The sequence below is a fragment of the Amborella trichopoda genome, chromosome 10, assembly GCF_054954075.1.
Source record: "Amborella trichopoda isolate Santa Cruz 75 chromosome 10, AtrichopodaSantaCruz75HAP2 v2.0, whole genome shotgun sequence".
Taxonomy (NCBI): domain Eukaryota; kingdom Viridiplantae; phylum Streptophyta; class Magnoliopsida; order Amborellales; family Amborellaceae; genus Amborella; species Amborella trichopoda.
Genome location: NC_142345.1, coordinates 9119632 through 9191720, shown reverse-complemented (window position 1 = coordinate 9191720; position 72089 = coordinate 9119632). Strand labels below are relative to the sequence as shown.

General features: G+C 35.5%; 4 protein-coding genes across 21 annotated transcripts; 1 reads left to right on the top strand and 3 right to left on the bottom strand.

Moving 5' to 3' along the window:
* Positions 1-3785: 3785 nt before the first annotated feature.
* Positions 3786-10477, bottom strand: LOC18446167 (Thioredoxin superfamily protein). Of its 2 annotated transcripts, none has more exons than XM_006856292.4 (8): positions 10429-10477; positions 8627-8783; positions 6884-7006; positions 6188-6231; positions 5910-6035; positions 4708-4792; positions 4113-4169; positions 3786-4007 (listed from the first exon to the last, which is right to left on the bottom strand). In XM_006856292.4, the coding sequence occupies exons 2-8, from the start codon at positions 8768-8770 to the stop codon at positions 3918-3920; spliced, it is 669 nt and encodes a 222-aa protein (XP_006856354.2). In that variant the 5' UTR covers positions 8771-8783; positions 10429-10477; the 3' UTR covers positions 3786-3917. The 2 variants fall into 2 exon arrangements, with proteins under 2 accessions (XP_006856354.2, XP_088706269.1); XM_088850143.1 differs by lacking the exon at positions 10429-10477 and adding an exon at positions 10204-10309.
* A 3542-nt stretch (positions 10478-14019) lies between these two features.
* Positions 14020-25464, bottom strand: LOC148780045 (uncharacterized). Its single transcript, XM_088849710.1, has 3 exons — positions 25203-25464; positions 15031-15308; positions 14020-14707 (listed from the first exon to the last, which is right to left on the bottom strand). Exons 1-3 carry the CDS (start codon positions 25462-25464, stop codon positions 14516-14518), a joined length of 732 nt encoding a protein of 243 aa, XP_088705836.1. The 3' UTR covers positions 14020-14515.
* A 1817-nt stretch (positions 25465-27281) lies between these two features.
* Positions 27282-38695, top strand: LOC18446168 (Regulator of chromosome condensation (RCC1) family protein). Of its 6 annotated transcripts, none has more exons than XM_088850141.1 (9): positions 27282-27562; positions 28012-28219; positions 29829-30022; positions 30165-30212; positions 33803-33875; positions 34146-34317; positions 36506-36940; positions 37463-37654; positions 38460-38695. In XM_088850141.1, the coding sequence occupies exons 1-9, from the start codon at positions 27560-27562 to the stop codon at positions 38533-38535; spliced, it is 1401 nt and encodes a 466-aa protein (XP_088706267.1). In that variant the 5' UTR covers positions 27282-27559; the 3' UTR covers positions 38536-38695. The 6 variants fall into 6 exon arrangements, 5 of the variants coding, with proteins under 5 accessions (XP_088706267.1, XP_020530421.2, XP_020530423.2 ...); XM_020674762.2 differs by lacking the exon at positions 27282-27562 and adding an exon at positions 27682-27852 and having other exon boundaries at positions 34143-34317; XM_020674764.2 differs by lacking the exon at positions 27282-27562 and adding an exon at positions 27683-27852.
* Positions 38696-45063: 6368 nt separating this feature from the next.
* AP1 (K-box region and MADS-box transcription factor family protein) lies at positions 45064-71281 on the bottom strand. Of its 12 annotated transcripts, none has more exons than XR_016043167.1 (8): positions 70984-71281; positions 53870-53948; positions 52834-53304; positions 52650-52749; positions 52175-52216; positions 46917-47075; positions 45867-45979; positions 45064-45476 (listed from the first exon to the last, which is right to left on the bottom strand). XR_016043167.1 is itself a non-coding variant. In XM_006856294.4 (8 exons), exons 1-8 carry the CDS (start codon positions 71166-71168, stop codon positions 45374-45376), a joined length of 729 nt encoding a protein of 242 aa, XP_006856356.1. In that variant the 5' UTR covers positions 71169-71281; the 3' UTR covers positions 45064-45373. The 12 variants fall into 12 exon arrangements, 7 of the variants coding, with proteins under 7 accessions (XP_006856356.1, XP_088706263.1, XP_020530401.1 ...); XR_016043166.1 differs by having other exon boundaries at positions 46917-46958; XR_016043165.1 differs by having other exon boundaries at positions 52834-52898.
* Positions 71282-72089: the final 808 nt, after the last annotated feature.

The following is a 72089-nucleotide window of genomic DNA, read 5'->3' as shown; positions in this document are numbered from 1 at the left end:
TTGATAGGAATCTGGGGGTGGTTATTAAATTAGATATGGAGAAGGCTTATGATAAGGTGGAATGACATGTTTTGTTAGAAATTATGAAAAATATGGGTTTTAGTGAAAAGTGGCGGCAGTGGATTTTAGGTTGTTTGTCTTCAGCTCACTTTTCAATTCTTTATAAAGGGACCTCGATGGGATTTTTTAAGGCCACCCTGGGGATACGTCAAGGGGATCCTCTTTCCCTTTTCCTTTTTACTATATATGCGGAATGCTTCAGTTTGATGCTTACCATTATAATGAGGAATGGTCACTTTGCAGGCTTTCAAATGCCCAATGGGGGACCGTATATTTCACACTTGCAATATGCTAATGATACCCTTCTTTTTTGTGAAGCACAGCAAGCGCAGGTTGCAAATATTGCTATTTTTTTGAAGTGATGTGAAGTTGCATTTGGTTTAAAGGTTAATTTTGAGAAAACATATATGGTGAGTATAAATTGCCCTGATGCGGAGGTTTCCTCGTTTGCACAGGAGTTTGGTTGTAAGATTGAATTTTTCCCTATTACTTACTTGGGTACGCCAATTTCAGATAGTCGTCTCCATATTGCAGTTTGGGATAAAATTTTGCAGCGTATCCAAGTTAAGCTAGATTTGTGGAAATTTAAGTATTTATCCTTTGGGGGGAGGATTACGCTCATTAAGGCATGCCTATCAAACTTGCCTATTTATCAGATGTCTATTATACAAATCCCTGCTTCGATAGTAAAGAAAATAGAGAGTATGATGAGAAACTTTGTGTGGGGGTCCTTTGTGGAGAAGAAAAAGTTCCATCTCCTTCACTAGAATAGAGTGTGTACGCCTAAAAGGAAGAGGGGCTTATGATTAGGAAATTCAAATTGGTTAATAAAGCTTTGCTCTGTAAATGGTGGTGGAGATATCTTACTCTTAAAGACCACCTTTGGTACGAAGTGATTTCTTCAAAGTATGGAACTGATAGGTTTGGTATGTGGGTGGGGAATAGGAATGGAGTAAGGGGCATGTCAGCCAGCTTGAGGGCTATCCATTCATGTAAAGACTTTATACGTCGTGATAGTCGGTGGTGTATGGGTAATGACTGCAATATCTCCTTTTGGCATCATAAATGGTTGGGGGACTGGCCATTAAAATTAAGTTTTCCTTTGATTTATCATTTGATGACTAATCAAGAAGCCATTATTGCCGAGCTTTTTATTCTCAGGGGTAGTAATGTTGAGTGGAATATTGCTCTGCCTTATAATAGGTTTTTGACTTAGTGTTATCTCAATTTGCTGATCTTCATAGACTATTGGCAGATGTTTATATCCCGCATAATGCTTCTGATGAGGTTGTTTGGGAGATTGACAAAAATGAGATTTATTCAGTTAATCTATGTATCATTTACTCTACCATGATAGGGGGCGATGGTCTATGCCTGAAATAGCTATCTTGTGGAAATGGCTCCTACCTCTCAAAGTGCAAGGTTTTCTTTAGTTGGCATTTCAAAACATAATTTTCACGGTTGATAATCTGATTAATAGAGGGAAAATTTTACCGAGCAAGGAAGATGGAGAGACTGGTGATCATCTCTTTCTCCATTGTTTGTTTGCCAGTCGCATTTGGAGGTGGTTTTTTGACAAGCTTGAGGCTACATTGGTAATGCCACTGTTGGTGAATGGGGTTTTTCATAATCTTTCAGTTACTTTACCAAGGACTGGGAGTGTTGTATGGCAAATCTCTAGAGGTGTCATTCTGTGGGAGATCTGAAGAGAGAGAAATAGAAGAATGTTTGAAGGTATCTCTTTCCCGATTGGAAAAGTTTTGGAAAAAATCTTGCATTTCATCTGGTTGTACCTCTCCGTTACGAGTTGTGGATAGAGTGTTTCTGAAGTGGATGTGAGATGTAATCTTTTTAACCTTTTCCATTTGGGTTTCCAAAAGTGTAGGCCCAAAGGGTAGACGGATGGTCCCACCTTTGGGGGTTTATAAGCTCAACTTTGATGGTAGCTCATTGGGTAACCCGGGTCTTGCTGGTTTTGGAGGGGTTTTTCGGGATTGGATGGGTAATGTGATCTTCTCTTATGCAGGGTCACTTGGGGTGCGGACTGCGAATTATGCATATGTCTTTACTCTTTTCTTTGGCCTTTGTTCCCTTGTGGAGAAGAGTTTGGGGGCATCTTACATTATTAAAAGGGATTCCCTCAATGTTGTGAAATAGTGCAAAAGAGATCAGAAACTTCTTTGGGAATTGAAATCTTTGTTATTTCAGATTTTAGATCTTGCCTCCTCTTTTTCTATCTCTTTTGCTCATGTGTATAGGGAGGCTAATGTGCTAGCTGATTCCTTGGACAAAGGAGCTTCTACCCTCTTTGAAGCCGTTATTTTGGATTCTGTAATCTCGTTCTAGATTAATAATATCTTAGAACTTTCTCTAAAAAAAAAAAGAGAATATGCAGATGATAAAAGAATTGGATTGGGTTTCTAGATAGAGAAATTAATAGTGGAGAAGAACATGTTTGGTATTTAGAGAGAATGTGAGAAGACGGAATAATGAGTTTGCTTTTTAGAGGAAGAATATGAGAGCTAAGAGCTAAAAAAATCAGGTTTTTAGAGAGAGACAATGGGGGAGGGAAGACACTAAGGAAAATAATGTGCAGGATGAGAAAAAATGAGACCTTAGGAACTTGTTTTTTTAAAGGGCCAAAATTGTTCATTTATCCCTCTACAAAAGGAAAGGGAGCTAAACTAAAAATTAAGTTTTCAATAAGTCCAATGTCTTAAAAATAGAATCTAATAAGGCTTTTTCAATCAAAAACCCTTATTTTTAGACTTCCATAGAATATAAAAAAATTGAACCATATAATATCCATTTTTTTTGCTTTTTTTGATTTTTTTTTATTTTTCATTGTTTTAGTATTATTATATATAAAATATATACTTTGATTATATCAATTTTTTAAAAAAAAATTCAAAATCTTCCCCCAAATTGGCTGAAACACTGAATTGCTTTGTTTTTCTTACTAACCCAAACAAGACTGAGAAACGAATCTGATATGACTATTAGGTATACCATACACCATCAGTGCGTCGCTTATGATACAAAAAAGGAGTTTGCTCTTGATAACGGGAAATAAGCTGAGTATAGGCGATATCCACGGTACATCAAGAAGAATGATTGGTGGATGGCCCATATACTTCCACATTTATGCATTTTAACGTTTTGTCGCTTTCCTTTGATGATTTCAAAACGAAGAATACAACCGAGGGTAGGTATGTTTGGTAAGAAAAAGCTATTTTTCTCTTTTTTGGAGAATATCTGATAAACTGGAAGCCTAAGAAAAAAGTCAAAAGTAGAAAACTCTTTGGAAGCTGAGAACCCTTGTTTGGTAACCTGCTTGTGAAAACGAGAGAACTCGAACTAGAGCTTAGGCAAAGAGAGCTTGAGAGAGGAGATATCACAAGGTTAGGGAAATAAAATGGGGACGAGGTTGGCCTTGTATTTTACCATCTTTCTGAAAAATCATCAGAATCCACTACAATTTTCCTCAAAAATGGGGAAAAGCATGGAAACATAAAGATGTAGAGCTTCACGTTTCCATACTTTTCACCATTCTCGAACAGTGATAAGTGTAGTTCCTGAGAAAACATGTCATTTTCTCATATTTTCACAGTTACCAAACAGGACATTGCATTCCTTACATTGGCAAAATTCTCGAACCGAACAACAATATGGATTAGCTAGTAAAAAAAAAAGTAAAGCAACCATAGCCATAAAGGAGATGCATGTTAAAGGAATATATCCCATTTATTGGCTTTCTTAGTTGTCACCATAGAAAGAGGCCCATGATCCATATATGTGGTATGGTGAAAAATATCAGTATTAAATGCAAATTATTATCATATATAACTTTGGCTTTATCATAGAGTATTCTCTTTTGCAGCTGCTTGAAAGGCTCTCAGAAAGACCTGAGGTGGTTGGCCTCCATTTAACCTGTACTTGCCATTAATCTGCAAAAAGAAGAATACGAACATTGAAGGGACAATTCCATTTACAGATGCTCTAAGTACAAGAAACCGAAGTCCAATTTGTAACTTAAACAAGACTGAGCTCACCAAAAAGTTTGGAACTCCTGAAATGGCAGCAGAATACTTGTTTAGGCCCTCATTGACCTTCAACAAACAATTGAATCAAGTCAAAATCCAAGTAAAATCAGGTGAAAGCTGAGCATGTACAGGCAAAAATGGTTTGCACAGGTGTGAACGTGATAAACTTTGTGCTCAAATGAGATATCTTACAATAACTTACCATATACCAAAAAATAGTAGATGTCTCACTAATCAGTAAACTAAACATAAAAAAATGAACAAATGTGTAGATATTAGACAATGTATAAGGAAATTTATGGCTTTATTAGAAATTTGATGTCTGCAAAAGGGGACTAGAGTCTAGCACCTTTGGAGTCCTTGTAGCACACCCAAACTTATTGTTTGTTTGTGTGTGTGTGTGTGTGTGTGTGTGAGTGAGAGAGAGAGAGAGAGAGATTTATATTTATATATATTGAGTGATTCCAAATTCCAATCTGGAATATCAGTAATTAATTCTAGATTTCATTGCTTATCATCCAATAGATTGAGTAATCGGTGGTTCAATCAAGCAAATAGCTGATAATGCAACTATAGATTGGACTGTTGGAGTATTGAAACATACCTCTTCAAGGCACTTGTTTGGGTCATCAAGCAACTCCCGTGCTCCCTCAACACCAACCTTATTTGCTGCTTCCAAGAGAACTTGCCTGCATCAGCAATAAGAAGTTTCTCTTTCTTGAATCAAAATTGCTTAAACTGTTCTACAATAATAACTTTAAGCATCATGAAGCATATTGTAGAAATACGTTTAGCATCTTCGTAAGCATATCTTTGAAACATAGCATGAACATACCCAATATAATAGGGGAAAAAATAGCCGGGTGATTGATAAGATTTTAATTATCTGGTTCCATGTGAATTAGTCACTGGAACTTGCATACCAATAGGCCATAACACAAAAAAACAGACATGAGGTCTTCATAGACCAAGAAAAAATTAGGAGAGAAACACAAATAACCTCAACTTTCAAAATAGTTCAAATAACTTCCACAAACTAAATTTCTAATATTAGTCATCCTTTCTGCCTTTAGTTGTATTAGAACAGGGGTATCCATCATATCCTCTGCATGTTGAACCACAATTCCAGAGCCTTCAAGGGAAAAAAGGAAGGTAATTTAGAAAAGATGCACAAGAAGTGAGGTTAATGGCATATGAAATTATAGTCTGACAATCAGTGATGATGATGCCTGAAAAATACACATACCAAGAATCTAATAAGATGGTTACAGTTCAACAACTTGGGACATTCTAAAAACCAAAACTTGACTTGGGACTCAGTCCCAAAGAGACTTCTTATATGACAAAATATAAAATATATAAAATATCTACAGAAATAAAAAAAGATCATGAAGATATCTACAGAGAAGATTTATACAAAGAAAAACAAAAGTTTATGATATTTTAACATATTAGAAACATTTTTTTACAAAAAAAAAATGTTCTTAGAAAAAGTTAGCAAAGCATAATTCAAACTCAAAAGGTTTCTTACTAGTTATACAAAACCGTATACAGATCAAAGCCCAACCAATTTCAAATGCCTTTTGGTTAGCAGTGATTCTGATAAAAAACCCTAGTCCTGTAACAAACCCCACAAGTAAACATTTAGAAGCACAAATCGTTATCTTTTGGCTTTTAAATTTAATACATCAAATACTTCATTTGTTTCCAAATCTCTTTTATCTTTTTCCTTTTTCTCCTTTATGTTCCTTTTAAACTTTTTCTAAAGTTTTTCGAAGCACACAAGCCATCAGCACTATAACTTACCGATTGCCTATGTATTTGCCCTGGCAGAAATAGTTGAGAAGCAACTCTTGTACAAGAGCATTTTGCTTGTTGACTCCTTGATGCCCAGCAAATTCTATGAGCCTATGACTATCCAATGTACTCCCCCTGCATGAATCCCCCATTACTTTTTACTTCAGAAAAGTGAAGTTCCTTACAGTTGAACAAAATAAAGAGGAAGAAGAAAAAGAATAAGAAAACTGCAGTCCTTCCCAATTGTGATGCAAATTAATAAGTAAAAAGGAATGAAATTTACTCACGTTAACCCAGAAGTGTTATATTCAAACCCAAGGTCCTGAAATACCTGGAAGACATGTTATTCAAATTAGAAATGCATGTAAGCGTGTGTGGCAAGGAATAAGTGTAGGGAAAATTATAGTTCAGGGCCTGGGGCATGTAGATATGATATGCAATGGCCCAAAACCCCTTAACTATAAGCAAGCACCTGGATTGGTCAAGCCATTTTTGGTTTTATTGTTTTAAGTAAACATTCTACCTTCCCAAATCTGGTACTTGATATAACAGGCCATAGTTGTTTTCAATGAAAATATAGTCCAATACTTCAAATGCTAAATTTGAAAATATTGTCCAATACTTCAAACACTGAATTGGGACAAGGCAGAACAGTGAAACACATCTCTAAGAATGCACTTTAACTCTGGCCTCCGAAGTTCGGTGTTTGAAGTTTTAGATGTCTGATGTCTCATTAAAGAAAAATGTCCTTTTCTTTTTTCTTTTTTTTTCCAAATATCAGACTGGGGTAGGGGTATAGCAATTAAAACCACAAAAAAAAAAAAAAAAAAAAAAAAAAAAAAAGGGAAGAAAATTCACCGGTTTAGGCACCTATTATAGTTATGAGCTTAAGGGAACCAGCAGATTATATGCAGGTTTCCTAGGTGCTGTTGCATATTTTCTTAAAAGAATATTCTGTGAAAATGTATCCCACAATGGTGTACCTTTGACATGCGAGACCTCATTTGTTTCCACGGTTCTGCCCCAAATTTATTTTCATAGAAATCCATCACTTTAATTCCTTCTTTTGGTGCATTAGGTTCAAGCAAAAATGGATGCCATCTAACCTGCAAAAGAAAAAAAGTGACTTAAGGCACTCTGTAAATAGCCAGGTAGAAAGATAACTATACCACAATCCAAAGAAGGATGGTAATGGTACTTAAAAGAGGTATCCACCATTTGCCCCTGATGATAGACAATGGAGATTTCCCCTAACCAGTGTTTCAAAAAATACCAGGCAGGCCCTAGGGGGTGGGGCCCAGGGCCTAGGGCGGCACCTAGGGATCTGGGTGGCCTAGGTTCAAAGGGGTGTCTAGGATCCTGTTTTAAGTCCAGATTTTGTATAAAAAATGTATCAATAAAATGCATATCCATTTAATTTTTATAATCCAAACAAGAAACACCAAAAATGCCCCACACGATGGGTATTTTGCACCCTAGTTAGGGCCCCAGATGGGCACCCAGGGACAGCCTGCCTAGGTGGAGTCTTAGGTGGGCGCCTAGGGACAGCCCACTTAATTGGTCCACCCAAGCTTGGGCGATGTGCCCAAGCCCCCCTAGCCTGCCTAGATGCTAAGCAGACCGCTTTGAAACTATACACCCAACTACAGTTAAATCCACCATCTATCTGCCAAATGGATGGTGATGCCCAGTGTTTTAAAATGTGGGATGCGACCAAAAGCGTTGGGGGTCTGATGCGGCTCGTTGTGGTCCGGATGCAGGTGCATCACGACGATGCAGTCAATAAATATAAAAAATTTTAAAAAATCTAAAAAAAAAATATGGAGGTGATAGATGTGATAGTAGGTATTTAGATTATTCATTAACTCCACAAGTATTAGCTGTCGAAGATTCTGTATCCATTATCCCTTGACAGAAACTAGAAACTTGAAACTAACTTCATAAAACATGCAACAATCAACAACCATAGGCACAAATCTGCAACCAAAAACTCTAAAGTTACAAATTTTATAAACTCTTTAATCTTGAAAAGAGTCCATGAAGTTCTTCGACTCGAATTATATACTTTTTATAAACTTTATAAATTTATAAAAATGTAACTTTACTTTATCAGAGCATGTTGAAGATCAATAAATTTTATAAACTCATTAATTTGTAACTTCCTTGTATTAGTCCATGAAACTCTTTGAAGTTACAAACTTTATTTGAAAAGTATTGGGAAAAGTTCATCGATTTGTAACTTTTAATCTTCATGGACTTTTAGCTTGTAGTATCTTGTATTACAAATCAAAGAACTTCAACAAATAAAATTTCTGCTTAAAATTTTTTTCGATTCAATCGATCCAATAAAAGCCATAAATGTGGTTGTAACATGTTGTTTGGGTGGTTTACTACCCCAAACCCTTTCCCCCGATTTTCAAAGTTCAAAATGACCTTATTGCCCTACTCGAGGGGTAAAGTTTTGAAAAAAATGGCATACAGATTATGCGGCCTGATGTAGTCGATGCGGGATGTGGCTCTGATTCGGAGGGATGCAGCTCTGATGCGGGTGCATCTCTCCAAAACACATATGCGGTAAAGTGCGATGCGCTGGGTGGCGCGTTGCACCTGATGCAGATGCATTTTAAAACACTGGTGATGCCCCATCTGGTTACTGCATACCATACTCCATAGCATTAGGGCATACTTTTGCATTAAGATTAAAAATTGTTCATACGGGAGCTGACCTCAAAATTATAGAGATCCTTTGTTGAGTCCATAGCCTTATTGAGGTTCTGCTTCCCCACAAAGCACCATGGACACACAGTATCAGAGCTCACATCTATACGAATGTGCTTCTTTCCACTGTTTTGAGCCAATGATTGATCCATGAATACAATATTTCTGTCTCAGCAAACCACAAAGTTTAGATTAAAGATAAGAGATCTAGTAGGAAGAAAATGAAAAGGATGTAATTGTATCATTACATTCAAACATGCATGAACTAGCAACACTGGTTTCTTACTGCTGTGAAAACCATTTAAAATATGGACATAACAGCAACATAGAGTTTTAAAATCTGGACAATTTCTTCTCATTTCATTTGATCAGACTAGCAAATGACAAAATGGACAGGAAATTGTCTTGCCCTTGAAGTTCCATAACGGATATTACATGATATATAAAATATGGGTATCAGAGCTACTTAAAATTATTAAAATATGGGTTTTGTTCCCATTTCATTCGATCAGATCTAGTAACGGGCACAGTGGACTGGGTTTCTTTCTTATAATTGAAGAACCATAATGGAAATCACTGATCATAAATAGTATGATCAAAAGCCATCAGGTGTTTCTCATTAACCATAATTTAAAACGTTCTAATTTATACAAAGGTTCAAGAACTAAGCATGAGCTTGGGACTCAGGCCTTGTCCGAGCCTGGTAACTCAGGCGAGTCCCACCAGCCTTACCCAAGTATTGTATGGGGCCAAGAAATGCCCTAAATATATAGATAAGTTGTTAAAAATAAAATAAAAATAATAAAAACTAAAAGATGAATAAAATATATAAATGATGGATTTAGAAATCATCGATCACTGATTTATACAATATAATGTCCAATGACTGTATGGCAGTGTAAACGTTTGTGATTCTGAACATTGAGTCAAGAACCCCATCCCGCAAGAAGTAGAAAGTTAGAAAGAACATATTGCAGAAGAAAAATGACGAGTCGAGAAATTTTAACCCGTCATTTCCTTCGGCATAAATGAAAATTTAAAAAATTTGCATATTCTCTATGGATTGATTATAATTAGATCAATTTTAGATAGAGTTTCCAGTTCCTTTTTTTTCTTTTTGCGGGCATTTTTTATGGGTGCCCAGGTTAAAGCAGACTCATTATGATAAAATCAATTATCTTTCAGGAGAGGTTGAAGCTTTCTTCCCATTTTTTCCCTTAACATGAAAAAAAATAATCAGGATTAATGCTACATAATTTCAGTTTAAAGGAAAGATGATATAATTTTGGCTTCCAGATTGATTGAGTTATCCAAGTTATTCAAAGGTCAAATAATAATTTTTTTTGCAAACTAACAAAAATTCAAGAATCTTAAAATGGAAAAACCAGCACCAATTTGACATATATTCTTGAAATTTAGTCTAGCTTGAGACAAAATCTCTGAATTACACGCCTTCTAAAAAGAATTTTAGGATACAAATTATTCAAAAGCAAATTCAGTAAAATATTCCATGAATTTCCAATGTATTTTTCTACTAAAATCTCATCTATTGGGGATAACATCTTCTAAAACCCCTCTAACTCACTGTTTCAGTCTCGACAAAATTGAACCACAAAACCAGAATAAGTATGCCCAAAATCCTTAACAAATGTTAGCATGTTACAGCTATCAAATGAAAAAAGTGGCATGCTATCAAACGACACAGCATTCAAATACAGACCCAAGACCAAATTCAGGAAAAGTAAAAAAAAACACTAAAAGCTGGCAAAAAATCAGTGTTTTCATTGTATGGAAAAGAGAAAGGGCGTACCTTCGAATTGCAGGAATTGAGAGGGGCTTGTTGTATTTTAAGATGCTAATAGTGGAAAATATTTCTTTGCATTTTAACCAAGGAGCTGGAAATTGACTCGAAAGGACATGGTCTGGGAGGCCGAAATGTACTGAAATTGAGGCGGTGAATATCAGCAGATTTCGCCGAGTTTTGACAAAACTTGCCAAAAATTTGTTAAAATTTATTTTCATTGAGCTTAGTCAATGGAATAATTGTGGCCATCCAATTTCGCATCCAATGAACACGAATCATGTGACCGTCTAATTCTATACTTTACCGGGTCGACCGCGACCACCTCGTCCCTTTCCCGTTTGGGAAAATTACGTCTTGGCCGTTTATTTTATCGTTATAACAAAAACGCTTAAAAATATATATCATTTACGCACGACAGACCTTTCATATTCTTTTTATTTTTTTAATTTTACTTTCATCTCATGTTTCAAACATCATACAACTTGTGTTAAGATTTAAATGCAGACGCATAAAAGAAAGAATAATAAAAAAAACAATAGAGGAAAAAAAAAGCCAATATATGAAACATCTGCTCTACAATACAAATTGTCCCGTTCCATCTTTTTGACATTAAATGGCCTATGAATATAAAACATTACAAAAATAAAAATTAACAAGCAGTCCATAGCAAATTCTGACAAAAAAATAAACACAAAGGGGTTAGTCTCTCGGCTTAAATAACGCATATTTGTTAGCTTTTTTTTTGGTTAATACGACAAAATAAACCGTTAAAAACGTAATTTGCCCTTTCCCGTTTTCCCTCGTTTCTCTTTCCGCGGCGTTCTCACACTCTATAACATTCTTAAATAGCGGATTAATAGGTAGACGGTGGATGCTATTGGGGTGTAAATGTAGAGAATTTTATCTAGATATTCGTCATTATTTATGAGAACTTTAATAAATTGGAATTATCTAAGGATGTGGTTTGTATAGAGCCGAGGCTCTAAACAATCAAAGTAGAGCATACCTTCAAATAGTGTCGAGAAATGTGGTTTCAATATTAGAAATATTTGTAATAGCCTTAAAATATATTTCTATATTTAATTATAAAATTTAACGTTTCAAAAATAATATGGATTGAGCAAATCTATGAAAACTTAAAATCTTGAAAATTGACACTCCAAAAATGCGTCACAATATGCACTATTTCTAAAACTTTAAATCCATTTTTTTCTCAAGTCTATGCATCTCGATGTCGAGATGATCAATTTGTGAATATTTGGGCATCAAAACAACATCTTCTAGTCAAATTTTTGAGGTGGGCTCTAATTTGATTGTTTAGAGTCCCACTCTATATAAACTTTTTCCTTTATCAAAATGTTACTAGGATATAAATGTTTCTATACTTCCCCAACTATATACAAAATATATACTTCCCCCATCCAACCATCAAATTTAGATAAAGTGAACCACTAACTGTTTATTCTAGATCCTGACACCTCAGAGTATTTTTTTCTAATTGTTTTTTTTTACAAATTATATGAATATGAAATTTGTTATGTGTCATTATCTCAATAGGGCGCATCTAAAAAAAATTAATAAAATATTTTTTATAAAATATAATAAACAAAATACCCCTAAATTTTTTAGAGGTATTTTGGTTATTTTATTTTATTGATAATATTATTTTTATATTTTTTATGAGAGTTTAAGAGAAGAGAGGATACCCAAAATTTGGTATCAAAATTTTTTGTAAAAAAATTAAAAATAAAATAATGTAGAGGTGTGGCATTGTAGTTAAGGTCATCGCAGCCGTCCATTTAGAATGAATGGTTGGATAGGGAGAAGTATATAAGTTTTATACAGCAGGAGAAATATAAACTTTGCCCTTATATCTTTTCTATGGGTAATTTATTGGATAGTTATTTAGACTTTAATAAATTAAATATACATAAATAAATTATAAATGTTGCACTAAAATCTCATATTATTCTCTAAATCTAAAGTCTATCCCCATGTAATATACGCTCATGTCCTTATTTTTCATTTTTTTTATGTTTTGCAAAATGACATTACTTCAAACTTTCAAAATTCAAACCCAAGCCCAAACTCAAACTAGTAACAAATTGGTTCGGATTTAGAATATTTGGTTCGGAATTGTTTGACATGCATCATAACAAATTGTTCAAAAAAACAACGAAAAAGTTTATATAAGGATGCAACCTTATAATGTAGAACCACAGATGCACCTCAAAAATCCATTGGAAAAGGTAGTTTTAATGTTGAAAAATCCTTTGATTGATCATCTCGACATTGAGATATATGAACGTGAAAAATAAAATGATTTTAAGTCTAAAAAATAATACATTTTACAACATATTATCTACATCGTCCATTTTCAAGATTTTCATATATATATATATATATATATATATATATATATATATATATATATATACAGGGTAATGATTTCATGGAACAGTTACATAGTAATATTATGCAACAACCTTCAAAACCATGTTATGACCATTTGCTTGATCCAAAATTTGAAATATACACTCTTTTCGTTCTAATGAACCTAGAGCCAGAGCGTGAAGGTGGACCGCCGGAGCGAACATGTGGACGGCCAGAACGATGTGGCTCCATAAGCTTGACTGCTGAAACGTGAATTATGTAGTGCCTAAGCGTGAAGGTCGACCGCCGGAGCGAGCGTATGGACTGTCAGAGCGCTGTGGCTCTAGAAGCTTGAATGCCGGAGCGAGAAGGTCGTAGTGCCGGAGCGTGAAGGTGGACCACCGGAGCGAGCATATTGACTGCTGAAGCTTTATGGCTCCAGAAGCTTAACTACCGGAGCGGTAAGGACGTAGTACCGGAGCATAAAGGTGGACAGCTGGAGTGAACATGTGGACTGCCGGAGTGCCATGTGGCTCCAAAGCTTGACTGCCCGAGCTAGAAGTTTGTACTATTGGAGTGTTCTTTTGGACTGCCGGAGCGTGCTTGTGGACTGTCTGAATGTGCTTGTGGACTGTCGGAATGTTCTTTTGGACTGTCGGAGCTTGCTTGTGGACTGCTGAAGCCTTCTGTCGCTTCAAAACCTTTTTTTTTTTTTTTTTGTTGGCTTTTTGCCTTTTGTGGTGTTGTATGTTAGATCTGAGTTAGGTGTTTATCTTTAATGGTGTTATATGTTAGCCTTTAATGGTGTTATATGTTAGCATTAGGTGGTGGCTTTACATTCTTTGTAGTGGTGTTATATAGCCTTTGGTGGTTTTTTTATGTTAACCTTAAAGCAATTACACTTCTCTTTGATGGCTTCATAGTTTATCACCAAAGCAACAATTAGCATTGCATGAAATCAACCGCATTTGATAACCAAGTTACATTAGCATAAAAAAATATAATATCCAACTTGATGACTTTCTCATAATTGAAAAAACAGATAAAGAGGGATCTCTCATTTATATAACATACCCTTCATTGAACATATGTTTCGAACATTCATATAAAATCCAAAAATACATATCAAACTCAACATCAAAATATAACCAACCATGTCATTTACAAAACATTTATTTCAAACATACAGATCAAGTCCAAAAATACATATGAATGACGATCAATATCAACCATATTTTTTACTTAACATTTGTTTGAAATATACATATCTAAGACAAAAAAAAAAAAAGTCAATTTCTCCAACGCAAATTTCACCTCGATTCCTCTTGCAACGTTGGCGCTTGAAAGTGATCAGATTTTTTCTTCGTTCTTCTCTCATCATCCTCTTCTCCATCATCATCCTGTTCTGCCTCATCATTCTCTTCTTTATCATCATCCTCTTCTCCGTCATCATCGTCTTCTTCTCCATAATCATCGTCTTCTTCTTTTTCACTTTCACTTCGCACATCTCCACCTATAGTCCGCGCTGTCTCCTCGGCACCTGTCTTTACAGAAGTGTTATTTAATCGCAGATCATGAGCCACCAATACATAACGCCTGGATTCCTCGGCCATGTACTATGTTGTTTGTACCAGACCATGTACTCTGTTGTAGGTACTTCACCAGGTTTATCTACAGCTACCTTAACAACATGATGTTATCGTGCTTTCCAATCTTTTATCTATCTACCTAATTCTACGGTCCAATTTGTGGGGTGCAAACCGACTTTCTCTCTCCTATCCCACTTGGGTGGGTTAACAAGAATACCTTGTAGCTTTCCAAATTGTTGCATCATGCGATCTGGCAGATAGTACTCTACAATATTGAAACTGATGAGGTATGATAGACAGATGTAGTACTCTGCAATTTCATGCTACTCCTCATATGGTTGTCAAGTCACCTACAAAAATAAGCATGAAACGTTATGAAATAACTAACCACAAGTTGATTATCTATTGGATTATAAGCACATAAGCCAATAACTAACCATATCAAACGAGATGTTATCAAATGAGATGTTTTTGTGGCGTGCTTGTTTCTTCTACATGCAAGCCTTAAGCATTCCTGAGCTTATGACCAATGTAGGCTTGGTGGCTAGAGCTCGAAAATGCTCATAGATCCAACACTATAGAAGAAGTAAAAAGTAAGAAGAAAACGATAGTGAGAAATTGTAATATTCTAAAATTAAATAATAACGAGAGTGAGAAATACATGTAGTAAGGTCGCTGACCCACTAAAATGATTATTTTCCCCACTGGTGACCTTAGACAATGAACAATACAAAAAAGGAAGCGCTTCAACACCCCATGCATACTTCCCTGCCTCATCAACATCTCGAAACAATTGCAAGTATATTGATAGCGTAGATCCTTTAGATGAGTCGACAAATATAGTTGTGCCGACTAAATAAAGGAGATATGCTCGTGTGTGTTGCGTGAGTTGTAATTTGGTTTTTTGGTAGTTGGACGAATCGACTGCTCAACCATGTATGTTTGAGACACATCGGGGTGATGTCTTTGGGGCAATATCCTAGATACTCCTTGACGAACGCAACATAGTCTTCAGGACTGATGCCGGTTACAAGCTCACGTATCACGATTATCCTTAATATCTGTCACACATCGTATAGGGTTGGAACCATTTCACTAATCCTTAAAAATGCAGTATTTGTGTCCCTGTACCATGTCCCTATAAAAGCCCTCACTAGATTGCAATCGATATGTGATACCCCAATATCCATCAATGGGCTCAACCTTGTATTTTGAATTAGAGGTATATGTTGTTGATCGATCTTCCAATTTACTAGGACTTGAGTTGATTCGTCAATACGAAGTACATTTCTCTCCTAAAATGAATAATAACAAAAAATTGCAATAGTCAATAACATGAAAAATACCTAATTAATATAAATCATTAACTAAAATAAATAGACCATCATACCTCTTACCTTTGAGCTAATGAAGAGGATGGCTCCCCTTTGCCTCTTAGTTGTTCCGGGTCTTGCATTGCTAATTCCATTTTCATAATTGACATAAAAAAATAACCACAAGTAGCATATCCAATAAAAAAAGAAATAGAATAGTTGCATATCTACTAAATGAATATCAAATATATGTACATATCCAATATATGTGCATATTCAAAAGTTTAATTTCCACTAATGGTGGATTGTCACACCATTAAGAATTATATGGTGAGCAAACCTCAATATTTTAAATATTGATACGTCGAGTCCTACTACTTAGTATAAGTAAGAAGAAGAAATTAGTTAAAAGCAATGAGACAGATTTGGATATAGAAAACTTAAGAAAGAAAAGAAATTGGAGCTAAGTGTTTCTTTAAGAACTTCACATTATCAATACATTGACGTTTTTTAAATATTCAGCCATCCATAACTACTGGAGAGTCCAAGTCTGTTATCAATTCAACCATGTGTTTCCACTAGATATCCAACCATGAGCTTCAAATATAGTGCATATCCAATATTAGATAGCTTACATAAGAAGTCAGAATGCAATTTGGCAACAGGAAACACTTGAGAAAGAGATGAGTCATACTCATGAGAAAAGAGAAAACACAAATCAATAGCATATCCAATAAAAAAGAGAGAGAAAACTGGCATATTCAATAAATGTACTTGCAAAAATATTTGTATTGAAAAAATTTCCCACAAGTGGGTGTTATAATTTAAAAAGACAAAACAAAGAAGACAGCTAAATAAAATGCCTTCAAGTGGGTGCTTTAAGAGTTGCCCTGTTGTGACCTGTTCTTTTACACCTATTATAGTCGCCCCAAGAATTTACAATACCGATATTCTTGAGATGTGACAACCAAAACATATATACATCTTATTGATAGGACAAATTTACAGTGGCGAATTCTTACGAAGTAACAAAAGAAAGTTTAAGCACAACTACAGTATCTTCCAAAGTTGATTCTGATGAGCACTCAAAATGAAACCGCAGTTATCCTGAAAAAATGTTTACCATAATTTGATGAGTTTGGCTACTCAGTAAGTGATCATCATAATCCTAAAAATATTCATGATTGACAGATATCAATATTTTCAAAAAGGAGATCTATTAACAGAAATGCATTAACAGTTTCACTTTCAAAAAATGCATAATTAAGTATAATCCGAGTAATTGAAATGCATATAACATTTTAACGGCAGTGCATAATTCAAAGGATTTCACAAAATACCCTACTGGAGTCCTAAGTAGGTCAGCTATATACCCCATCAGCGTCTTGATGGGTCCACTTAATCCCTATCGGCGTCCCAGATAGATCCACTTAATCCCTGCAGGTCCACGTATACCTCACCGGCGTACCGGATGAGTCCACTTAATCCCTGCCGGCATCCTAGATAGGTCCACTTATACCTTATCGGCGAACCGAATGAGTCCACTTGCATACTTAAAGTATTTCTAAATCTCTTTAAACATTCGAAAGCAGCAATATCATGCACTCAACATATCACTGAAATCACTAATATGAATTTCACTGAAACCATTAATAACAGTCACTTTCAATAACATTTCAAACATAACCAATCAAATATTTTGGGCTCAAATTTAGAAAGGTAGCAGTTCGTAAAGACATTCTAGCATAATTGCCAATGTATAGAAAAACTCTTATAGAAATTCAAGAATATGGAATTATCACAATTTATAGGATGTCAATTCGCAAATAAACATTTCACAGACAATGCTATAATCAATTGCAAAAATATCAGTTTTCAGATAATAAGCCAGTTATTTGCACATGAATTTTACAATGTCTACATATTAGAAAACAGTAGAAAGAAATCTCACAATTTTAGTAAAAGCAGAACTATCACGTTTATTTCTAATAATTTTATTTCTAAAATTTTCTAACAATAGACAAGAAAAATAAATAAATAAATTTATTTCTAAGAATTTACAGCATTTAAAATTTCTAATATCATAATTTTATAAAAACGATTATTTTTCAAAATAATGAGGTCAGCGCATAAAATTTATCGCGCCTAAAATTCATGATAATAAGCAGAAATAATTATTTCATTTCATTTTTTAAAAGAACGGATTATTTTTCAAGATAATGAAGTCACTTACCTAAAATATTTGAGAGGGAGCTTCTGATAAAAATTCGGCTATAGAGAGAAAGAGCTCACTGCGTTTCGACTAGAGAGAGAGATCTCAAAACTTTCTAGGGTGGGAATCCTCACCTCTCCGAATTTAAATTCTTATAACATATTATTATACTATTTTATTAAGCTCCACCTCATACCTGAGGTGTTACCTTAATATTATGTGAGAGACGATTAAGGCCCACGTCAACTAAGGACGTGGTATGAGAAAGGAAAAAGCTTAAACTAAAAGCTTTTGAAAGTAGTGATGGTCCCGAGGGACCATCATGCTCATATGGACCATCATTTATTAAAAGTTTTTTTTTTTTTTTTTGAAATTTTAGGATTATTACATTGGTCCCCCCTTAAATAAATTTAGTCCTCTAAATTTGTGTACCTGATTACTTAAAAAGATAAGGACATTTTTCTCTGATATCGTCTTCTCGTTCTCAAGTCGACTCTTCTCTTGAATGATACTGTCATAATATACGGACCAAAGGAATCTCCTTGTTGCACAACACCTGCACCCTTCTATCCAGTGTCAAAATTAGTTGCTCAATGAAGGATAGGTCCTTTCTGATCGGTAAAGGTTCATATTTCAAGATATAGGCTGATATTTACGTAGTGATGATACATGGAAGACATTATTGACGTTTGCCAATTCGGGTGATAAGGCAAGTCTATAAGCAACACCTCCGATTTTTTCCAGGATTTCAAATGGTTCAATGTAACGTGGGCTCAGCTTTCCTTTCTTACCGAATCTCATAATGCCTTTTATTGGTGAGATTTTTAGGAAAACTCGATCACCTTCCGTAAATTCAAGATCTCTCATTCGGTTATCGGCATAACTCTTTTATCGACTCTGAGCTGTCCTGAGCCTTTCTCGAATTAATGCTATCTTATCTATGGTTACCTGGACAATTTTTTGCCCCGAAAGCTTTCTTTCACTAACCTCGTCCCAACAGATGGGTGACCTGCATTTCCTTCCTAACAAGGCTTCACATGGTGCCATCTGAATACTGGCTTGGAAACTCAATCAAGGGTAATGGTCATCCCAACTTCCTGTAAAGTCAATGACACAGGCCCTTAGCATATCTTCCAAAGTGTAGATGGTCCTCTCCGATTGTCCATCAGTTTGGGGATGAAAGGCAGTGCTAAAGGTGAGTCTCGTCCCCATGGCTGACTGTAGCCTAGCCCAAAATTTAGAAGTAAACCGAGTATCCCTGTCCGATACAATACTGACCGGAACTCCATGCAACCGCACCATTTCCTTAATGTACAACTAGGCCAGTCGATCCAAAGTGTATGTCATGCGAATCGGTAGAAAATGGGCAGTTTTGGTCAGCCGGTCCACAATGACCCAAATGCTATCATGTCCTGAATTTGTTCTAGGCTAGCCAGAGACAAAATCCATAAAGATGTGCTCTCACTTCCACTCTGGCACGGGTAAAGGCTGCAACAACCCAGCGGGCCCTTGATGCTTAGCTTTTACTTGCTGGCATATTAGACACTTAGACACAAATAGTGCTATCTCTTTTTTTATATTATTCCACCAAAGGGTTTTTTTCAGATCCTGATATATTTTAATACTTCCGGGATGTATCGTATAATGAGAGTGATGTGCTTCTTCCAATATAGCTTTCTTCACACTCTCATCATTCGAGACATAAATTCGACCTTTGAATCTTAGCAAATCCTCACTACATATAGAGAATTGGTCTCTCTTTCACAGCTTCACCTCTTCTACAATTGTTATAAGCTAAGGGTCTTTCTTTTGTGCCGATTGAATCTGTTGGATTAATTGGAGTTCTGCCTTAATGTTGGCAATCATACTTACCACACCATTAATAGACAGAACCGGATGCCAATCCACTATTTCCTCTAACAATCTCATTTCTTGGATGATTAGATGAGCTAAGACTCCCATAGATTTTCTACTTAGAGCGTCGGCCACAATGTTAGCTTTTCCTGAATGATAATGGATTGTACAATCATAATCTTTTAAGAAATCCATCCATCTTATTTGCCGCATATTTAAATCCTTCTGAGAGAAGAGGTATTTCAAGCTCTTATGATATGTGTATATTTCGAATTGCTCACCATATAGATAATGCCTCAACATTTTCAAAGTGAATACTATTGCAGCCAGTTCCAAGTCATAAATTGGATATTTTTTCTCATATTCTTTCAACTGTCTGGATGCATATGCCACTACTTTCTGATATTGCATTAATACACAACTCAAGCCTTTATGTGAAGTATCACTATAAATCACAAATCCCCCACTCTCCTCAAGAATAATTAAAATAGGTGCTGAAGTTAATCGAACTTTTAGTTCTTGAAAACTCTCATCACATTCACTTGTCCACTCAAATTTGATATTTTTCTGTATCAATTGAGCCGATGGGGTTGCGATTCGAGAAAATCCTTCTACAAATTTTCTGTAATATCCTACCAATCCCAAAAAGCTTCGAACTTTAATCACATTACTTGGTTGTGTCCAATTAACAACGGCTTCAACCTTTGAAGGATCAACTGATAGACCTTCCTTTGATATGACATGTCCTAAAAATGTCACTTGTTCAAGCCAAAATTCACATTTACTAAGTTTGGCATACAATTTCTTTTCTCTTAATATTTGCAATACCATTCTTACTTGCTGCTCATGTTCCTTCTGGTTCTTGGAATAAATTAAAATATCATCGATGAATACCACAATAAATTTATCCAAAAAGGGCTTAAAGACCCGATTCATCGAATCCATAAATGCAGCTGGTGCAATGGTTAATCCAAAAGGCATGACTAAAAATTCATAATGGACATACATTGTTTTGAAAGCTGTCTTGGAATTATCTTCACTTTTAATCTTAAGCTGATAATATCCATATCTAAGATCAATTTTTGACAATACTTGTGATCCTTGTAATTGATCAAATAAATCATCAATTCTAGGTAATGGATACTTATTTTTAACTGTCACTTGGTTCAACTGTCTATAATCGATACACAATCTCATGGTCCCATCTTTTTTTTAACAAACAATACCGGAGCAACCCAAGGTGATACACTGGGCCTGATAAAACCTTTATCTAATAATTCTTCCAATTGTTGTTTAAGTTCCTTAAGTTCTGCAGTTGCCATTCTGTAAGGTGCCTTAGAAATTGGGGCTACCCCTGACAATAATTCAATAGAGAATTCAATTTCCCTGTCAGGCGGTAATCCTGACAATTTTTCTAGAAAAACATCGGGAAATTCTCGGATAACATTAGTGGTATCCAAATTTATCTCTTCCTTCCTATCTTCTTTGATATAGGCAAGAAAGTCTTGACACCCTTTTGAAAGGAGGCGATATGCTCGAATACAAGAGATTAAATATGATGGGGAGTCTTCTTTGATACCATTGAAGTAAAATATTGGTTGATTCAAAATACTTAAGGTAATCATTTTCTTCCAACAATCAATACTTGCATGGTATGCAGAAAGCCAATCCATGCTTGAGATTACATCAAAATCTTGAATTTCTAGAAGTATTAAATCAACCAACAGTTCATTTTCTTCTATCTTTATTACACAGGATTTGTATACTAGATTGGTGTCACTTGAATTTCCCATCGGTGTGGCTACCTTTAGAATGTATTCTAATTGTTCTGGTTCTACCTTTAAGTGGCATGCAAAGTGTGGTGACACAAATGAATGAGTAGATCCAGGATCAATCAAAACATGAGCTACTTTTTGAAAGATAATAAGAGTACCTTGGATAACTAATTTTGAGGCCTGAGCGTCTTGCTGGGTGATGTCAAATACTGTTTCCTTCATTTGAGGCTTTTGAGCTCTCTCTCCCTGCTTTGGAAGCTGTTGCATCTGTAAGCTAGGACATTCTCTAATCTGGTGCCCAAATTTTCCACATTTAAACCAGGCTCTCCAGTATTCCAACAATAAAGGCTCGATCCATGATTTTTCCCACATTTTTTACATGGTTCTATTGAGCTTTGAAGTGGCAAGAGCCCTAGCTTCTTGTTTGCCCTTTCAAACTGATGTCGATTAGATGGTGTGAGTCTAACCTGACTTTTCTGATTTTTCATATCTTGGTAATCTTCAAAATCTTTTTCGATAATTTGGGCTCGATCCACTATTTCAGCATAAGTTCTCAATTTTAAGACTGATATTCTTCTTCTAATAGCTGGCCTGAGACCCCTTTCAATTTTTTTTACCTTTCTTGCCTCATTGTTAATCATGTGGTGCAAACCTGGCCAATTCAGTAAACTTGGCCTCTTACTGTGCTATTGTCCGGTTTCCTTGGATTAATTCCAAAAATTCCATTTCTTTTTTATCTCAAATAAAATATGGGAAATACTTTTCATTAAATGCATCTAGAAATACTTCCCAAGTCAAGGGTTTATTTTCTTTGACTAATACTCTTTTTGCCATTCGCCACCAATGTTGAGCTTCACTTTCTAACATAAAAACTGCCAAGGCCACCTTCCTATCATCAGGACATTCCATAACCTCGAATATTTTCTCCAATTGCATAATCCATCCCTCGGCTTCCAGTGGGTTTACAACACCCTTAAAAGTAGGTGGGTTCAATTTCTTAAATTGTTTGATATTACTCCCATTATTTCCCGTAACTGACTGCCTGAGTGGATTGTTGTTTTCCATCTGATGTTGCATTAGAGCAACCATATTTTCCAAGGCTTTGTGAATTCCTTCCATATTAGCTTCAGCTATTTTGGATCTTGACTTTGTCCCGGTCTGTACACACAATAAATGTGATTTTAAGCACATTCTTTTTAAATTTCTTAAGAATCTTAAACCTATTGCTCTGATACCATAATTATCACGGCCCAAGAATTTACAATACTGATATTCTTGAGATGTGACAGTCAAAACATATATACATCTCATTGATAGGACAAATTTACAGTGGCGAATTCTTATAAAGTAACAAAAGAAAGTTTAAGCGCAACTATAATATCTTCCAAAGTTGATCTTGACGAGCACTCAAAATGAAACCGCAGTTATCCTGAAAAAATGTTTACCATAATTTGATGAGTTTGGCTACTCAGTAAGTGATCATCATAATCCTAAAAATAATCATGATTGAAAGATATCAATATTTTCAAAAAGGAGATCTATTAACAGAAATGCATTAACAGTTTCACTTTCAAAAAATGCATAATTAAGTATAATCCGAGTAATTGAAATGCATATAACATTTTAACGACAGTGCATAATTCAAAAGATTTCACAAAATACCCTACTGTCGTCCCAAGTAAGTCAGCTATATACCCATCAGCATCTTGATGGGTCCACTTAATCCCTATCGGCGTCCCAGATAGGTAAACTTAATCCCTGTAGGTCCACGTATACCTCACCGACGTACCGAATGAGTCCACTTAATCTCTGCCGGCGTCCCAGATAGGTCCACTTATACCTCACCGACGAATCGAATGAGTCCACTTGCATACTTAAAGTATTTCTAAATCTCCTTAAACATTCGAAAGCAGCAATATCATGTACTCAACATATCACTGAAATCACTAATATGAATTTCACTAAAACCATTAATAACAGTCACTTTCAATAACATTTCAAACATAACCAATCAAATATTTTGGGCTCAAATTTAGAAAGGTAGCAGTTCGTAAAGACATTCTAGCATAATTGCCAATGTATAGAAAAACTCGTATAGAAATTCAAGAGTACGGAATTATCACAATTTATAGGATGTCAATTCGCAAATAAACATTTCACAGATAATGCTATAATCAATTGCAAAAATATCAGTTTTCAGATAATAAGGCAGTCATTTGCACATGAATTTTACAATGTCTAAATATTAAATAACAGTAGAAAGAAATCTCACAATTTTAGTAAAAGCAGAACTATCACATTTATTTCTAATAATTTTATTTCTAAAATTTTCTGACAATAAACAAGAAAAATAAATAAATAAATTTATTTCTAAGAATTTAAAACATTTAAAATTTCTAATATCATAATTTTATTAAAAAGATTATTTTTCAAAATAATGAGGTCGCTTGCGCATAAAATTTATCGTGCCTAAAATTCATGATAATAAGCAGAAATAATTATTTCATTTCATTTTTAAAAAGAGCGGATTATTTTTCAAGATAATGAAGTCACTTACCTAAAATATTTGAGAGGGAGCTTAAGATAAAAATTCAGCTATAGAGAGAAAGAGCTCACTACGTTTCGATTAGAGAGAGATCTCAAAACTTTCTAGGGTGGGAATCCTCGCCTCTCCGATTTTAAATTCTTATAATATATTATTATATTATTTTATTAGGCTCCACCTCATACCTGAGGTGTTACCTTAATATTATGTGAGAGACGATTAAGGCCCACGTCAACTAAGGACGTGGTAAGAGAAAGGAAAAAGCTTAAACCAAAAGCTTTTGAAAGTAGTGATGGTCACTAGGGACCATCATGCTCATATAGACCATTATTTATTAAAAGTTTTTTTTTGTTTTTTTTTTTTTTTTGAAATTTTAGGATTATTACAGAATAGGTCGCACTGGTACTTCTTGTGACTGGATGCGCTTCTTTTTAGCTCAGTCAGGGGGCTGTCTTGAGTGAGGTGGAAGTACTCTTATTCCATCTGGAGGAAGTTGTCCATGTATACGCCTAGATAGATCAATCAAGGTAATTGACGCGATAGGAGACGAATATGTTTCACGAAACTTTTCAACTGTGAAATTGTTTTCACAATAGTCAACGGGATCCTTATTCATCCTTGAAGGCATTCACAAGCATGTTTGTAGGGCAAGCCCGTTATTTGCCAACCCTGACATTCATATTCTCGTACAATTATATCTATCTTATAATGAATGTGATCACCCCTTGCTTCAAACACTGCTCCACTTGATACAATGACACTAACTGAAAGGGATATTGCTTTATGATCTTTTTTATTTCATTTTTGCATGTGGGGGGTAAGTATTGTACTCCATATTTCAGCTTCCAAGCTTCGGGTGGCCATTAGTTTCATGATTTGTCTTCTAATCAAATCAACACACTGAAGAATTAACATGTCTCGTGCTTCTAAAATCCACTTGTTATATGACTCAGCCACATTGGTTGTTACTTGATTATATCGTTTACTTATGAACAGTGATGTGACCCAACGGTTTGACGTTGCTTCCATGAACCATTTGAATGCGTCTTCAGAAAATGACCTAATTTCATTCATCTTTTCAAAATACTCTTGTGGCTTGTATGCTCTACATGTTCCTACAAATATATTTAACAACTGCCTTCTTAACATCATTAGGTATGTCTTTTGCTTCCTTCTTTAAATTCTCCGCTAACTGACGCTTATATAAGGCATGATGGGCATTCTCAAAAACTTGACAAACTGTATCGACTAGCTTAGGGTGTTTATCAGACAAAAAAATAATTTCACGATCTGTCCCAATAGCAATATTTAAAGATTCCATAAACCATACCCAGTTGTCGGTACTTTCGACAGCCACAATAGCGAATGCAACAGGAGACATTTATTTTTCCCCATCGAGTGAGTTGGCAGCAAGTAAAGTTCCAAGGTATCGTACTTTCAGTGATATCCCATCGAGAAATATAAGTGGACAACATCCACTTTTGAAGCCATGTATTGAGCCATAAAAGCTTATAAACATTTCGATGAAATATACTATTTTGCCATACTTGTCCCATCGCATAACTACCGGGATTCGTCTTAATCACACGATTTACATATACAAGTAACTGGTTGTATGCCTCCTCTTGTGAACCATGTGTGTCTTTGATGACCGTTTCTTTCCCTCGCCAAGCCCTGCAATAGCGGATTTGTAGCCCATAATCTCTAGACAAATCATTTATGGTTTCTTTAGCTTTTTAATGCGCAGTGTCACTTAATTTATCTTGGATTACATATGCAATAAATTTTTGTGACGCTCTTCTTTGTACATCATTGCTTGTCCCAATATCATATGAATGTTTTTTTTTTCATGTTTTGATGCTAAAAATATTCGTCTTGCCTAATTTCGAAGCATATATTTCCCATTTGCTTCTATCACCCTTACATTTTGCCTTTATGCAGTACCCCTCATTATAATAAGATGCTATGTGAAATGGTGGGCTATAGCAAACTTGCTAAGTGCTTTTCGAAAGTCATCTAGAGACTCAAATTGTTGCCCTATATCAGTAAGTGCATCCTTCCATGAACTAAGCAACCTTAGTGCATTGCTTTGTTCAGAACTAGAGAGCAACAAATTAGATCTACGAGGGGCTCTGACCTCTTCGAATACGTTATTATTACGTGAAGTACTTCACCCCTTGATTCACTCCCATCAAATACATACAGAAAGAGATTATTCTCTCTTTCATGTGCATTCAACATCCTCTCAATATCATCGTCAATTAATACATTCACAAAAACTTTTCTATTTCTAAGGACAAAATACCTCAATGATACCAACTATATATCTAGCGAGAAACGCTTTGCTGCATATTTTCGTCGGTCATTTAACCTAGTTCTACTTTCAATCATAAATGTACATGCATCACCACCAATATAATCCAAAGTCCCATCGACATTTGATTGGACTTCTCCACCAAATATACAATAAATCAATCTGCTTTCACTCATTTTATTTTGTTCTGCAAAAGATTTGTAATAATTTACACCCCTCAGTTGAACAAACCCAATAATTATCTAAATACAAAACTAATGACTTTATGGATATAAACATAGAGGCATGAGAAGGAAATAATGGAAGATTTGATAAGGGTAAAATCAGTGAATGCTTGAAGTGATCAATCCATAGAAGCATGGGAAGGAAATAATCGCAAAAATTCATACTAAAAAGAGATGCACGAAATAGGGTAAGATTCACAAATTTTATGTCCAATAATGCAGATAAGTTCGAATAAGAGTTGCCACAATGCCAACAAAAAACTTGGGGATTATTTTGCCCCGAGAGAAATACAATGGCTCATCAAGGAAGAGAAAAACAATGGGTCATCAAATAAATAAGAAACAATGATTCAATGGCTCATCAAATAAGAAACAATCGATGCAAATAAAACAATACAGCAAAACAAACTCTAAATTTACAACCACCAAATACATTTAAGCCCTAAAATGACAATTTACAACCACCAAATACATTTAAGCCCTAAAATAACAATTTACAACCACCAAATACACTTAATACCTTCATTGTCAATCACAGTACGCCCTAATAAAATTCTACGAACAATCACCATATTACATTTTATAGTGATTTCTTTTTTTAAATCTGGTATATTTTTTTTACAAAAAAATATATAGACCTTACATACCTATGATGGGCCTGATTTGGGTAGAAAGATAAGCTCAAAATCGAGCTCGGGCTTCCTCGGTTCGAGCTCGAGCGTTGCCATCTTTCGTAGAGAGAGGGAGAGACCTCGGCTCAAAATTGAGCTCGGGCTTCCTTGGTTTGGGCAGAGAGCGAGGGTGGGAGTTCGTGGGGACAAAAAGGGAGGGAGCTCAGGGAAAATCAACGCAGAGAGAGAGGCCTGTGTGGTAAGGAGGGTGTCGATATAGAAAGGGAGGGAGCTCGAGGAAGTTAGCTCACAGTGACAGAGGAGTGCATGGTAAAAAATCGGATGGGTAAAATGCCTTAAGGTTAAGAGAGAAAAAGGGTAGTTTAGGTATTATTATTATTATTATTATTTTTATTTTTATTTTTTTTAAAGGGGGTGTTTACCATGAAAAGTAGTGTTGGGGAAAAATATGTGACCTAGGGGCTAACTTGCAGGGATAATATATGTGGGTGTTTTTTTTTCTCTTCCTCATCCCGACGATTTATGACGCTTTCAATTTTCTCTGTTTTTTTCCCCCGTGTCAGCTATTTGCCCATCATTTTTGGATCAGAAGATTGCAAGTAAGCTATTTGCCCATCATTTTTGGATCAGAAAATTGCAAATAAAGTTCACTGCTGTTTGTTTTCTGATTTGGAGAGAGAGAGAGAGAGAGAGAGAGAGAGAGAGAGATTGTTGAGGCCATGGATTTGGGTGATGAGAATGGCTACTCTGGTTTCCAGTCTCTGAGCATCGCAACAAAGAGTGCAATCTACGTTTGGGGCTACAACGAGAGTGGGCAAACAGGAAGGAATGGCAAAGAATGCCATCTCAGAGTACCAAAGAGGTTGCCGTGGACACATTTCAAGCTCAAATCTCGATTCATCGACATTGCTTGTGGGCGAGAACACACCGCCGCTGTTTCAGCAGATGGAAGCCTCTTCACTTGGGGTAAGCCTTTCTCCTATTTGTTTATTATTTCTCGTTTACAGGTTACCCCTCTCTCTCTCTCTCTCACACACACACACACACACACACACACTAGGAAATTGTTATTTCGAATTGGTGTGCCGCTCTTTCTCTTTCTTATTAGGAAATTGGTATGTCGAATTCGGGTGCCTCTCTCTCTTTCTCATTAGGAAATGGGTATTTCCAATTGGGTGCCTTTCCCTCTCTGTTCTTGTATCTGTGGTTACCTGTGTCTCTCTAGTGTCTATTATTAATTTACTGTTGTTATTGTTGCCATCATCATTCATCTTCATCATCATCATCCTCATCCTCATCATCATCTGTGGTTACCTGTTTCTCTCTAGTGTCTATTATTAATTTTACTGTTGTTATTGTTGTCATCATCATCCTCATGCTCATCCTCATCCTCATCATCATCATCATCATATCATCATCATTGTTCTGGCCTGTGGCAACCTTGAGAAAATGGGGGAATTGGGTTGGAATTGGGGTTAGTGTATCTCTCAACGTCTCTCTCTTTCAAGGTTGTGGTTTATGGGTTGTTGCTTAGATGAAATGGTAAAATTGGAATGAAATTGTGTACCTCCCTCATCTTTCTCTGTTTTTTTTTTGTCTTATAAGCTTGTGGTTTGTTGGGTTGGAGTCTGAGAATTGAGAATGGCTGCCACCCCCCGCTCCCCTCTTTCTCTGTCTCTCTCATTTCACAGAAGAGTTTGTAGCGAAGTTCAAAAACTCGACTCCCGGCTCAGGACTTGATTTATGGTTTATTGGGTGTTAGTGTATAATATTTAAAGTCTATAAATGATAGAAGGCACTTGAAGTCTATTAAAGATCGAAAAAAATGGCAAAGAAGATGGAGCGTGGAAGACTTTGATTTCTAACTTGAAAAAATTCTGAAACTTCAAAAAAGGGCGAAAAGGAAAACGGTGATTACAATAAGAACAATTCATTAATCATTGATATAATAATATAATAATACATTTATGTGAACATTAATTAGTGATTAGTAATATTAATTTTATAAAAATAATTAAATTTCCATTTTGCACATATAAACTTGCCGTGGCACTCTGCCGAGGCCGAGTTACTTGGCCATAGTCGTTAGTGGACTTGGCCAAGTCTTGGAAAGCTGGTTTGTAGTCTGAGAAAATGGAAAATGTGGTGTGGTTAGAATTGGAGTGCTCTGTGTGAAAAATGTTGACATACAGTTGCATTGAGTCTCTCTTTCTCTCTCTCTCTCTCTCTCTCTTTTGGGGTACTTGTCTGGTAAAATGGTGAACTACAATTGAATGTGGTTAGGATTACTCTTCTTGTATCTGCGGTTACTTGTTTCTCTCTCTCTCTCTCTCTCTCTCTCTCCCTCCCTCCCTCCCCCTCTCTCTCTCTCTCTCTCTCTCTCTCTTGTTTGTGGGGTACTTGCCTGTTAAAATGGTGAATTACGGTTGAGTGTGGTTAGGATTACTCTTGCTCTCTCTCTCAAGTAAATTTTGTTGGAACTCAAATGATTGTAAGATCTCAACTAAATTTTGTTGGAACTCAAATGATTGCAAAATCTGATTGATCTCTTGTTTGAGTGCATCATTTATTAAAGGTTCCAATGATTTTGGTCAATTGGGAGATGGAACTGAAGAAAGCAGGAAACATCCGAAGAAAGTGAAACAATTACAGTATGAATTTGTGAAGTCAATATCATGTGGAGCTCACTGCACAGCGGCCATTGCTGAACCTCGTGAAAATGATGGGACCCTATCATCTTGTAGGCTTTGGGTTTGGGGCCAAAATCAGGTTTTCTTTTTCTTCTTCTTTTTCTTTATGATGATTAGATCAGATATCTTTTACCTTCTTCTTGTAAATCTGAATTTCATGGATGCAGATTCATAAAAATAATTCAATTTAAGAAGGTTTTTATTGTTTCTGATTATTGCAGGGGTCAAATTCTCCACGCTTATATTGGGGTGCTTTCTCTCCAAACACGGTAAATTTATGTGCATCTTAGCTTTTCATCAGATGTTACAACCAAAAAAAAGGTAAAAAACAAGAAAATGATTGCAATAATTTTAAAAAAGGACAAACAAAAATGGTATAGTTTCCATGAACCTGAGAATGGCTTGTGTTTTTGCCTCTCTATGATGAATTTGGTTGTTATCATCTGCATTTGTACCATATAATGGGACAGCGAATTTTATCTTTTTTTTTTTGTGAATTGACCAATATTTTTTAATCTTTTACCTTTTCTTCTAGGCAAACTGTTAGGGACATTAGTCAAATAATTTTTGTTTGTGTTATTTTTATTTTGTTAAGAAAAATTCTCCATAGAAAGCAAGGCTTCCTAGAAAATAGAGGTATGGTGCTTTATTTTGGGATTGAGATGCTGTTCACTTTTCGAACCCTTTCTTTGCTTGTTTAATCCTTTGAAATAACTTGAATTAATTTTTAAAATATTTGGAATTTAAATCTATAGCCTATATGTGATGAAATCTTTAATCACACTATTTCGTCATATTGAAAGTAAACGTTTAATCTTAATGTCTGCCTAAACTGTCTATTCAATTGCTAATAATAATTCTTTTGATAAAGTTGATAAAAAGTTGTGAAAATGTATGCCTATGGCCAACCCCATATGGTAATGATGGTATCACAGCTACCTTAGGAGAGACTCTGGCAACAATCCATAAGCTAGTAAACCTTTCAAAAAGGAAAACTATTTCTTCAATGGAGAGCCAACAAATTAGCAGAGCACTATCTATGCTACTAATTGCATTATTGACACAATCGTGAGCATCAACTGATTTATGCAGCCCAATGTTCAAAAGTTGGATGTGCCCGCCTGGGCGGTTTGGGCCTGGCCGCTAGGCGCCTGCCTAGGTGGGTGCCCAAGAAAGGACAAGCTAGGCTCCCAAGGAGTTCTTAGGGCAGTTTTTGGTCCCCAAAACCCCTGTAAATAAAAAAAAAAAGAATAATTATCGACACACATAATATTTGGTTTTCCAATCTAACAAAAATCACATGATATGATATCAATCATAAAATATTAATCACGTAATATCACACAACATAATATCCCTAAGATTTGGTTTTGCAATCTAAGTACTCAAAAAATATCAATTTAATTTTAAGTTTCAAACTATTCACAAACTATCAGCCCAAACCGATAAATATTCACAAAATATTCCGACTACAAAAATGTAAAATTATCAAAAAAGAAAAAAGAAAAGAAAAGAATATCGAATCATAACACATTATACAAAAAGATAATAATATCAAACCCTCATCATCATCATCCAAGCCTTATCCTAATCATCTGTGGTCGGCTACATGAATCTTGTTTCCCCATTTTTCTCTTTCAAGGGCCATACCCTCAGTAAGACCAAAAGTCACCATTCTCATTTCACTACTTCTATCCATATCCTTTTCGGCTTTTCTTTTGTCCTTTTAGAGCCTTCCACTTGACCCAATTGCACCTCCTTACCGGTGTTGTATTACATTTACACTACACATGACCAGGCCAACTAAGTCTATTTTCCCTCATCTTATTGTCTATTCAAGCTACATCTAAGTTCCCTCGTGTGTATTCATTTTGAATTCTATCCTTTCTTGTCTTGACACTCATCCATCTCAACATCCTCATCTCAACTATGCTCATCCTATGGATATGTTGTTTCTTGACTACCCAACATTCTATCCCATAAATCATGCATGGTCTTACAGCTATCCTATGGAACTTCCCCTTTAGTCTCAATGTTATATAGTGGTCATATAAAACTTTGGATGCACATCTCTTTTTTGCTCATCTAGCTCTAATTCTATGTGTAATTTCTTCCTCAATCTTTCCATTCTCCTAGATTATCGGCCCTAGATATCAGAAGAATTATCTAACCCTAATTCAAATATTGTAAAGCACTAAGCTTTTTAAAACGAATTTGATATGGGCCAAACAGGGTAATATTCTCAAAATATTTCAAGTTTTTAACAATAAAAGAAAAACGAAAGAAAAGGAATATCAAATTATAACACATTATACAAAAAAATACCAAACCCTAATTTAAATATTGTAATGCACTAGCCTTTTCAAATGAAGCCGATATCGGACATAACCGGTGATCTTCTGTTGCCAAAAGTCTTTATGCGACTACTCCAAAATCCAAAAAGAATTAAGAAGTATATTTTTTGATTTTGCAAGAAATTGAAAATGATGAATTTTTTTCAATTTAGAGAAAAATCTCAAAATCTAAGTTTTTTGGAGAGTTTTTCTCTCTTTAAATATACGAAAGGGTTTTGAAGATTAGAATGCTCCCCAAAACCTTTTTTCGCCCTTGTTAGGTGGGCAATGCCCAAAGTACCCCTGGTTGAGGGCCCTTCTCCGCCCTTGGCCTGCCTGCACAAGGCACTGACTAGACATGATGCCTAGGAATCCCGCCTAAGGGGCAACTTGTTGTTTTGGCTTTCTGGCCACCTAAGTGGCCGCCTAGGTGGCTGGGTGGCTGAACTTTTGAATATTGTGCCCTATGTGCATATTAGTTTCATGGTTGATGCAAAGATCAAAATTACTGTTATGTTTTCTAGAATAAGAATGTCAATATTTCCAGAATTTGGTTGGTGTGGTTCTTTAATTACGTACATTTAAATTGCTACGAAAATGTTTAATGAATGTATATTGTGCCACACATGGAATAGAACCAGTTTGTGGGCCATGTTCCCCATGGTCCATCGTAATGTACTCATGATCTAATGGATTATTGCATATTCACAGTTCATTGGACTCATCACCATCTAATGAGATGATCAATGGTGATGAAGAGAAACTGTCCAATAATTGGGTTCACACTTTGTTTTGGTAGGTCCCATTGGCTCTACAGCGCTATCCATTTGATTGGATGGTCATGACCCCGGTTGACTGTGAATAAATATACCATGGTCGCTTGGTTTTGCAGTTGCTGATACTTTGCTATTATGGTATCCAGTATCATGAAGATCCGTGGAACTATCTTTCCATCCTCTCATTTGTGGTAAATCATAATATGTTCCTTGTGACCATGGAAACTTTATGACCATAAACCATAGAAACTTTAATATCACAAATGTTGTCTCTATCCAACCAATAGAGGGATGGTTTTTTTTGGGTGAGTCAGTGGAGAGAGGACCCCTACCCTTGGTAGGAATTAAACCTAGGATGTAGCGTTGCAAATCGTCAAGCGCTAACCAATTATGCGCATGCTCTTTTCCTAAAGTGGTAAGTCAGTGGGGACCCCTACCCTTTGGTGAGAATGGAGTGAGAAACCTTTTCATAGGGCTCGGCAATACAACTGCCAAGGCCCCAGGCCATTCTCAATAGAGGGATGGTTTGACTTTGAGGATAGAGAGTGCGACCCACTAGAATATTTCACAAGCATAGGGGTAGGCATTGACTCTCTTTCCATTATCACCATTCATTCATTGAGTGGATTGTGATGACACTCATGACCAAAGATTTTCCACTAACTTATGTATTATAGAATGCTTTCTCCTCATATGTTACCAAGTGAGCCTAATGATAATGGTGAAGTGGTGGTGCATATTGGTTTTCAGGTTATACGCCAAGTTTCTTGTGGAGCAGTTCATGTTGTTGTTCTCTCAGAAGACGGTTTGCTACAGGCATGGGGTAATGCCTGTTTATGTTCATTGATTATGTGGCTATTATCAAACGTTTATCGTGAATGAAATTTTCATTACTATCTTTCAGTTCTCTGATTATATTCCTTGGCATGGCGTATTTTCTCATTTTTCCTTTTTCTTGTTTGTGACTATGGTACTGGATATCTAAGTTGTTCGTTGTTCTATCTTTTACATAAGCTATTCAAATAAAAAACTTAATAAATAATAAATACTTTATTGGTCCTTTCTTATTGGTGTTCCATTTCTTGTAAAGCAGGCTACAATGAGTGTGGTCAGCTTGGCAGAGGTATTACTTGTGAAGGACTACAAGGGGCTCAAGTTATAAGAGGTTTCTGCAAGTTCCTTGATGAAGCCCCTGAACTTGTGAAGATTACCCATGTATCATGTGGGGAATATCATACTGCAGCTATATCTGATAATGGCGAGGTGTAAGTAAACCAAAAGGATAGCATAAAAAATTAAACAAAAAGTAGACCAAAATGGTGATGACCAGTGGATAATATTTGTGAATTTGCAAGTAAGAAGTGTTTAGTGTTTCAAATGGCTGAAAAGATTTTCAGAGAATAGCTCCATATAGAAGGAAGGCATAGGCTCAGAAGGAAATGAGAGCCCTTTAGCACCATGTTTCTCTTCTTCTTAGGTTCCTATTTGTAGTTTCTTCTTTCCACTTTTTTGGTGCTCTGGTGATATCTATTCCTTCTATTGTTCATTGAAAGCTTCTTTTTCTTGGTTAACTGAGAAGCTGTGACATTTGATATTTAGTACTCACCGTATTGGCCAGCTACTTGTGTGGCCTTGAATGAGATCTTTCAGATCTTCACCTTTATATCCCTCTTGACGATCAAAAAAACCATGAAGGTCACTTTTTACTCTTTTGACTACTAAACAATTTCAAACTTAGGATTTGTGAGGAAGATAGACATTCTCTTTGCTACTTCTGTCCCCTTGGCTTGATTGGACCTGGGAAAAGACTTTGAAGCCTGTCATAATACTTCTAGATGACTAAACTTCCAATAGGATCATGGGATATTATATTTTACTTAGTGATGATGTGGCTTCTTGAAAATTGGATATTGGATATCACGAATGCAATCGTATAATAGCAAAAAGAATAACAGTTAAACACGAATGCAATCGTATAATAGCAAAAAGAATAAGAGTTAAACACGAATGCAATCGTATAATAGCAAAAAGAATAAGAGTTAAACACCAGGAATATTCTGTTCAGCATTAGTTGCTGTGACATTAGGGATCTGTATATCTATGTGTGCATTCTTGCTGTCTTTATATGGAAGCTTTCATGCATACTTGGCTGGCTCAGGCTGGTCTTGGTCGAGGCACCTTGAGGTGGTTACTTGTACGTAATTTGTTGTCTGAGAATTGTCTAGATGGAAGGCGTTGGTGCCTTCAGGCACACTGAGGTATATACATTGGTAACAGGGGATGTGCTTTCTGATAAATTTTCACTTTGATCAATACTTTTATGAGGGTTTGTTGGAAGTTGTTATTCATTCTCTAATTGCAAGCACATTGCTGAAGGAAGTTTGTTTTAAGTGATTGAAGATAGATTTTCAAAAATTTTTTGAAAAAAAAGAAGGATTGGAGATAGATTTTGATTAGATGGAGTGAGCATCTTGGATTTGTCGATAACTTTGTTTTAATTGTTTTGTTGGTCTGCCAATTATTGTGTATGATAGTTATTGATAGTACAACTAGATTTAGTAGTTCGAATTGTATTGTACTATTGTGTTTTTATTTTTTGCTCCTTAACCACATTAATGTTTCTCCCTTGAAACCCTATGTAAAATCCAACTGCTGGAAAATTTTGTTATCATTATTACGCCTTTATCATTGATAGGACAATTAGATGTTAATAATCATTTGTACCATCTTCATAGATGAAAGAGAACCATCGTTGTTGTTTTTGGCTTGTAATTGCAAATTCTGAAGTTCCGAGTAGAAATCTTTTAAGTTTGATATTTATGAGCTTCATGCCGGTAGGATGTCGGGTAAAGCCCAAATTTTCAATTTTTTTATATGTAGTGGTTCTATTATTATCAGTTGTAACTTTGGTTTTTCATATATTACCATTCTTAGTATTTGGAAATGAAGAAAATATTAAGATTTTTACTTTTGTTCTCAATGTTATAAGATTGTCTAATCTAATTTTGAGTCAAAACTGAGTCGCCAAATTGGTTATACCCACTTGGGTACTAATGACAAAAACTGGTGGTGAGCTATTAATCAGACCAATGATTGAAAACTCTGACTCGGGCTTTGAATTGCACAGTGCCCAAGCCTGATTCTGCCAGTTGGGCTTTGCTCTGTGTAGTCTATGAAAAATTAATGCAGGAACCTGGGAACTGGTGTGACCTGACCTGAGATCAGTTTCTGAGGTTCTCTCAATGGGCTAGGGCCAAGCAACTGGGGCAAGTTCAAGCCCGACTTAGCGAGTTTTCACTCATTGGTCATGACTAGCAAGTGGTTTTTCTTTCCTAGGACATTGGCTTTGAAGTTATGTTCTCTTCCCTATTTACCTTTCATATATTCTGTGATCTTATTAAGTGTTTCTGGTGTCTCTATCTTGATTATCTTGGCTGGCTTCATATTTTGTAGATATACTTGGGGATTAGGAAGCATGGGTCAACTTGGGCACTGCTCTCTCCAATATGGAGACAAGGAGCTTTTGCCTCGAAGAGTGGTTGCTCTTGAAGGGATGGTTGTAAAGGATGTTTCTTGTGGTGGGGTCCACACATGTGCTATAACTGTCAAGGGGGCTTTGTATGCTTGGGGTGGTGGTCAAGCAGGGCAATTAGGATTGGGCCCACAAAATGGGTTCTTTTCTTGCAACTCTTCTGCCGAGGCAGAGATATTTTTACGTAATATCCCTGTCTTGGTTATACCAAATAGTGTGGAACTTGTTACTTGTGGGCACTCCCATACACTTGTGTCCACTAAGGATGGAAGGATCCATGGATGGGGTTATAATAGCTATGGACAGGCGGCTAACAAGAAGTGTACATATGCTTGGTACCCATCACCTGTTGATTGGTAAGCTAGGCTTATGATTTTGTTCCTTGTTGATGGATCTATAATTTTCTGTCTTTTATTGATCAAAAAATTTGTTAGTTCTAATTTCATGTCATTTCTAGGAGTCTGAAGCTTTGAATTCTGTCATCCATATGCTGATATTTATATCTTGCGGAAACAGGCTAAAGTTTGTTTTAAATTTCCACAAATATCCACCAACTTTCTGAAATTGATTTTTTTGTCTTCCCTAAATTAGTAGTATTTTCTTTTAAAATATGGAGGTTGGATAAGACATATCTGCCTGTCCAAGTTTGGCCTTGGCATTTAGAGTTTGGAAAAATCTTCATGGCAACAAAAATTTGGTATGTTCTTGGAGCATTGATCTTTCGAGTAAATCTTGTTTCTCAAAAAATACTCTAGAAGCATTTATATAATTCCATGGTATAATTTTTTTTATAAAAATTATATGGCTTTTTGTGATCGATAGCTAAGTGTAATCTTCAAGTCTTAATATGATCGTTAACATGGTTTGCCTTGGGGCAGGTGTGTTGGAGTTGCAAGGAAGCTGGCAGCTGGTGGGGGCCACTCAGCGGTGCTTACTGATGCTTATACACTTAAAGAATTGTGCGAATTCAGGCTTGCAGATAGTGTCAATTTGTCAAATGCAACTGAGATTGAGGATGTTGCTTCTCGAAATGATTCGGATGCTTTAGCCCGACTTTGCAAGAGATTGAGGTAGTGTTTCATTCATTCTGCACTATTTGTAATGTTAAATCTATCAACATATATTATAAATCTAGTAACATATTTATCCATTTATGTTTGCTTCTGTCTTGATTCCTACCTTTTGAACAACTTGGTCGTTTAGTGTAGCTATGTTAGCTTATGGTATTCTAAAGACTCAAGAAATGATAATTATTATTATTTTGGGTGCAGTTTGTATAGAGCCGAGGCTCTAAACAATCAAAGTAAAGCTCACCTTCAAATAATGTCGAGAAATGTGGTTTCAATGTTGAAAATCTTTGTGATAGTCTTAAATATGTTTTCATCTCTAATTATAAAATTTAAAGCTTACAAAATAGTACAGATCAACCAGATATATGAAAACTTGAAAATTGACGGTCCAAAATGCATTACAAGATACAGTGTTTCCAAAACTTGAAATCCATTTTTTTTCTCATGTCCATACTTGTTAATGTCGAGATGATCAATTTGAGGATATTTGTGCATCAAAACCACCTCTTCTAATGAAATTTTTGTGGTGGGCTTTAATTTGATTGTTTAGAGCCTAGGCTCTATATAAGCTTTTTCCTATTACTTTTTGTCTTGATATACCAACTTTTAGATCTCATCCCACATGCTTTTCGTGTGGATAATGGAAGAGTTGGTAAGTCTTGTGATGATTGTCGATTGGTTGTCTTTCTTAGAAATGGCTCATGTATCTTTTATGGGGGCCACTAGAGAGCTCTTTACTGGATAACGTATTGTACCACTGTATTACACTTATGAGATTTTTAATTATTGAAGTGCTCACTTGCAGGGAACAGTGGCTTACTGTTAGCAGCTGTGACTGTGACGAAGAAAAAAAAGTAGTAGCAGCTAACAAAGAGGCCTAAGAAACTCTGGAACTCAAAGAAAGAGTCCACGAAGTTGAATAATTTATACATTGGTCTACACTGTATCTGCACATTGCAGGTCTGATAATAGTCTTTTAATCTTGTCATGTATAACAACTTTAAACATAAATCAACTATTATAAATCAACTATTACATGAACTTTGCTTCACGAATGGATTGAGGAGAAATCATTTGGAGAGAGAGAGAGAGAGAGAGAGAGAGAGAGAGAGAGAGAGCTCAAATCTGGGCTTTGGTAAAGGGCTCAACTAGAGTTGGAAAATTGGTAAATGGTCAACTAGGGTTTTGCCAACTAGGTTTGGAAAATTGATAGATGGTCAACCAGGGTCTCAATTGATTCGGATTAGGAATCACTGATTCGGATCAGATTGGGTGGGTGATCGGCTGATTTTCTTGCAGAATCAGGAATCGGCCCTAATCTCTTTAGCCTACAGAATTCCTCATATCTTTTGATGATGTAAACTCTAAGGCTTGTGTTGGAAGATAATTAATTTTAATTGAAATAGTCTAATATGAAATTAATGTATCCTGTGTAATATTATTTTGCTAGCTGTTTAGTATGTTACTTATATTGTATATAATACTATTTAGTTATTAATTTTTTTGTTGCTATTTTCAGCCATTTCTAGCTTTCTCTAGATAAAAACATGTGTTATTCAGCCAACTATTTTGAGTAAAGCAAAACAACTTTATAAAAGAATGAAAGATAAATTTATATGTGAAACTGTCAATAAATTTGTTTCAGATAGCTTTATAATGGATGTTGCCAACATGTAATTTTACTAAAGTAATAAATTCTCGGTGATAGAATGCACGGGAACAAGCCCTAAATCATCAAACAAACACATTTTTCATGGATTTATGCAATTTTTTCTGTATTCTGCCTTTTATATTTTTATGTTTTTAAGAGTTTTGCTCGACCATTGCTTGGGTGGCTGCCGTGACCTTAACTCCCTGAAGTTCTTTGGAAGGGGCATTTCTCGGATTGCTTTTATTTTGACAGGATCAATTTCAATTCCTCAATGTCTTAACTAGAAATCCTAGAAATTTTCCCCTTGGACTCCAAAAGAAAATTTTTGGGGGATCATATCAAGTTGATGCATACGAAGAAGTCATTGGAAAATAATTTGGAGGTTAGCAATGTGATTTCTTCTTTAGTCTGACTTAATTATCAAAGGAATGTGTTTTTTAAGTAAGGGAAAAGTTTATATAGAGCTAAACAATCAAATTTGAGCCCACCTCAAAAATTTCACTAGAAGATGTTGTTTTGATGTTTAAATATTTTCAAATTGATCATCTTAGTATCACGATGCATGGATATCAGAAAAAAATGGATTTCAAGTTTTGGAAATAGTGTATTTTTTAACGAATTTTTGAACCCTCAATTTTCAAGATTTCCAAGTTTTCATAGATCTATCAATCTACACTATTTTTTAAGCTTTAAATAAATATAAAAATATATTTTAAGGCTATAACAAAGATTTTCAATATTAAAACCGTATTTCTCAATACTATTTGAAGGTAGGCTCTAATTTGATTGTTTAGAGCCTAGGCTCTATACAAACGGCAGCTTTAAGTAATGGTTTTGTTAGGCTATACCATTTGGTAGTGTATATCCTTAAAGTCATCAACATTTTTTGACACGTAAATGCCATTGAATTGTAATATGAAAATTTTTAAGTAGGGGCATTTTTGGTCATTTAGAAGGGTAGAATGAATATTTCTAGAAAACAAATAGTGACATTTTGTTAGTAATTAAAAAATAATTAATGCATCTTGAGAGTGATGTTATTGTTAATAAATGCTTTTGTTTCTATTAGAAATTTTTATTTTATCTTTCATTAATTACTTAAAACATCCCTAGACAAAAGATTACTACACTACAGGATAAGGGTATCAAAGTGTCAAAAAATGTTGAAAACTTTAAGGGTATACACCGTCAAGTAGTGTAGACTAACAAAACCCTTTAAGTAATCGACACTCGCTTTAAAGTAATTATCAAATAATCTATTGTCAACTCTTTCAAGTGTAGAGGGTCTCTCTTACTAGGGGGCAACATTGGTCTATAATTGTTTAAAGGAAAATTGTTTCACGCGGCGGGGACCGTATTTCTCCATCTGCGGTCCCCGAAGTATAAAGCATCCATAAAGATGGACTGCAAATAGGCGGTCTATCTAAAAACAATTGAAACTAAAGGTCCAAATGTTTTATTAGTAGATGCTTTCGTGCTCAATTATAAAAATTGAGAAAGATATTATGGAAGTGGATGTTAGGAGAAACTTAATGAATATTTTCAAATTGGGCTTTATTAAATGTAGGTCTAAGGGGGGGGTCTTTAAACTGAATTTTGATGGCAGTTCGTTAGGGAACCCGAGTTTAGCTGGTTATGGAGGAGTGGTGAGGGATTGGAATGGACTTGTGGTCTTCTCTTATGCAGGCCCTCTTTGAAAAAAAACTGCAAACAATGTAGAACTTCTGGTTCTCCTTAATGGCTGAAAACTTTTTGTGGCAAGGAATTTAGGATTTTGCTGTATTCTTGAAGGTGATTCCTTGAATGTCATCAAGTGGTGTAAAGGGGAACAAAAATCGTTGTTTTTGTGGCATGGAATTTAGGATCTTGCTGTATTGTGGAAGGTGATTCCTTGTTGTAATGTGGAAGGTGATTCCTTGAATGTCATCAAGTGGTGTAAAGGGGAACAAAAATTACCGTGGGAGTTTAGATTAGTTTTGCTACAAATTTGGGAGTCTAGACCTTTTCATCTCACCTTTCTGCATGTTTATCGTGAGGCTAATGGTTGGGCGGATTTTCTTGTTAAAAGAGGTGTACCTTTATTTGAGACTCTTATCTTTGATTCTGTAATTTCTTATTAATAAAATTTTTGAATTTCTATAAAAATAAAACGTAGAATTATTATTTGTAATTTTTAAAATTTATTTATTTATTCATATATTCATGATCTTCATGTTAAAGATTATATGCCCTAAAAAATTAAGTCAAAAAATCCATCTCAAAAATAGATTCATTTCTACTTATAGAAAGTGTCCTTGTTTAAAAGGCACTTCAAGATCCACTTAGCCAAGGCGGCCTTTCTAAAACAATCTACAGTAGCTCCCTCTAAGGCCACCCTAATTGTTTCATCTACATCCGAGAAGTTCAAGAGTAAAGGGTCTCCCCCAACGTCAAAGGAAGTCATTAAGGTAACTATTGAAACTCAATAAATAAATGACTATTGAAACTTATTAAGTGGGGCTAAAAATGTGAAAATATGTCACGGCTAATTGTTGACCTTTGCTTGAGCGTTTACTTCGATATTTCTTGATAAAAAAGAAAAGTGAAGGGTTTTATATTTCTCCTACTGCATGTAAGATATATGCTTTCCCACCCATCCAATTTAGATCAAAATATATGTTTTCATTTACCGTTTGATCTAGATGTAATGCCTCATAGTATTTTAGTTTTATTTTTTTCTATAAATTATATGAATATAAAATTTGGTATGTGTCATCATATCAATGGAATGCAATTAAAAATAATTAAAAATAATTTTTTGATAAAATATAATGACCAAAATATCCCTTGAAAATTTCAAGAGTATTTTGATCATTGTATTTTATTGATAATATTTTTTTTTCATATTTTTCAAAAGTGCGACTTTAAGGGAGGAGTGAATGCCCAAAATTTGATGTCAAAATAATTCGTAAAAAAATTTAAAGTAAAATAGTGTAGAGATATGATATTATAATTGAGACCATCTCAACCGTCCATTCAAAATGGATGATTGGATAAAGAGAAACATATAAATTTTATGTTGTAGGACAAGCACAAAAAGCTTGCCCAAAATAAAATGCTCTTTTACAATGAGTTGCAACTAGTACTACCTCGACCTTCTTCTTGAGGCTTGGTGTCCTATGTTGATATGTGTCAATACTTTAACAAGTATTGATATGTTGAGACACTTTGTTACAATGGTATATGCATTCATGTAATATAAGCTTTTCACCGTTTTGTCCACCATAAGGATACTATGTTTATATTTAAGAAACGTAAAATTTTATTTGTAACCATTAATTGTATGGATATGTTTAATATTATCAGTGTTTTTGGCTGACATTATGGATACCGACAAGCATCGGTCTCTATGTGACAATACTTGCAACAATAAATTCGCTTAAGTTCAATTTGAAAGGTTTAAAGTTTTAAGATCATTTTTATCTTCTTTTCGTTCTTCTTCTTCTTTTTCCCTTTTTTTTTTTTTTTAATCTATAGGGTGTGGTTTCTATAAGGTTGCAGCCGTAAACAATCTAACTAAGGTGCACCTCCAAATTTTATCATAACATGTAATTTTGTGGTAAAAAAATCTTGGGATTATTTTAAAATCTATTTTCGTATTTAATTAGAAAATTTTAAACTCCCAAAAATAGTTAAAATCAGATAGATCTATGAACATATAAAAATCTTAAAAATAGACGGTTTAGATAATGTGTTGCAAAATGTACTATTTTTGGTACTGAAAAAGTTTTGTTTTTTGTTTTTGTATTCATACATCTCGATGTTGAGATGATCAATTAAATGGTTTTTCAACATTAAAAGAATATTTACGATAGATTTTTGAGGTGCATATGTAATTTTAAATTTTAAAATTACAACATTATATAAACTTTTTCCATATCTATATAGGCAAATATCCACCAATATCAGTGATCCAAAAATTGGTGAGTCGACTCAAGTCGCTATTGGCTTAGACCCTGGGTTCCTGATTTCAGACAGTTAGCTTCGGAATTACCTTGGTTATTCATGACCAGGGGATTCACTTAGATGAATTAGGCAACACAGAATCTTGGTCAAATTTTGGTATCTTTTTTATTTTTACATAAATTTTTTTTGTTTTTACAATTTAGTTTCTATAGCAATCTTGCCCAAGTTCGGACCCGATTCTTGTTTCTTAAGCACCAATTTGAACTATATACATTGAGTGTCGGCGGACATACACATGGCACCCATTGCCTGATACAACATGGATACTCTTTTCCAATTGGAATAGTACTGAAGGAGAAGTTCAACTTATTTCACAAAGCCATATGTGCACACGCGCCTGAGTCGACATAGACTCAAGGGTCCCCTGACTCTGAACGATCCTAAGCTAGGGTATTGTCTGGGTTATCTGACTTAACGATTCCCAAGTAGGAGTGACCTTTTTTTTCTTGAATATTTTTTCATGTGTTTGTAGCATTATCGTACACTTGCTACCTCCAAAAGAAATAACTACTTGGGCGGATTTTACAGATATGAATTTTGGGATCCACCTAAGATTTATGAGACGATTATTTTCAGAAAATTAGATGGGCTCTTTCAATTTTTGAACTTTAAATTATGATTTTTTTCAAGCCTAGGGGTGGCAATGGGCCAGGTGCCCAGCCTGGTCAGCCCAACCCTAAAAAAATAGGGCATGGGCCAAAAAATGTGGCCCGAGGGCCAGTGCAACCACAGCCCAAGTGTAAGGCCAAGCCACACCTGGAACATGGTTGGCCCAGTTCAGCCCAGCCCACTTAATCTTGGTTTTTCCTTTTTTATTTTTATTTTTATTTTTATTTTTTTAACTTTATTTGGCCAAGTCCGGGCCATCCTATGGGGACTGAGACTGAGCTAGGGCCAAGGGCTGGCCCAGCCTATTGGCAGCCCTACTCAAGCCCATACATAGCGCGATTTGACTTTTTCCCCTTGCTATTTGATTTTTTTTTCTTTGTTAGGTTGAAGAGCTTACATTCCCAAAATTTAAGGTCCTAAAGATACCTTCTTGATTTTTACCCATGTAAATAGACACGTGTATGTGACACTCACGCACAATTTAGGCTAACTAAGGTTGGCAAGTTCCCAAGCCGGCAACAGACTCCCATTTTTACACCAATATGAACTAGTGTCAGTACAATATGGAGCCCATATATGTATACGCAATGTTACCCCAAGATTTTCCTTGGCGTCACATGTCAACTCGTATCAACACTTCGACAAATTTTGATACGACTTTGGTATGTATCGATGACAACGTCAAACTTATACCATAATGGTAATTTTTTCTAAAGTTTCGTATACAATAGCTTACTATTCATGACACACAAAGCATTGACAGTTTACCCATAGAAAGGAATGTTTTTGCTCTTCTATCCAAGGTTCCATTCCTAATTGTTGCTATGTTTTTTTTTTTGTAATTTTCAAGGAATACAAGCCTTGTATTCTATGTGGAGGTGCTTTATTTTTCTCTTTTGCTGGCCCACTATTAAAAGGACCCAAGCTTTGTATTCCAAGTGGGGGTTTTCAATAGATTCAAATCTTGCAAGCCACTGGGATTTCTCAACAGATTCAAATCTTGTAGGCCATTTGGGGTAAATGTTTTACAATGTGTAAAGAGGTATTCATAATAAGATTTAAACTTTCAATCATTTGTGTGGTGCACCAGTTCTACCACAAACAATACTATGATGCAATGAGCATGAACAAAACAGAATGCCACTTGGAAAATAGAAGCTTCATGTCTTTTTCCTAATTTCCTCACTGATAATATTAATAAGATATAGGGCTGCTGTTTTGCACAAGACCCCATTTCCAAGATACAAGAAATATGAGAGAGAGAGAGAGAGATGTTCCCCCATTTGATGATCTTCACCATACAGACGATACATAGGAGCTACAGAGTGTAGCAAAACCCCATGCAAATGATTGCTATTGTGATATGGGTGGTGAGTATGATGGTGGCAGTGGTCAGGATGCTCCAAAAGCCATAGAGTTAAGTCTTATTTTATATATATATATATATATAACCTTTAGTGAAACAGCCAAGGGGGCACTACATTGCTTGGCTGAGTAAGGGAATGATGGTGATCCTCCACAAGTTCCTCTTCGTCTCTGTCCTCCCTTGATTCGAACCTGTTCCATGTAGGCATAGGAATCAAACACGCAACCACTTATCTATATGAAAGTAAAGTAGATGAATATGGTCATCACAAGGACATAGTTATAATGGTTAGCACATTAAAAAAAAAAAATTTTGATGGTGGGGGTGACGGGATCCAAACAACCATGTCATTTAATTCATAAGTCTGTCATTTACTCCAAGGGTGCCAGCATCTGTCATTAATGCCCAAGTCCCTCATTCTCGCCATCGCCATCCAACCCATTGATTGGACCGTGATGGCTTTTATGACTCTATGCTGGTAGTATAAATTCATATAGACCACATTAGACTTTGCAGTAATTTTTGGCTGGCCCAAAGCAGTATGAAACAGAGGACACAAAAGGTCAAACAGAGGGGCTTACCTGACATTCAGAGCAGGGTGAGGGTGAGAAGTTGATAGGAAATGGGCAGTCTCTTCTTGCTCCCAATGTGTAGTGGCCTGGGCTTGAGCCAAGGCTTTCTCCTTTGCCACTATCTGTTTTATCAAACATCAAATATATGAGACGACAATTACCATATAATTAGAGTTAAACCTTGGACTTCATTGGAAGCGGTTGACAATTGCATTATTATATTCCAAGTTCGATTCCTATCACTGAACTACCCAAGACAAAGAGAAACTACCTAAAGACTTCCTAAATCCATAGGTAATCAGAAAGACTTTCAAAAGTTTACTTCACACAAGAAAATTCTTGAGAAAAATTTCTAAAGAAAAGGGGATGACGTTAAACATACATGATAAATGAAAGAAATAGAGAAAATATTTTCATGTTTCTGCATCAGTTTAAGTTCATGAACTTGAAATTTTTTATTGCATCCTTTGCAGGATATATTTTTGAGGGTTTTGATAAGCATTATAACCCTTTTAGGAAAAAATTGCTTTTGATGTGGAATAAGTTTATGCTTCGGCAGAAATTTAACTTTCCTAAGTAAATGAAACTAGATATCTAGAAATGGAATGATGATTCAAGAAATTTTGTTCTGCTTTGAGCCTCACAATATTTTCATGGCGGTTTTAAAAAATAAGAATCACGTCACTGTTTAGCCACCATTTTACTAAAGAATTGATGTTTCCCGAATAATGGGGACTTAGTTTATAGCAAGGTTTTAAAAAATAGATCGCTGATCAGGATTTCCGATCTAGTTTGGGGGATCAACGATCTGGATCAGAGAACCAGTCATTAAAACATTAAAAAAATTGGAAAAAAATATGGGCTGGTTCTGTCAAAGAACTAGCCATTTCATTGGGGAACCGGCTGGTTACCAATATTTAGCAAGAATTGGTTTGGCCCGAATGATTCTCGATCGAGACATGTTTTGATTAACTTCGACCTATATAGCAAATGAAGAGAAATATATGACATATAGGAAATGAAGAGAAATATATGGAAAAGGACGTGACATGTATACACCTTCTTCTGGAGAGTATCATTTTGCTCCTGCAGTGACTTCTCCTACACCACCATTCAATCATGACATAAATAGTTTAAGAGCAAAACCTACGAAATCAGCTATAACTCATGGAAGGGTCATTGCCCTTACTTTTGATAATTTGTTGCCCTTCCAGAGTACTGCAAAAATCCATATGAATAAAAATACTCAACAAGCCATTGGTTTTAAGAATTTTGAATCAAACAATTGCTTAACAAATGAACTAAACAAATATTTTTTCGAAAATTGATAAAAGTCGACCATATTTTGGATAGTTGATGAGATATTACGCAAAACCAATGGAGGTTTTTTTCTTTATTTTTCAAAACTTGATAAAAGTCGACCATATTTTGAAAAATTTTATTTTTTTTTAAAAGATATTACCCAAAACCAATGGAGAGAGAGAGAGGGGTCGCTAACAAGGAATCATAGAGATGGCCCTATCAATTTTTCCAATCAGTTTACAGGCTAACTTCTCCTAAAAACTAGGTGGCTATAGAAGATTAACTACATCTTCAAATGCAAAATATCTAATTCCTTGATCCAGGATCCTTGGTTATGTTCAATAATGAATATAAGTCCCTCAACAATTGTCAAGTTTTCCCAATGTTCAAGAGTACGAGGACGGGTGCCTAGTGAATTTCAAATTTGCATCATGAATTAGAAACAAAGCTTAATATAGCCGAAAATATAACATAATCACAAAAATAGCAAACCCTAAAGAGAAACACTTGTAAAGTTTCATCATAAATGTCACACCAAACTTCAAAAATAAAAATAAAAAAATGATAAAAAGTATAACATAACACAATACTCACAAAAAAATATAAAACCCTAAGCGTAAACAATTAAATTTACTAACCTTTCGAAAACCAATTGAAATAGGCTTCAATTGGCCATTTTAAGTCGCCAAAATATCTCTTTTGCAACCTCTTTAATCCCAAATAAATTTGGGTCAAATGCCTCTCGATTAAGCAAGAAACCCAAAACTTCTAATACGAATTTCGATCCCTAAATTTTTTTGATTCTGAGCTAACAAACTTTTTCCATGCAAATATATATGTATAAATCTTGAAACATGCTCAAAATTTCAAATCATTGAAAATTTAGTGAAAAAAGTAAAAAATATGATCAAGTCCATGGTGTATTAACATTCAACTATCCAATCAAAATTTAGTCTGGCATACTCTATACTAACACATGAACACGATCAGAGCCAGACAGGATGAAACACAAAAGATAATACAAAATGAATAGCCCAAATATCCAATACATGAGGATGGAATACTCAAGACGAGATGAATAACCCAAATGTCCAATACAAGAAGTATAAAATTAATAGCCCAAATTCCAACAATGAAGAGTAAGTTTATGGATGTTTCTTGAAATCTCAATTACTTTTTTTAAGATTCACAAAGATCTCAAAATCAATAGATTTAGGAGCTTAGATTCCAATTTTATTTCATTTTAGAGGTTTAGAATACTCTAATAGCCTTTTGTGAAAAAATTGTGGGTCAAAATCGACCCAAAGTGTCTTTAGGGGGCACTTTATTATAAAAGAAAGGGCTTAGTACAAAATTAAAAATAAATAAATAAATAAATAAAAAATGAGGCCAGTACCCTAGGTGCTCGCCTAGGCCATTTGGGCGAGTGTCCAGGTATTGGCGCCAAGGGAGGGCCGTCTAGCCCCGGGTGTGCGCCCTTAGGTTCTCGAGGCACCTAGGCGTTGGGCAGACCCTTTTCTTAAACAAAGTTTTTGAGGCAAAGGAATAATTGTCTAGGGTTTTGGCGGAGCAAAAATTCCCCCCAAACACTATTTCTCCCTTGTTGGTTGGAAAATAACATTTTTTACCCTTTTGGTGAGGGTAATTTCGGTCCTCGAGCAGTTCCATGGGCAACTAGTCCGCAGCCCTACCTGGCCACATAAACAATCCCTACTTGGCCATATATCTCAAGCCTTCACCTAACATCACCAAGCTTCCCAATACCATAAAACATGGGCGTGGTTTGCATAAACTTGCAACCTCAAACAATTCAAGTAAGGCCCACTTCTAAACTTTGTTATAAGATGTAATTTGGTGTTGAAATTTTTTAGGATGGTACAAGAATCTATTTTCATCTCTAATTATGAAATTTAAACTCCGAAAATAGTTTAAATCAAATAAATCTATGATCACATGAAAATATACGTTCCAGATAATGTACAGTAAGATGTATAATTTTTAAGACTTGAAGTCTTTCTTTTTTTCATATCCATACATCTGGATGTCGAGATGATTTATTAGATGTTCTACAACATCAAAAAAGCCTTTTCCAAAGATTTTTAAGGCGCACCTTAATTTATATTTTAAGGGGTCAATCTTATATAAACTTGTTCTATACCTACGATAAGGTTGAGAGATAGTAGGCATAAAGATACTTGAAACTTTTGACCTAACTTCAAAAATGATTTCTAGGCAAACTATATCAAGATACGAATCCATTTAAATGCCCAAGATACCCCGGATCACCTATATGTTGTTTGATAGTTTCCCTAAAAAGATATTTATGTAAGTTTTTAAGTCATTTCCTATATAATTTGATGAAATTGTATATTATGGGATCATTTATCTTTATTATAAGGAAGTCACAATCACTCGAAGCCATTAGAAGTCAAATTCGATGGCTTGGGATGTGTTGCGAAGTTCAAAATTCGTTTTTAGAACTTTGAGTCTAGTCAACGACATACAACCAATCAATTTAAAATCTGATGGCTATAAATAATTGTGACCTCTTTGTACTAAAAGCAAATTATCTTTGTAAAGTTTTCCTGATCTGATACTACCCCAAAAAAAAAGTATTGTACTTCTATTTTCAATAGCAGAGATCTAAATTTCCAGGAACATGGCAAAATAAAGCTCTCTTTTGGCATGTGCCAATCATCATTGAAGTTGTAATGATCATTGAAGTTGCAATACCCCCATTTCCATCTTGCCAATCATCATTGAAGTTGCAATACCCCATTCAGAACTCCATAATGCCCTCTTCTCAAAACTTGGGGGGAGAACTCCAATTTTCTTTTCTCACACCTCATGGAGGAGCTCGAATAGGACTTCATAAAGCTCGTGGACCAGGATTCCAATAGTCTCATTGACTAGAGTCCCAAGCTCCTTATCAACCTCAAGATTGAAGCTCCAATGCCTTCTTATCGGAGAAAAGCCTAAGCTTTCTTCTTCTCAAATCCCATCAAGCAGACCCCTTCTCAGTCCTCATTCAGTAGAGGCTCCATCACAAGCAAATTGGCAATGTTGCTCAACAAGAAGCCTGGAGGCGTTGTAGCTCCATGCTAGTATCAAAGCACTACAGACTCCTCATCAAGCACAATGCCAATTCTCCATTCTCAGAGCATAGCTCCTCAGAGCACACCAAAAGGAGAAGGGGCTCCTTCCCGGGCTAATTGGGCAAGTTTTCTGTTTAAGAAGCCTGAGGACTATGAGAATTCAAAAGGAATCATCATCATCATCGAGCATAACATAGAAGGCCCAATCACCAGTGCCATTGAACCCTAACCGTTATTCATTCCCACAATTTTTGTACCAGAAGTTTGAGATGAGAATAAATCCTCGATTCCCTTGTTGATCCTTACTTTCCCTTCTTAAAGCTTCAGCTCATATACTGTTTACAGCACAAGAAACCCCCTCCATGAAAACCAGAGATAAGAAACCACAGGTTTTGCATAGAGTAATGGTTATCTTAACTAAAACTAGAAACTCCCCTATTTTATGATCCTTTAATCATTAGGTTTTCCAGAAAACCGAGGCTCACTGTGGAGGAACAAGAACCGTCATCGACTAAACAGTAAAAACACTGCTTCTTTGGACCCCATAGGTATTTTTAAAGGTAAATGCATTGGAAAATCTCGTTTTCTGGACTTTAGACCACTGAAATCTCCTATAGAGTTTAAAAACCAATTGACTTCACAGCAATTTTGATCCAATTGTTGGGATTTCAAGCTATTGATCTCATATGTTGGATTTGGTGCTATCCAAAATCACCAACATAAGCAAATCCTATGGGATTGAGATATTTTCTTATTAATTGAGATTGTTATTAACCAATTAGATACTATTTAGGAGTTGGTTATTGGGATAAGTCTCTTTTCTCCATATAATGTGCTATTTTTAGAGAGAATGTGTATCCTATTTAGGTCACCATACGAGAATGGTGGGAATGGTGGTACCTCTGGAGAGAGAGAGAGGGAGCTAGAGCCTCCTGTGCATAAGATGCAATTTCCTCTTAGAGAGAGAGAGCTAGAGCCTCTTGTGCATAAGATGCAATTTCCTCTTAAATAGAAGAAAGCTTCATTTGGATAAAAACATTGTGATGGTGCCTCTTTTAGAGTCTCGAAGATTGAGATGCTTGTTTGTTTCTTGCAGAGAAGCGGTTCCCATAGAGATTTTGGATTGTTTCCCTTTTAGTTAGAGATTAGAGAGAAAGTAAGTTTCTCGTTGCTTTTGCGTCTTTATCTGGTATTGTTGGCAATGATTATCAGAAGTAAAGAGAAGGAAGAGAGAGTGGTTTAAAAGAGTTTTCTCGACTTGGGTTTTTGTGGAGGTTTGTTCCAAAATATTTTATGTAACTTTCATTGGTATACTAGATTTTTGTTTGCCGTGCTCATGGATGTAGCCCTCTTGGGTAAACCACGTAAATCTTTGTGTTCTTGTGATGTGTATTTCATGTTTTATTTCTCGTACTTTATTTGTCAAAAATCAATTCGTCGGGTTTAGAGCTTCCATACACAACAAGTGGTATCAGAGCACAACAATAGAGACAACATACAATGCAATGTAGTTAGGCTCACATATACGATAGGCTTGCATATACGATGATACTTGCCAAACAATTAACAAAATAATATTATATAAAATATGGTAATTCTAGACAGTAGTATATTTGTGATAGAATTAATTGTCATCCCAACAATGCCGTTGATATAGAAAAAAGTAATAGAGAGATAGAAATCGTAATCTTTGACTTCATTAAAAACGAAATCGTCGTAGGTGATCTGAGTCCCTTGATGCACATTATATCTAAGAGGAACCTAAAATCCCTCATTAGGAGGTAGGAAATGCACATACAATACATTATTTCTGTCAATTTAAATAGGTATGCAACATCTTAGTTCACAAATCTAAGCAAGAATATAGTATACAATAATTTTAATGAACTTTGTAGAGCAAAAGTATTCCGAGATTCTTACCTTTCTACGAAGCTCAACTATTGAATCCAACATGATTTGTGTCTGCCAAAAAGATAATATGCATGTATAAGTAACATCTTTGAAGTTACAATGAGACTAAAACTTCAACATCATGTCTGATGATTATATTGGATATCTCCACAAAAACTTATGCTAGACAAGAATTAATGAAGATGAAGATCTCAATGGTCAGTTTTCATTGGTATGATGTTAAAATTAGAATCACAAAACAATTTTTCCCTATTTTAGAGTGTTGATTAAACAATGAACAGTTCACTTGATTTGTTAAGCATGTCTGTCTACCAATATTGTAAGGGTTTTGGGCATATGAAGTTTTTGTTACAATGCCTAGTGAACATATACAACAAAACCACATAATGATGAATAGAACTTCTAAAGGGATACATTCAGTTAAAATTTCTTTTGCTGTTGTTGAACTCGTGTATTTTATTCTTTCTTGTCAAATCCAGGCTACCTTTCTTCCTCTAACATGCTTCAAAGCAACATCAAGTTGTTGCTCCAATTGTTGGAGCTCCCTAAGATTTAGGACCTCAAGGCCTTCCCCCATGTAATGTCTGGATACAAAAAATAAATAACCTTTTAATTTCCATAAAAATCAATCATGAAATGAATGGTGGAAAACAACCAAAGCACATTACCTTTGACTTTTCTGTAGAAGCTCAACCTTCGCCCTCAGTTTGGCATATTCTAGGCTCCAACTCTCCTGAATTTAAATAGATAAATGTATGGCAAAAGGTTTTCTAGTATTAACACAACTAACATAAATATTTAATATTATGGAGATTTTTATTTGGGGAACAATTTACTAAAGCAAAAAATGAGATCAGAGTTAGAAAATAGGCACCCACCATGGGCCCCTCTCTTGGATCCACCAGAAATATGCTTCACATAGAACAAATTTGTAATCTCATGGTTATAAATTTGCTTATAAGAATTGAATTTAGGTTACACTAATAGGAGGGATTCATATCATATAGTCATGGTAACTGATTCATATGGACTTTGGCCATCAACACATATTTGGTACGCAGATGATCCTTGCACCAGTTGATGGACATTGGCGATGACTTCCCAGCAAGTCTCAGGGATATAAATTGGATGTTGTTGATCTGTCAAATTCAACGTTTGCTATCAATAATGCCGATCTAAACATCTTTTAAGTTCCACATTCTCAGTTCAATATACAAGAATCTCCACATAAGTCCTAGCTCAAGACAAATCAATATCACGCCATGTCTGGATGTGAACTTGAAATTTATATACAAATGGCAGCCAGTTGGTGACGCAAATAACTCTCCTATACATCTTAAAAGACCAACTCCAGTCAGCCCAAAAATTGTCTAGATAGTCTATGGTGGTGCAGCATTTTACACTTAGCGCTCTGTTCTGGTGATTGGCCCCAGAACCTTATTGGCTACATACCAGCTTCTGAATTTGGATGTTTCAGAAGAACTGGAACTTACAGGGCAATTAATAGTTAAATTGTGCAGCACAAAATCATTGGTTTTGAGTCAAGTTAAAGATAAATTAAGGAGAAATATATGAATTTGATTAGCAATACACATAAAAATGGAACTAACAGAAAAAATTGAAATTTTCCTCAAATATTTATAGGACTCAAAAGTACCAGATGCAATGATGACTTTAAATCATAATTAAGAGTTCTTGTGTTACCTGTGATTCATGATCAGCCCCAGTAGCACGTCTCTCTGCATAGGAATATCTCTCATACCGCTCGAGAATCTTGATCATGCTGAAAAAATTAGAGAACAGAATGAATAACTAAATAGTAGAGTAGAAAGAAGAAAAATGGCCAAATTACTTAACGAAAACCACTGAGAAGATATGATAATCATACAAACAAACAAAAATTCATCAATAAGATCCTAGATATAGCGAAGGGAAAATGGTGCCATCAAATTAATGTTCTTGCCCCATAAAATTAGAACATTATTTTGTTCATGATATTAGTGTTAGTGTATATATATCTCTTGTATGGGTATATATCTCTTGATAAGATTATGTGTCTAGGATTATAATAAGATTAGTTAGTAATTACCAATAACTGTTGATGTCTATCTAGAATTGTTGGTGTCTATCCAGAACTGTTGCTAGTCGCATATTTATATGAGGTCTTCTATATTCTTTATTAATCAATAAAGAGAGAGAGTTCTTTACAGTATTATAAGTTTCTAATATGGTATAAAAGAGTTCTCATGTGTTTCATGGGTTCGAATCCTCACTCTGCGTACTTGTGTGTGGTAGAGACATGCCTCTCTCTCTCTTTTTCTCTCTCATTCGCTTACGTGTTATTAATATGGGCTTCACGTTGCATCCCATCTTTTGATCCCTTTACAACCCATCAATCCTCTCTCTCTAAATTACTCGGCTTCAATTTCTTGTGAATTTCCTTACCTTTGCATCCATGGCATGCAGTTCAAATTCAATCCAATCCAATTGAGGGCCTTGTCTCCTTTTTCGATCTCTTTCTCCTTTGCATAAAAACTTCATCTCTAATCTTCATCCATGGTTGAATCAAGCACCGCTCTTAGTTTAGTGAGAGAAACTCATAGATCAAAGAAGCACTGCCAAAGGCCTAAGATTCGCTTTCGACTCTCTGCCGAGTATTGTTTTGACTTTCTGCCAAGTCGTGTTTCGATTATCTGCCGAGTTATGTTTCGACTCTCTGTAAAACAATCTCTGTTTCTGTTCTGGCCTTTGTTTTGGAATACAAGTTGCTGAATCTGTCTCATATCCACGCTGAGTTTTCTGTTGGCTTTTCTAAGTGTCATTATGTGATTGTTGTTCAAGAAATCTGATCATAGAGATCACTACTTCTTTTGATCACACGATGCACGTGAAGACTTAAATATTCAACTCGTTTGTTTATGCAGCTTATTGTGACTTAAAGATCCAATCGTTCGTTTATGCAACTTATTGTTCAAACTCCAGCTGCTTTGTATAAAAACGTCTTGAGTTTGAGGGGGAGTGTTAATGTATATATATCTCTTGTACGGGTATATATCTCTTGATAAGATTAGGTGTCTAGGATTAAGATAAGATTAGTTAGTAATTATCAATAAATGTTGATGTCAATCCAGAACTGTTGGTGTCTATCTAGAACTGTTACTAGCTGTATATTTATATGAGGTATTGTGTATTTTTTATTAAAATAGAGAGTTCTCTATAGTATTCTGAGTTTCTAATAATTAGGTCTCCAATAAAATATTTTCTTTTCTTTTTTCTTTGATAATCCACTCTCAGTTCTTTTCTTCCCTCCATTACTCTGGTTTCACTTCAAGGTAACACCGAGCCAATTTTCCAGGTAATGAGGCAGTAAACCAAAGCTAGAATTTTGAAAACCATGGCTTTTAGTTATCATATGAGCAATTTATCAAATTACTCACAGGAGATGAATAGTTTAACATTTTAACTATTTTTTATTTAATTTTAAAATAATGATATAAAACACAAAATTTAACATATTAGCCATTTTTTATTTAATTTTAAAATATTGATAAAAAACACACGATATTGAGTTAGAATAGTTGCAAATGAGGAAAATCCTAAATATCTCTGGTGGATATCTTGATAAATCTCCTAGACATTTCTCTATCTGAAATTTGCTAGTGTAGCATAACTCGTGGAATTTTTTTTTGAAAAAAGTTGGTGTATTTTGAATCTGATTTATATAAGGCCTAGGTTTTATGAAAACAAAATAAAGCCTCATCTCAAATCCTCATCCGGAAAGCACTTTTGGCATCAGAAATCTTCATGATGGCTGTAAAATTAATTTCCAACACCGATAATAAACATCAAAACTCAAGAAATGGTACAAATATTGCAGATATGAAAACACTTATTATTTTGGGCCAAATGGGTGGTTTAGATGATTTGTTGCAATATACACTATTTTTAGAATTTAAAATCCTAATTTTTTGCAGGACCATAACGTTCAACTGAAATGATCGATTTAAGGATTTTTCAACAATTAAATTGCAATTTTTCATGGGTTATGAGGCGAGACTTTACTTATTTTGATAGAGCTGGAGCCCTATAAATCTATTTCTTAAAAAGAAAACTAAAAGGACAGAGAGAATACAAATAAAAGACGACGTCATTTTCAAAGATACCTTACCACAAAACCTTTGCCAAAACATTGTGCTAAAAACTAAAGGACATGGTTTTTATGCGGCCAACCCGCATATTGTAGAAATGCGGGCTTGGCAATAAATATTTATTTTAAATATAATTTGATCCTAATATTTAGAAAATATATAATCTTTAATATTGAGATCATGAATATGAAAATAAAAAAAATAGAAAAATAGAAATAATAATTATATTAAAAACCATTTGAACCATTAGTTACACTTGTTTTTAGATGGACCATTTGCATCCATTTTTAAAAGGAAAAAGTTTATATAAGGATGCAACCTTATAATGTAAAACTATGGATGTACCTCAAAAATCCATTGGAAAAAGTAGTTTTAATGTTGAAAAACCGTTTGATTGATCATCTCGACATCGAGAAGTATGATCATGAAAAATAAAAAGATTTTAAATCTCAAAAATAGTGCATTTTACAACATAATATCTACACCGTCCATTTTCAAGATTTTCATATATTTATAGATCTACTTGATTTTAACCATTTTTGAAATTTAAAATTTTATAATTAGATATAAAATTAGATTTTGAGATAATTCTAAGACATTTTACATCAAAATTATATACCATGATAAAATTTGAAGGTGCACCTTACCTCTACAGCTAAAGATACATCCGTATGCCAACGGCACCCTTTTTAAAATGGATGCTTTGTATATGTGGACCGCATATTATAGAAATGCAGTCCAGCCCGCATGAAACAATTTTTCAAAATTAAATGCATTGAGAAGCTTGAAAAAAATAAAAATAAAAAGCAATAGGTATTTACAAAGTAATTAGTAACTAAAATCAGAATGAAAGAAAATTCGTGCAGCCATCTTAAATAGTTGAAAAGAGTCTCACAAATAAATAACTAAAAATAAAAAGACTATTTCGCGAGAGATAGAGAGAGAGTAGTTTTTAGACTGAGAACCCGGGGGAGGGGTTTAATGACCACTAGTTGTTTTACAGTTTTACTACAAATTTCTTTTGGTCGTTTGTAATCCCGAATACTTCCCTATATTTGTTAAGGGGAAAAGTTTTTATAGGGCCTAGGCTCTAAACAATCAAATTAGAACCTACCTCAAAAATTCCATTAGAAATTGTTTTTACATCCAAATATCATTAAATTGATCATCTCGACATCAAGATGCATAGACATGAGAAAAAAATTGATGTCAAGTTAGGAAAATAGTGTATCTTGTAAGGCATTTTTTGACCGTGAATTTTTAAGATTTTTAAGTTTTCATAGATCTATTTGATCTACACTATTTTTGAAGTTTTAAATTTTATAATTAAAAATGAAAATATAATTTAAGACTATTACAAAAATTTTCAATATTAAAACCATATTTCTTGACATTATTTAAAGGTAGGCACAAATTTGATTGTTTGGAGCCTCGGCTCTATACAAATTACACCCTTTGTTAAAGCATAGTTAATGAGGTAAATGTTCCAAAAACCAGGAGCAAGTGTCCAGTCCCAAAAAAGTCTGAGATTGCATGGTTTATTAACCTGTAGCATCTCACCAGGCAGTCAGTGCAGGACCACGCTCTAAATAAAGAGAGAGACCACAGCAAAACCCTAAGCTCAAAACCCTAGCCCTATCTGATCCTCAAGGATTTAAATCTGAAAGTCCATAACGCTAACCTTAGTCTGCAACCAAAACCTTAATCTCAGAACCCAAATCCTCTACTCCAAAACCACAAAACTTAACTGCAAAGTCCTATGCGTTGCGTCCTTCTTTGGCGGTGATTTTTATGTGTCTTCAGTTAGACCAGTGATCGAGATGCATCAGGCCTCTGCAATATTTCGGATTCTGGCAAAGTTTCGTCAGAAGTATCAGTAAACTTTGCTATTTTTTAGGAACGCATTACTTCGTTCGTGAAAATTTTCCAAAATTTCGCTGCAAAAAGCTCGACTTTGGGTAAATTTGGCTCACTTCAGTTTGTAGTTATCATATTTGGGCTTAATTTTTGGACCCAAATTTGCCGAATTTTCAGTGAGATATGGAAGGTGTCTGGAATCCATGTTAAGAAGATTTCGTACGTTGCCTGTTCAAATAAGGAGATTGGATTTTCACGTCCGAAATCTAACAATCATGAATTCTTTATTTCGGTTGATGGGGGGGTTGTCATGTTGGTGACTCACTATACTAATTAGTCCGAGCTAACAATCATAAATTCTTTGTTTTGGTAGATGGGGGGTTAATCATGTTGGTTGGTGCCCCACTATACTAATTAGTCCTAGTAGGAATGAAGCTCAAGAAGTCAGGTTGCTGATTACTCCGAGACGGTGTTGAGCTCAATAAATCAGGTTGGTGACTCGTCATCCTGACCGCCTAGTGTTGAGCTCATACCTAACAACAATGAATTGATTCATGCTAGACGTGCACCACACCACGTATTTAAACTTTCTTAAAGAAAATTAAAAATTGCATATTGGCTCCTCAATACCACAACCATAATATCGAAAACGTGGACCTTTTTTTAGCGTGCAATAATCGCAATCAAGAAAAGGTGTTATACATATAGCCTTTTTTTTTTTTTTTTCACTAACTAATTGTTTTCTCTAGTCATATGAGTTGTTTATGGGCTTCACCCTTCAACGTACCATTCTTTGGATACAGCAAGTTTTGAAGATTTGATATTTGTGACTGATTAAACATTAAGTTTGGCTTGGGATTCTTGGAGAGTGTTTGAGTACATGAATCATTGTCAATGGATGTATTCTCTTCTTTTCTATAGCTTGCATAGTTCACTGTGGCAATTAGAAGAAGTTATTTACCGGGCTTGTGTACAATGAGATCGTTTATCTTTCTTACAATGGGTCAAAGTTACTCCTAGCCATTAGACATCAAATTGGAAGGTTTGAGATGTGTCACAGAGTTCAAGAGTTTTTTTTGAACTTTTGAGTCAGTCAATGACACAGTCACGACCACCAAGTTTGAAATATAAAAGACTAAAATGATTGTGACCTCCTTGTGGTAAAAGCAAGTGGTCTCTTTGTATACATTATATTTATATTGGAAGTTATTTATCTTGAACTATAGGTATGTTGCTTGTTTTTTTTTTGTTTCTTTTTTTTTTTTTTTTTTTGTGGGTGGGAGGGGGGGGGGGGGGGAGTTTTTAGTTAATTTTAAGGACGATAGTTGATAAGGAAAACAAATGTTGAGGACCTTCTTTGACCTTTTTTTTTTCTAAATTTTGAGGAAGTTGGCTCTTCTCCTATAAGGATAGGGATTAGATAAGTATAGCAAGAATTTGAGTTATTCGTCTTTCCAATTAGATAAGGATTTTGATCGCAAATTCTAATTTGATTGAGATTTAGGTGGCCAAAGGGGATTTTGGGTAGGAATAGAGATCTAGGTTTCCAAAAAGGATTTTGGTTAGGAATAGGATTAGGGTGCTCGTAGTTGCAGAGTATGGGAATGAGAGAATACAGAAGAAACATGAAAGGAGAAATTGCAACGTATGGGGAAGAGAGACTAGAAAAGAAACCTTAAGGATGAGCGTTTTCCTTTGAAGTGGCTTCTCCAAGGATACAGGTCCTTGGAGACGCACGTGTGATTACATTATCGACTGTCTGTGCTATTTATTTGCATCGACTGTCTGTGCTATTTATTTGCATCGATTGTCCGTGCTATTTATTTGCAGAAGCATAGTTAGCATTCGGTATTGAAGTTTAATTTTGGGAATTTCTATCAAACTTTGGAAGAAGATAATTAACTACCAAAACAAGGAGTTGAGCAAACTGAAGGAGAATTTGAAAAGGAAACTTAATGCTCAAAGAACTATTGCAAATGTCATCAATGTTTATGATATATTATGCATAATCAAGAGGAGGTTTATATGATCAAATTAGCCAGAGATTAGACTAGCCAAGAAACAATTATGTGCAACACTACAGAATGATCCAAATCCAGCCATGAATATTGAATTTCTTTGTTTAGCATGAAACAACTATGTGGACAACAATCTGAATTCAGTCATAAAGGTTGAATTCCTTTTTTCACAAGGATCCCCATAGGAGGCACGTATTTGTGGCGCGAAAGATGCCTTTAAAGGAGGAGATGACCAAGGCGACCTACGATTTAGAGAAGAAGCAAAGATGTTGAACTAGCCACAAAGAAGAGAAAATATGAAGACCCTAATGGAACATGAAGTATGAACTCTTTAGAGAAGGAGCAAAGATCAGGGGGACAGGAGATGACCAAGGCATCCTACCATTTAGAGAAAGAGCAAAGATGTTATCACAGAGGAGAAAAACAGAGGCAAAACTCTTTCAGAACTGGAAGAAGGAAATTTGAAGACCCCAATGGAGCATGGATCATGAACCCTTTAGAGAAGGAGCAAAGATCAGGGGAGCATGATGCCTATAAAATCATCCTACCATTTAGAGGAGCAAAGATGTTAAACTAGCTACAAAAGAAGAGAAATAGAGGCAAAACTCTTTCAGAACTTGAAGAAGGAAAAGTTGAAGACCCCAATGGAGCATGGAGCATGAACTCTTTAGAGAAAGAGCAAAGATCAAGGGGAGAAAGATGCCTGTAAAACAAGAGAGGACCAATGTTGTGCACAGAAGCTCTAAACCCAATGGGTTGATTTTTGACAAATAAAATACGAGAAAAAAGAATTGACAAAAAACAAGCAACAAAATAAAACAGGAAATAAATAATTGAAAAAGAACACCAGCATTTTTGTGGTTTGTCACAATTGTGACTACATCCACGAGCGAAGACGATCGATGTTTTTCACTAAATCAAAGAAAGAAAATTACAAGGCAACTTACTTAAGAGAACAGAGACTCAATCTCTCACAAAGCCTTCTTCTCTACAACTTTTTCTCTCTGCAAAAACCCCCAAAGTTTCCCTCTATTTTTCTCTATGCACTTTCTCTCTCTACAAGAGAGGACAAACCCAAAAGTGCACCTTCCAACTGCACTCGCGTAGGGAATACGTGACATGTATTCCTTTTCAGCATTTGAATTTGGAGATAATGCTGCCAACAATCTGAAATGTGCAGCAAGAGGAGTACCCACGGGCTTTGAATTTTCCATCTCAAATCTAACGAGGACCTTCTCAATGTACTCCTTCTGAGATAGCCACAATTTACCCAACTTTCGAGCTCTACGAATCTGCATACCCAAAATTTTCTTTACTGAACCTAAATCTTTCATTTCAAATTCTCTACAAGCTGAGTCGTCAATTTGCTGATTTTTAAAGAATTACTTGCAGCAATAAATATATCATCTACATAAAGTAATAAATAGATGAACGAATCATCAGTAAATTTCTTAAAATAGATACAATTGTCATACTTACTTCTGATATACTCATGTCCAATCATGAATGTATCAAAACATTTGTACCATTTGCCTAGGAGACTGCTTTAGGCCGTACAATGACTTCTTCAACTTGCAGACATGGTCATCCTTTCCTTTAATAACAAACCCTTCTGACTGAATCATATAAATATGTTTTTCTAACTCTCCATGAAGGAATGCAGTCTTGACATCAAGCTGCTCTAACTCCAAATCAAACAATGCAACCATAGCTAGTAAAACCTGAATAGAAGTGTGCTTCACAAAATCTCATTATAGTCAACACCTTTTTTCTGTGCATAACCTTTTGCAACCAAACGTGCCTTAAATCGATCACCACCAGTCTCAAATGACCCATCTTTCTTCTTATAAACCATTTACAACCAATGGCTCTCTTGCCTTTAGGCAACTTCACGAGATCCCAAGTACGATTCTTCTGAAGGGACTCAATTTCTTCATTCATGACTTCACTCCACCTGCTACTATCACTATCCTGTGTAGCTTCCTTAAAAGTGGATGGCTCTTAGCTTATGGTAGCCAATGTATAAGCCACTATGTCCTCAAAATTGTACCGCATAATTGGCTTTTTTATTCTCTTTCCCTTTCCAAACTGAGATTCTTCCTCAAGTGGAGTAGATTCAATGACCTCCTCATGGTTAACATCTTCCTCCACTCTCTCACAGAGAATTTTTGGCACATAATTTGGAGTATTTTCTAGAGTTGTCAATTCCACCCCAACTGCATCACCACTGCTGCAATTTTTCTTTTGTGCACCATTCTGAATGTGCTTTAACATGACATATTCAACAAACTTAACATCACAACTAACAATAAACTTAGGCGACTTAAGATCTGGGCACCACATTCTATAGCCCTTAACCCCATACGCATAATCAAGGAAAATACACTTTTTTGACCTTAGACTCAATTCATCATCCTTCACATGAACATAAGCAGAACGACAAAAAATTCTTCAATGAGAATAAACTACAGGTTTACCGGGCCATACCTCTTCTGGTGTTTTGTAATCAATTGATGTAGATGGTGACCTGTTAATTAGGTAACAGGTCGTATTGACCACCTCAGCCCAAAAGTCTTTTGACAAACTAGTATTACTCAACATATTGCAGGACTTCTCTAGAAGTGTCCTGTTCATGTGCTCAACAACTCCATTCTATTGCGACATCTTCGGAGTGGTGAAGTGACGAACTATTCCTTCGCTCTGGCAAAAATTCATAAACTTCGTTGAAGTGTACTCTCCACCATTATCAGTCCTCAAGCACTTGACCTTCTTTCCAATTTGTCTTTCGACCATAGTTTTCCACTGCTTGAAATATGTTAAATACATCTGCCTTTTTCTTCAATGTGTAAATCCACACCTTCTTTGAGAAATCATCTATGAAGGAAACAAAGTATAGAGATCTGCCTTTTCTCCGATGCATGGCACCAAACATCTGAATGAATATTATCAAGAATACCTTTTGTGGTATGTTCTGACGTGCAAAACTACACCCTACATTGTTTACCATAAACACACTGCTCACAGAAGTCCAACTTGCACTTCTTCGTACCATTGATCAATTGGCGTTTGCTAAGTTCCGCCAAAGCTCTCTCACCCATGTGGCCCAATTGCATATGCCATAACTGAGTCAAGTCAGAATCACCATCATCAGATACGGAATTGCTACTCTATCTGTGATAGTATTCTCAAGCAACACATATAAATTCGGTTTGATCTTCTTGCCTTTCATCATAACTAGAGCAATTTTAAGAATCTTTAGAACTTCACCTTCTCTAACAAATTTGCAGCTATTAGACTCTAAGGTACCCAGAGAAATAAGATTTTTCTTCAAATTTGGAATGTGTCGAACATCAATCAAGGTTCTACCAACTCCATCATACATCTTGATAGCAATTGTCCCAACACTAATGGTCTTTCAAGCTGCATCATTCTCCATCAAAACTGATCCACCATCAGTGCTCTTATATGTGGTGAACCAATCCCGATGAGGGCACACATGATAGGAACATCCTGAATCAAGAACCCACGAGTCTTTAGAGTTGTCACAATTTGTCGAGACCGATAACACATTATTTGTTCCACTTACCGAGCTTCCATCAACTATATTGGCTGCTTCAGAAGCTCGTCTTTCTTTCTCTTTGAGTGTCCAACAATTATTCTTAACATGCTTATTTTTCTTGCAATAATACCAAAAAATATTTATTTTTCATGATCTGGATTTGAATCTAGACCAGCCCTGTTTTTCATGTCTCTTTCTACTTCTCTCAACAAATCTCCCTCTAACCACTAAACCATCTACATGGGGCCGAGCATTATCCTGTCTCTTTCTCAAATCGTGAAAGGGAAGAGTTGAAGTCACATCCTCCATCTCTATGGTATCTTTTCCATTGAGCAATGTTGTGACTAGATGCTCATACGAATGACGGAGTGAGGATAACAAAATTATAGCCTTATCCTCATCATCCATCTTAACACTAATATTTAATAGTTCACAAATAATTTTATTAAAATAATTCAAGTGTTCATGGATATTTGTACCTTCATTCATTATTCACAGGGTATACAATTTTTGTTTAAAAAACAATCGATTTATGAGGGACTTCGTCATATACAAACTCTCAAGCTTCGACCAAAGACTTGACGCCTCTCATTGACGATATTAAATAGCACTTCATTCGATAAACACAATTGAATAGTGCTCATAGCCCTCAGATCTAAGTCTTCCCAGTCCTCATCAGAAATGAATTTTGGTTTCTTCGACTTTCCTTTCAGAGCTTTATGTAGACCTTGTTGCACTAGCAAATCTCGAACATTGATTTGCCAAATTCCAAAATTATTTTTGCCATCAAATTTCTCTACCTCGAATTTTGCATTCGAAACTTTTATCGCCATATCGACAACCCCAAACCGGGCTCTGATACTACTTGTTGTGCATGGAAACTCTAAGCCTAATGGGTTGATTTTTGACAAATAAAGTACGAGAAAAAAGAATTGAAAAAAAACAGGCAACAAAAATAAAGCAGGAAATAAATAACAGAAAAATAACAATAGGATTTACGTGGTTCATCACAATTGTGACTACATCCATAGGTGAAGACGATCGATGTTTTTCACTAAATCAAATAAAAAAAATTACAAGGCAACTTACTTGAGAGAACATAGACTCAATCTCCCACAAAGCCTCCTTTTCTATAATTTTCTCTCTCTGCAAAAACTGCCAAAGTTTCCCTCTATTTTTCTGTATACACTTTCTATCTCTACAAGATAGGACAAACCCAAAAGTGCACATATGTATGGCCTACTTTTCTACACATGCTTTCTCTCTTTAGAAAAGCATCTTTTTATAGAGAGAATAAAGCCCCAAAAAACAAGTACATCAAACCAATTTCAACTTTCCTAACTTTATCAACAAGAAACTTTATCCCTATCTATGTGGACCTAAGACTCTATCCTAATCCAAGTAGGACTTATCCATAAACTTAGATCCCAAATAATAGACTCTACCCAAATAAATAAGAAGCCTAAATTAAAGGAAACCAATCCATTAAAATTAGGGATACAACCAAGGCATCGTACCATTTAGGGGAGCAAGGATGTTGAACTAGCCACAAAGAAGAGATAGAGGCAAAACTCTTTTAGAACTAGAAGAAAGAAACTATGAAGACCCCAATGGAGCAAGGAGCATGGAGCATGAACGGGGCATCCAGCATTGGAAGACATCAAAATATGAGAAAAAGCAGTAAGATTCAACATGAAACATGAGCAACCAAGAGATGGTGGAGGATTAAGAAACATGTATTCTGAAATAAATAAATAAAAATAAACAAATAAATAAAATCTAACATGAAAGACTCTAAGAAGTGTGGAATGTTTCAATCATCCACCTCCCAATTACTGGATTTCTTCTAGTTTTTTTAAGCCAACTTTTGATTAAAGGATGGCGTAGGACATTATTGTATCTTAGTCTTCTTAGACAGCGATATGCTTTGCCAAATTCACTTTGTTTCAGCTTTCAGTTGCCAAATCTTATTAGATAGGGATGACATAGAATGGAAAGAGAGCTTTCAGAGGATAGGGATTTAGGTTGCCAAGTCCAATATGATTGATAGAAAATCTTCGGAAAGAGGTTCTTGAGTTGATAAAATAGAAGGGGAGAGCCCGCAGAGGAAATGTGGAAGAGATAATAGAGAAAAAAAGCCCACGGAGGAGCGGCCCCCTCATAGCGATGCTCTGGTGTATTTAGATGATGATTGTCACCTTATTTGAAAGCCAATTTCTTAGAACTTCTGCTGAAATTCTTTTGTTTCCAAAAGATGGTAGAGGAGAAGAACAAAATCAAGTAGAGTTTGAAAAAGAAAAATTTCCAGGGGAATATTTCAAAAGAAGACAAACAATTTATGATAGCACGAACCTGAAATAGGATATGGGGATCAAACTAGCCACGAGCAAGACAAACAATTTAAAAAAGAAACATGAAGGTTAAATATTATCTTCATAAGAAATTTGACATCAAGGATCTAGATCAACTTAAGTATTGTCTTGGTATTGAAGTAGCACATTCAAACAATGGGCTCTTCATTTCTTAAAGAAAATAGGTCTTAAATTTGTTGAAAGAAACTGGGAAAATGGGAGTCAAACATGTTGACACCACTGTTGACTTCTGGAAAACCTCTTGAAGATGGTAAATCTCTTGAAGATGCAAGGCGCTTTCAGAGACTTGTGGGAATATTGATTTATTTAAATGTGATACGTCCATACATAATACATACAATTAGCCTTGTGAGCCAATTAATGCATGCTCCTAGATCATGTCATATAGAGGCTATCAATACGATTCTCGTATATATTAAATTGTCACTCGGTAGAGATATTTGGATGAAACAAATGGTCCCACTAATATTATTGGTTATTTTGATGGCAGGAAGTTTGATTGATAAGAGGTCCACTATGGTTATTGTACATTGTTGGAGGGAACTTAGTCACTTGGAAAAGCAGAAAACAAAATGTAGTTGCTCGATCAAGAGTAGAGGTCGAATATAGAGCTATGGCTACAACTCCAAGTGAATTGATACGGTTGAAATCACTATTTCGAGATATGGGGTTCCAAATGGTCAATTCAATAGAGATGTTATGTGATAATTAAGGAGTTGTGCATATAGCCTCCAATCCAATCTTTCATGAAACAACTAAGCATATATAAATTGATTATCACTTTGTGAGAGAAAATGTTCATTGAGAAAATATTAGTACTTCTTATGTTTGAAGTGAAGAGCAACTTACAGACATGTTTACCACAGATACTGCAAAGACAAAATTCCATCAAATATTATCCAAGTTGGGCTCTATGGATATTTGCGTACCAATTTGAGGGGGAGTATTGACGGTTATCACATCAAGACATTGAGTTTTATGTTTTGTGGGATTACAAGATACTAAGTTTTTTATTTTGTGAGATTACACTTGTAATAAGATTTGTTTCCAAAACCAAAAATTGTAACTCTATAGAACTCAGGTAAACCAAAGTAATCCTCTAAATGAGAGACTGGTTTACTCTCCGTAGACAAAAGCTTCACTGGCAAACAATGTATATGATGTGTTCATCTCTCTCTTCTCCTCTCTACTTTTTTTATTACAATCTCTACACAAAACTAATTGGAGAGAACTACCTTTGGAGGCATCATACAGAGTCAAAAGATGATACTCTTGGGCTTGGAAATGCATTCATAGAACTCTCTCATTGATTATGAGTCTGCTAAACGATAATGGAGTTGTTGGGAGGGAGACTCTTGGGTTCCCAATATGATATAATCAGAGAGCAAGGGGTAAAAACAAATACTTAGTTTTTTTTTTTTGGTAATTCAGTGGGGATGACCAGCCCCTACCCGTTTTTAAATCATTAGTGGTTTTTTAATGCGTTAGGTGAGAATAAAAGCCTAGACCTTAGCTGGGGCACAAGTGGTACTACCACCACGACCCCAACCCTATTCTAAAAGAAAAAGTGGTATGTCAGTGCCCCTACCCTTTGGTGAAAAGGGAGTCGGAGACCTCACCATGGGATTTGGCAATACTACCCGCCAAGACCCCAAGCCATTCTCATGGAAAAACAAATCCTTAGCTGCCACATGGAAAAACACTAAGTCACCCAAGGGCCTCTTGGTTCTTATGGTTATCCTACTGTAAGCGGCTAGTCACAATAGATAGGCTGCAAGGTGGGGATTTCACTTAACATATGTCATAGAGATAGAGCCTATAATGAGAACCACGAGCTCCAATTCATCTCATGTAAATATGTGAGTGACATACACAAAAATTATCTTATGGAGATTTATGACAAATGCAATGGCTGGCCCAAGTAGCCCTAGTCTACCTGCAAATTGTTCAAAAAGAAACTCACAAATAAATACCTTAACAAGATTTGGAAAGTTTCACGACTGTACAAGTCATTTGGAAGGAAAGGAACTGGAAGTTGTAAGAAGATGGCAAACAATCAATCCAAAGTGCTCTAAGGTAGATAACTTCGAAGATAAAAATAGCATCCCGGATGAAATGTTTGCCTCACCAGAGGATAAAATGAAGAAAATCATCGGTAGAAAATGGGAAATTGAATTTTCCACCAGACGAGTGCATTTAGAGTATGTAGTGAGAACAATGTGTGCATTGGGCGGCCCATGGCCGTTTTTGTCCGAAAATATAATGGACAGCATAACTGCTCAAGCCGCTTGCTACCTAAGCGAGAAAAAAGCAAAGGAAAAAAAAATAAAAAAGACGAAGAAGGATTTGTGCTACACTACCCTCTAACCACATTGAAATGTTTGTTTGCAGGACAACTGAGACAAACACAACCATGCATTCTTCATATTTCACATCAGAGAAATTAATTATGTCACTTGCTCTTCTAAATTATCTCTTTCGTATCTTAACCTCTTTCGTTTTTAGCTACTTCCAACTTAAAAAAAGATTAGTACAATATAGCATCTAGGTAAGAGTGGAAATCAATTATAATCCATGAAATGAAAAGATCCGTCTCCTACAATGTCTCTTTCCTATCTTTATAATCTATTATTTTTTATAATCTATTATTTTTTATCTCCAATCCTCTGTTGACAATCTCTCACTCTCACTCTATCCTATAGCACCCTGGTACAACGAGCACGCTGTTGACTATTACACTAGAATTGCTATGCTACGTTTCAATTTCTAGAATTTATCTTCTCATCATTTACTGTGCTTCAGCAATTCATCAACTTAAACTCCAGTTAAGTCTTTTCATCCCTTTCTAGACGTAACGAACATAATGAACTTCCTAACTCACCACTGCTACTTTCTCAGCTAAACATAGCCTGAATGCATTGCCTTACAAGCCTATATCAAGCAAACCTTTCAACCTATAAATAGAAATTCGAAGAACAAAATTACTCAAAAAAATTCCAAGAACCAGTGCTATTCATTGCTATTAGAAATTTCTTTTGTTTATGTGCGTCAGCTGACTGGAACTAGAACATCGGACGTTGTTGGGTATCATAGGATTGTGCCCAAGGAAAAGAAACAAGAAAAAATACTCTTACTAAGAGAAGATGTTGAACTTGCTAATTGGATTCCAGAGGGGGAAAGAGATATATGGCCTTTGGTCCCGAAAGCTCTCCAAAATGAGAAGTTCCTGCACATGTTTAGCTATTCAAAGCTTATGCCCTCTATGCACTATGGCCTTTGGTACCAATTGGAAGTCTAATAAGTGAAAAGTTTCAACCAAGGTATCCAAAGTTTCCAAACCCAATAAAAGCTGCACTATCGCCAATCTTGGCTTTAATTTAAAGTCATTTTTAGGGTTTTACGGGTCAAAATTAATATGCCTAATTTCGAGTTCCATTAAACTATTGGTCCTGCTGCCAACTCTTACCACTTTTTAATTAATTTTCCACTTGTGGTCTTCTTCTTCCGAATCATGCTTCACTTATATGGCAAGACAAGCGATGATAAGACTACTTCCACAACCCTAGCCTCATGAATAATAAGTGACTTTCATGTTTCTTCCACGTTATTTCTAGATGCTCTTTAGGGGTGGATTGGGGGCCTTGCTTCATCATCATGACGATGCACAGAGACGTTTGCGTCACGGAAATCTCCTTTGTTTCTTATAAAACTCTCGCTCTCCAATTGGCTCCTGAGGCCACACCGTGGACCTCTTTTGACTTTCTATTTCTTACAAGCGCATATGAGACTCGATGTAGGAGGAATCGACCGAGTCTACACTGTTTTGATCATCCTTAACCGAGTTTTATTAAACTTAGAAAGCCAAAATGACCAACTCTCTACTGATAAGCTGAGAAAAGACTTAAGAGATAGAAAAAGTATTCTTTCCTGCTGTCTAATATGCAGCTATTGTGTATATAAAATTCCTTAAACACAGTCCTGCCTAATAATGGAAATATACGTAGAGACGGGAGAGATACTTGAGTCATTTATATGAAAGTTACTTACTAAAAAAAGCATGTAGCAAAAATCATACAGCAAGACAGTGATGAAATTGATCAATTAAAAATACAGTGTCTTCTAGTAAGCTAATAATCAGAGAAGTATTCATGCCAAGAGATGGTATCATCAAATAACAATCAAAGGTTTAAGCAAGGTTGTCTCAGTTCTCAACAAAGAAAAGATAACATGTATACAAAACATATCAAGGATTTGCATCTGAAAAGTAAGCAGAGATCAAGGGAAAAGAGAATGTATAGATAACTTCCAGAAGAAGTTACTAGAAAACCAAGGAGATGTTTTAGAGACTGCAAAAAGCTGCAGCATATATAGAAGAACGAGCCATAAAAACAAGTTTATCATAAAATAGAAATACGAAATGGACAAATATTTCATTTTTAGAGGGAACTGAAACCATTTGAAACCTTAGATTTTTAACTCTGAAAGGAACAGTGTATCATTCCATTGATCACGATATGGTCATCGAAATGTAACTTGTACGGCTCTATAATTTGGAACAATGAAAATGGTAAAAAAAACACCGCTTTCAACACTAAAATCTTTTTCCTGAAATTTCTCCATTTGTTTTGCAGGAAAGCTCAGGTCCAACGAAATTGATTTCCATACTCTACTTTGAATCTTTTGACAAAAGGTGCCAGAAAAAGACAAAAAATAAACAGATGGTGCTCAAGAATATTGATAAAAAAAATATCAGGAATGTTACTGGTCCAAAATTTATGCAGAAGAAGATGCAGTAATTATCCTAAAATCAATTGAAAAATTCAGTAGAATTCCTCCACTCTTTATCACATGAAAACAGGCGTACCTGGAATCAGTCGAATACTCATACAATTTCCCTCTCGTAGAGAACACGATCAAAGCAACCTCTGCATCACAGAGAACCGAAATCTCGTGTGCTTTCTTCAACAGACCGCTCCTCCTCTTCGAAAACGTTACCTGCCGATTGATCTTGTTCTCTATCCTCTTCAACTGGACTCTTCCTCTCCCCATTTTCACGATCCTTGATCACAGACAAGCAACAATCATAAAACCCTAAAACGCTGCTTCTACCTGATTCTTACCACTGAATTTCTAGCACTTTTGCTGATGCGATTTCTTCCTCCATTAAACTAAGGCTCATGTCTGGTGCTTATGTATGTGTCGAGTGAACTGAGCATGGAGTTGGTAAAAAGCGGTTTTGTGGAGGGAAAAGTGGTTTTACAAAACCGGCAGTTTTTGACGATGTGGTTGTCGAATTGTGATTGGTTGGAGAGCACCATACAGTCGTTAGTGTTGCAGCTTAGGCCATGGGAGGTGGGCCCTATACGTACGGAGAGTTGATGTGCGCGTACGGAGGCGCTATGCTCCTCATCCCCGAAATGTACGCGCGCGTGTCGAGTCGAGAGGTGGGGAGGTCACAGGATATTTTATTTTTTTACTGTAAATGACGAAAATGTCCCTGGTTTTTTCCTTTGTGTGCCTTAAATGCCCTTCCTCTTTCTTTTTGCAGCTAGAGACACTTTTTCACATTTTCTGCCCCCTTTTCATCACATGGTATCTGGCTCTTAAATTGATGGGTGTGGTTTTTATAAGGCTGCGACCTTAAACGATCCAATTAAGGCCCACCTCCAAATTTTATTGTAACATGCAATTTTGGTGCATAACATTATTAGGATTATCTCAAAGTTTATTTTTATATCTACTTAACAAATTTTAAACCTCAAAAATTGTTTAAATCAAGTAGTTCTATAAACATATAAAAAATCTTGAAAATGGACGGTTTGGATAATGTGTTGCAAGATTTACTATTTTTGGGCCTCAAAATCTTTTTTTTTTTTTCGATATTTATACATATCGATGTCGATATGATTAATTAAAGGGTTTTTCAATACTAAAACTACTTTTTTAAATGGATTTTTTAGGTATGTCTTT

Bases quoted from the DNA above. Each gene is read 5' to 3' on its own strand.
- LOC148780045 (XM_088849710.1), bottom strand. From the start codon at position 25,464: ATGTCTCCTGTTGCATTCGCTATTGTGGCTGTCGAAAGTACCGACAAC. The intron at 15,309-25,202 runs GTAGGAACATGT...ATGGTTGAGCAG, and splicing joins GGCAGTTGTTAAATATATTT to TCGATTCGTCCAACTACCAA. The intron at 14,708-15,030 runs GTTATTATTTAA...TATGAGGAGTAG, and splicing joins TACATGTATTTCTCACTCTC to CATGAAATTGCAGAGTACTA.
- LOC18446168 (XM_020674762.2), top strand. From the start codon at position 27,736: ATGTGGGTGTTTTTTTTTCTCTTCCTCATCCCGACGATTTATGACGCT. The intron at 28,220-29,828 runs GTAAGCCTTTCT...CATTTATTAAAG, and splicing joins TGGAAGCCTCTTCACTTGGG to GTTCCAATGATTTTGGTCAA. The intron at 34,318-36,505 runs GTAAGTAAACCA...CATATTTTGTAG, and splicing joins ATATCTGATAATGGCGAGGT to ATATACTTGGGGATTAGGAA.
- AP1 (XM_006856294.4), bottom strand. From the start codon at position 71,168: ATGGGGAGAGGAAGAGTCCAGTTGAAGAGGATAGAGAACAAGATCAAT. The intron at 52,750-52,833 runs GTAATGTGCTTT...TTTTGTATCCAG, and splicing joins CTTCTACAGAAAAGTCAAAG to ACATTACATGGGGGAAGGCC. The intron at 45,980-46,916 runs GTGTATACATGT...TTGATAAAACAG, and splicing joins ATGATACTCTCCAGAAGAAG to ATAGTGGCAAAGGAGAAAGC.
- LOC18446167 (XM_006856292.4), bottom strand. From the start codon at position 8,770: ATGGATCAATCATTGGCTCAAAACAGTGGAAAGAAGCACATTCGTATA. The intron at 7,007-8,626 runs GTCAGCTCCCGT...TTTCTTTTGCAG, and splicing joins AGGATCTCTATAATTTTGAG to GTTAGATGGCATCCATTTTT. The intron at 4,793-5,909 runs GTAAGTTATAGT...TTGCTGATGCAG, and splicing joins GGCAAATACATAGGCAATCG to GCAAGTTCTCTTGGAAGCAG.